The sequence below is a fragment of the Scomber scombrus genome, chromosome 18, assembly GCF_963691925.1.
Source record: "Scomber scombrus chromosome 18, fScoSco1.1, whole genome shotgun sequence".
In the NCBI taxonomy this organism is placed as follows: Eukaryota; Metazoa; Chordata; class Actinopteri; order Scombriformes; family Scombridae; genus Scomber; species Scomber scombrus.
This window is the reverse complement of record NC_084987.1, coordinates 15,261,126-15,323,773: the sequence shown is the minus strand read 5'-3', so window position 1 is coordinate 15,323,773 and position 62,648 is coordinate 15,261,126. Positions and strand designations below refer to the sequence as shown.

Here is a 62,648-nt window from a genome sequence, read left to right as displayed (position 1 = left end):
TGGTAATGTATGATACTTAACTTTGAATGCTACCTACTTGTACATATGAGGCAATGTCAGCAGGAGTTGGAACTTACTACTTGTTTTATAAAAGACAATTTTAACTGTTGCAAGGATCATTTTGAACCCAGCTGAAGTCATTAAAACACATGAACAGATAATAGATTTGGGATCATGTGGAGATTACAGCGGGCAATGTGCAATATGTGGATGTTTAGCTGTGTTCCACTTTAGATATTATACTCATTTGACTGTAACAGAGATACCGTGTGTTTGTACTGTACAGAAGAAAAGTATATATAAAGAATACAGCCACTATAATATACTGTATAAAGCACTTTGTTACTTTCATTTATCACCCACATATTTCTATTATCATATCATATGTCTGAGCAGGAAATTATACCACTGAGAGGACAGCAGTGTTGTTAAGTTTAGTGTAGCAGATGCAGCATTTTACATAATTTTCAAATAACTAATAATAGAGCAAACCAGCTGTTCAAATATGCCACTGCTTTGGAAAGCATAAAGCTTAGTCTTCAAGTGATATTTTTAAATGGTAAAGCAAATTATTACGACAAGAATAATATGTGCAGCTACAGTGGTAAATGCTTTGTTTTTCTAAACTTGTGAATTATTTTATTTCTGCCTAAATTATAGAGTTTAACTTCTGAAGTGATTGATGTCCATTTAAGGCCTATAAAGTGTTAAGTCTGTATTTTGTATTGTATCCTTATGATGCTGACAAATATAAAGGGTCATATTTTTTGCCTGAATGTCTGTGTTTTTATGATTTGATGGAAAAACTGATTTGTAATGGTTGCTGATATGCTCATGGAAATGTGTTGTCTTACTGAGAAATAAAACCATATGAACCACTCTATTATTGACAGTACAAAAGAAATCACATCAAAGGCTTTTTGTGTCTTTCCTGCATTGTTTATGCTGTAAATAACATCATATGTCTTTACAACTTGCTTACAACCACAGCTGAAACGCCTGCTATTGCTGTAACCAGTTTTATTTTCCCTGCTGTAGCAAAATCTGAGATTCACATTTGTTTTAGTGAGATAAGCCTGGATCTATGTGTCTCTCTGCTGGACACAAACACACAAACACACAAACACACACACACCCTTACCTTGCTGTGTTTTTAGGCTATCACAGTCCTTTGTATTTCAATTTCAAACTCATTCAGCAGTCTTCTAACTCCCATTGGCTGAATGTGTTGTGCAAACACTTTGAGGAGTAATAAATTCTTTACATTTTAACTTAACCTTGTAGTGCACGAGTTGGAAAGTGGAGTTTGATCTCCTGGTGAGTGGAGGAAGCTGCTAGACAAACATGAGATTCTTGGGATCGTCCTCAGGTAATTTGTGATACGCTATATTGTTGACACTTCAGCTCAGATACCGTCCGCCTGGATTGAAACAAAGTCTGACACATTTTTAAAAGGTGAGTTTATTAACAAAATAACACTATCCAACACACAGCCTGACGGCACTGAGAAACTGAGTCGTAGCTTTTACTTTAACTGTTTGATTCATAATTTACGACATAAGTGAAGTTGATTTTTTGTTTTTCTTCAACACTGGGTGTCAAAAAATGCTTCATAAATTAATAGTTGTGTTAAAGTGCAGAATTTGTATACCTAAATTAAATTATTAACTGCGTTGAACTTTAGTTTAATGCTCACAACAGCAAACTTATTGAAAATGTCTCTCGTAGCTGACAAGTTTTAAAATATTTTGTCAGATTATGATACAATGCGAGTTATCAAATTGTTATCTAGAAAGTAGATGTAAAATGAATGTGGCAGAGAAGTAGAAAGTAACATAAAATCGAATTTGCACTTAACGACTGCACACAAGTACATGTACTTTTTTCTTGTCACTCTTATCACTGTGCAGTAATACTTATATCATGATGTTCCAAATTACAACTTAATTATGGTGTCAAGAGTCAAGATGTTAAATGGGCATGAATCAAGTGCAGCTACAATAAAAAAGTGTTATGTTTTCAAGTTGAAAATAAAATAAAATAATAGTTTATTCATTTTGTGGTTTCCAGATGACTGTTGACCTTGCGGTGGGGCACCTGAGGGCCAGCATGCCGCCTTCTCCATCTCCCTCTCCAGGGGGGAAAGCTACCCTAGTTACTGTGGACATAGTGGTACTGGTAGTCTATTTTGTGCTGGTGCTGGGTGTGGGCTTTTGGGTAAGTATTTAAAAAAAAAAAAAAAAAAAAGTTTTACTTCTTGTCAGACAGTTGTGGACAGTTCTTGTAAGTTGTTTTGATTTCACAGGCTTAATGTCTTACAATGTTCTGTACAGTATTTAGCACAATTCAGTGCCTCTTTATCACATGCCCCTCTCCTATCAAGCAATGCTACAAATGTCGTTCAACAAGAACAGAACTGACTTGTCTCATACTTATTGTATCAGAAGTTGCTTGTTACTTTTTCCATCTCACCTCTTTCAAGCCCTTCTGTCTACAGAAGTCTGTGTTCACTTTTCTTCTTTTGTAGACTTCTGTACACTTCCCTTACTGTTTGATAACCTGTATTCTTTATCCTGTTATGCACATTTTCTCCATGCTGCATGAAAAAACCTATACTATTATCTACTATATTTACTAGTATTTTCTTTTCTTCCTCCTGTTATAGAGAAGAATCTTTGTGGTTGTCATTGTAATGTATGTGAGCTTCCACACTCATTTTACCCTGTCATTTTGGTACATGGCATAATACTTGATTGAGGTGTCCCACCACATAGATGTTGTTCATGACACTAATAAATGCTTTCTCAGGTAATCTGAACTGGCATTTCATCTTCAGTTGTACCTTCAAGATGTTCTCTAACGTTTTCTCATATTTATACCAGTCTATGTGGAGGACCAAACGCAGCACAGTGGATGGATACTTCCTGGCAGGGAAAAGCATGACCTGGTGGCCAGTGAGTCAAGCATTTTATAGTTTTCTGGTTGCCTGATCATTTCAGAAGCTCCTCTGGTATGAATTCAAGCGTGTTATGTGAACTGTCACACTGACTGAAAGCCAGTATAAAAGTAGCAAGACAAATCTGGAGCTGCTATTTCTAATCTGTAAAACAGGCAGAGGCAAAATGTTGCAGTTCTGTGGTTCAAAGTGAATGCTGAGAGGATTATGATTCTGACTCTTATCCATATTTAGGTGGGTGCTTCTCTGTTTGCAAGTAATATTGGCAGTGGACATTTCATCGGCCTTGCAGGGTCAGGAGCTGCAGCAGGAATTGGGGCTATTGCATATGAATGGAATGTAAGATATTGTATATAATCTCTTGATACAGATAAATGTAAAACCAATTTTGGTATGAAGTATTACTCATAGTCAATATTTGGTATTTGACAGGGTATGCTGATGGTGCTGCTGCTTGGATGGCTCTTCCTGCCCATTTATATTGCCTCTGGTGTGAGTTGTCGAATTATATGAGATATGAGATATCACACAGACACACATATGCACATGCAGGTCATCATCTTGGGTGTCTTTCTTCTCCAGGTGACGACAATGCCAGAATATTTGCAGAGGAGATTTGGTGGGAGAAGAACACAGCTATTTATAGCCATCTTGTCTTTATTCATTTACATCTTCACAAAGATATCGGTATGAAAAAAAAATGTTTTCCATGCTGTGAATATTTTTGTGCATGCATATGTACATATTCTTGAAGCTGGTTAGTATAGAACACATCCCCTCTGTAACATAATATTTGTGTTTGTATTTTCTCTCTTGTATCTATTGTGCTGGCCAGGTGGACATGTATGCTGGTGCTTTATTTATTCAGCTAGCCTTACAATGGAACATCTACCTGGCTGTGGTGCTGCTGCTGTCAGTCACTGCTCTCTACACTGTAGCAGGTGACCTTCCTCCTTGCTGCAACACTTAAAACTCTCTTGATTATACACTGTAAAGGTTTAGACATGTGGGTACTGTCTTTTCTGTGTGTCACTGGCTGGCAGAGTACAGAGTGTGTTGTGTGTTGTGTCCCAGGTGGTCTGGCTGCAGTTATCTACACAGATGCTGCTCAAACTGTTATCATGCTGGCAGGAGCTCTCACTCTTATGGGCTTCAGTAAGTCAAATCTGACACTTATACTGATGACACCCACCCCTGCCCATCCCTCTACATTGCATTATGTCTAACCCTTCTGTCCCCATGTTGAGGCTTTGCGGAGGTAGGAGGCTGGAATGCTCTGATGGAGGGTTACGCCAACGCCATACCCTCAATCCGTGTGCCAAACTCCACCTGTGGCATCCCTCGAGATGATGCCTTCCACATATTCAGAGACCCAGTGAACTCTGATCTACCATGGCCCGGGGTCCTCATCGGCATGTCCATCCCCTCTATGTGGTACTGGTGCTCTGATCAGGTAAGAATAATAAATAAAACCTTATTTGTTTAGCACTTTTTCAAACAAATAAAAGAAAAGCATTTATAATTCAGGTGTAATGTAGTGACTAAAAGAATAGTAAAAAATCATACATTACACATCAATATAAAAAAGTACTGCTAAACCTGAGACAACAGAGGACACAATAGCTTTTAATCAGATTTATGTAGTTCCATACTGTCATTTCACTGTTTTAAGTTGCAGCAACTGCTTAGTCATTTAATTTGTTGGCACCTTGATATCTGCCATGCTTCTGCATAATAGCAAACTATGTGTTTTTGTTTCCATTCAGATGCATGCCACTGTAAGCAGGCCCCTATTAAAATTTAATTAATGCTGTAAATTCTAATGACTTATTAACCAACAGTCCATGGGGGTTAACTGAATGTTAAGTGAGTGGTTATGGTTCTCTGCAGGTGATTGTGCAGCGCTCGCTGGCTGCCAAAAACCTGACACATGCAAAAGGTGGTTCCCTGCTCGCTGCATATCTCAAGATTCTGCCATTCTTTGCCATTATGTTGCCTGGCATGATCAGCAGGATACTTTATACAGGTGGGAAATGCAACTGGAAAAATGTGCTTGATTTACACTGATTATGCATCTATGTATGACTCTAGATAATATTGAATTCATGGAATGTTGGTGCTTTGTGAGTTTTTATATTTCAAGTGATGCTATTAAGAAAACTAAACAGGATGACCAATTGTGGATATTTGAGTTTGAATGTTGCTATGTCTCTTAATGATGTGTGTAGATGATGTGGCGTGTGCAGATCCTGAGTTGTGCAAACAGATCTGTGGCAATGCAGTAGGTTGTTCAGATACTGCCTACGCCAGACTGGTTATGGAGCTGCTGCCTGCAGGTGAGATGTTCTCTCTATCAACACTTCCTGCTGTACCGTTGGGTCTATATAAACATACCAGAAACAGGATCGTGTCTAGATGGTAAGCCTACAATTGCTAAACTCTTGCAGGATTGGGTTGGGTATAGTTGTTACCTGGATGTAGCTCCAGTTCTATGAGTATATGCGTAGCCCTATAACAGGCTTCACTATTTGTTTACCCTACGAGGCTCTGCCTTAGCACCTGGGAAAGATCTTTGCACTCACTGCCCAATCAGGAAGTAGAAACCACACAGCACCCTCCCAAGAGCCCCAACGCTAGGGCTGCTCGTCGACCTTTTGTGCATTTGGGTTTCACACCAGACTGCAAAAGGATGTTATTTGAGGATATAATACCCAGTTGTCTGGTCAGGTAGAACACCACCATAGCAACCATGGTGTTGTCTGAGGTGCTTTCTACCCAGCTGCGAGGTGAAGTGGCAGAGCATTTTCTGAACTGCTGTTAGCTCCAGCAAATTGAGGTGGTTGGGATACGCTCAACCATGTGCCTCCCACTGATGCCTGGTCCTGGACATAGAGAGGGACACACCCCAACTGTGCCCCCTCTCACAGATGGCTGGATCAGTCCCAAAACATCATGTCTCTCCACAACAGTGCAAGGACAGAGAGCTTGCACTATTTGTCTTGACTTGGGTGTAGTTGAATCTGCAAGAATCAGTGTTGGAGGTTTCTTATATGCAGCAACCTTAGGCACATCTCCAGGTGAGCTGCTGACATCATGACAAGGAGCAACAGGACGCTCCCTGCCAGTACAGAGGTCGTGGACCTAACATGTTGTGTCAGCTGCAATAGCACCTCCACGCGTTGCTAGTGTGTGCAGAGTCAAGGACTACTGTGCTGAATCAAGTGTGCATGTGCAAGAGTTTCACAAATCTACAGTTACCATCTAAACAGACACAGACTCTCTTACTCCTATCTGTGTTTTTTTTCCTCTCAGGACTGCGAGGTCTGATGATGGCAGTGATGATTGCTGCCCTCATGTCTTCTTTGACCTCCATCTTTAACAGCTCCAGTACCATTTTCACTATGGACTTATGGAAGACTTTCCGAACCAGTGCATCTGAGTGGGAACTTATGATTGTGGGCAGGTACGTGCACAAATATATACCATATACTCTACACTGGTTTAAACATTTGTAAAAGAAAAAAAAAAGAAAAAAAACCCTCTCTATAGAGGACTGTCTGCTTTTTCCACTTAGGGCTTTAGCATACAGTTAAAACCTTCTGAAGAATATTTTATCCCCAGTTGGACCATCTAGACCTACATTTAAAAAGTAACCACAAATGGCATTTTAGTGCACTTTGGATGAAATCATCCACTAACTTACATGTTAAATTATTATATTTTTCTGTCATGCTTACCCAAGCCGTGACCCATCAGTCCACATATTTCAGTAATGACTTTTCCACATGTTCTTTTCTATCCTTTCTATCCACACACTGCTTTAAAACCAAAAAGTACAGTTCTGTTCACTTACACATCTCAAAATCTGTAGTTTCCTTGTGTCATGTCTTCATAACTGAACTGCTTCATTCTCATTAAAAACAAACAGGGTGTTTGTGCTCGTGCTGGTTGTAGTGTCTGTGCTGTGGATTCCTGTCGTCCAGGCCAGTCAGGGTGGGCAGCTCTTTATCTACATCCAGTCCATCAGCACCTACCTACAGCCCCCTGTCTCCATCATCTTCCTCATGGGCTGCTTCTGGAAGAGGACTAATGAGAAGGTGAGTTGTGTAACTTCATAGTCTGTCTGATCGAACCACAGACTGACCACAGAGATTTTTAATAATTGAAAGAAATGACAGCAGAAGAAAGAGATCCTGCACAGTGCCAGTGTTGGGGCTAGTTTGTCTTATTCTGAACAGAGGCAGATAGAATCAAGTTTAACTGAATGCATCGCTGTGTGTTTGTCTTTGTGTCTCCACCACAGGGTGCATTCTGGGGCCTGACTGTTGGCCTGTTGGTGGGCTGCATCCGCATGTTGCTGGACTTCATCTACCCAGCGCCCCTGTGCTACGAAGAGGATGAAAGGCCTGCAGTGTTGAAATATGTCCATTACCTCTACTTCTCCATTGTGCTGTCCTTAATCACCCTGATTGTGGTGGTTGTAGTGAGCTTGGCCACAGAGGAACCCAAACCGGAGCAGGTGAATCAGCTTTTATCAGATCTATAATGAAGTTGTCTGGTTATTTTTTTTGTTTAATTTTATTTTCACTCATATTGAGCATTAGAAGAACATAAAGACTTGTGTTTGGGTCATAAAATAAGTTATGTTAAACAAACCAATTTGTCAAGAGTCAGAATGTCTTACCTCATTCCATTGTGTACATCCATTTTTTAACTTTTGAATTGCCATGGTGTAATAACACTATTGCTATTATCATTCTTTGCAATCTTCTTATAACGTCGCTCTACAGCACCACTAGGTGTCAATAATCCTTCAGGGTACCTGATTTTAGTTTGCTGTACAGATTTAAAAAATGTGACCAAACCGTTCATAATTGAGATTTTCTCAGTTTAAGTTTTTGGCATGTCATTTTTTTTTTGTGTGGAATAGATTAGTCGTCTCACCTGGTTTACAAGGTTTGACCCAGTGGAGCCCAAAGAGCAAGTGTTCACAGTGGAGGGGAGCATTAGGATCTCAGAGGCGGTGACCAGTCAGATGGATGAGATGGAAATTACAGGAACAGAAGGAGAGGGCAGCAATGGAAACGCATGTCACCACAGGAAAGGTGGGTCTCAATGTTGTTTGTCACAAAACTTTTCCATTTGACCATTTGTCATGCTGGGTGAACACACCCACTCAACTATGCTGTGTTTTTCCCTTTCCCCTCCTGAACTCTCTATAGACTCTACATCCTCTGTAGAGTCCAGTGTGCAGAGCCAGTCCATGCTGATGTCTGCCCTCTGCTGGCTGTGTGGGATGGAGAGACGGAAGGAGGGAGAGAATAATCTTGTGACGCCTCCTGTACCTGAGGAGACTATCTGCTCTCTGATAGAAAAGCCACGTCTACGAATCTTTGTCAATGCAAACCTCATCATTAGCCTCTCTGTAACTGCCTTCATCATTGGCTACTGGGCTTGACGGGCAGGGTATGACATTCTTAATGGACACGTGGGGTTTGGGTTGTGTAAAAGGTCTTTTTAATGTTTGTATGAGGAGAAATTTAAGTTTCATCTTGTTTCTGACTTAAAACTGACACAGTAAAAGGAGTTATGTCCACAGGGTGACATTCCTTCCCTAAAATCACACAGTTCCGTGTTTAATTTGTAAAAGGAATCATATATATTTTTTAAACTCAACTCATTTCCAGTATACTTTTTACAGCTTTCAGGTGTGGAATTACATCCTTTGCAGGTTTTCTTTTTTGTAAATGTATTTGCCTCGAAACAATGGTAATGTCATTGTTTGTTAAAAGCAGCATAACTGAAAAACATCCATACATAATGACTGATTGCAGGTGACATTTTACACGTTTACGTTTTAAATTTGTATGAACAACAAAAAAACTGTGTTAAGAAGCTGACAACGCAGTAAAATGCTGAACAATCTTTAATCATCAAGAGTAATGATGCAAAATGTGCAGAAAAACCACCATACAAATGCTGCAAAGAAATACAAAAAAACATCATCAAAGAGCTGAAAAAATACCCCAACAAGGTAAAGATTGTCAGCGTCAGCCGTTGTAAAAATTATACACAAAAGAGAATTTAACTATTTGGCTATATTTGGTCATAGCTTTATGCTTGAGTGGGAGTGATCATTTATGAGCTACAATATGTATTAAAAATATTTTTCAAAAATTACAACAAGTATGTGAGAAAACAAATCCCTTTTGATAATAAAAAGTAATCTTGTACATTAAAGCTATTTTGAGTTTGGTAAATCAGGTCAGGTTGAAATAAAATAAAATGCAAATGTAATTCTACTGAACTCCACCAGATTATTAAATACCATGAAGTAAAAAGAAATTGCCTGGAATACCAAAAATGAGTGTGTATGTGCTGTGGAGATGACACCACTGGAAAACTACTGCTTTTTATATTGCACTCTTGCCAAAATATTTGGTCATTAAAAACCATTGTATAAGCCAAGCAGCAGTAAATTTGAATTTAATTTCCTTTGGCCTATAGCCTTCTTTGGTCATTTACAGTGTGGTGCTGAAGTGTGCTGGCCATTTGGCTAGTTGAAACTGTAATATTAGAAAATGAAAAATGCCAGAATGTGATTGTGTTTCAAGATAAATAGATCAAGAGTTGCTGGCTAACACAACACATACTGTGCTGCTGAATTAAAAAAACAAAAAAACAACTAACTAGTTATTAGGTCTATGCAGTCAGACCTGGTGCCGGATTCACAGATTTCTGTCCAAAAAACATTCATATTATTGAATTTATAGTATTGATAGTAAGATTTGGAAAAGAAGCATGTGACAACTGACTTCAGCTGTTAAATGGTTCAGGTTATATGTTTGAGTCTTGCAAGCCTCTGCAGTCCAATCTCAAAATACTCAAAATGTAGAGCAAAGACAGTTCGATGTGAAGTCTGAAATGGAAAGTGATAGCTGGAAAAGGGATTTTGTGGTTAATACCACCACTGCAAGATGAGGTTTCTAGCTTGAGTCTCAGTGTAGCAGAAGAGAATGCAGCCATTTTTTTCCAGATATGTGAGTTTGAGGGTGGAAATATCGAGATTATCCGTTGCTTTTGAGTTACCTGCCTGATATTGGATACAAAACATTCAAATCGGCTGAATGATGGAGGTTTTTCGATGACAGCGATTAATCCCTCGTTTTTCACAGAGCGGTGCTCTCTGTCCGGATCTGAGGGACTAGGGGCGGGTCTTCGGTGGCAGCGGGCTCTTGACCAGCAGAGCTCTCCTCTTGTTGGTCCACAATCACCTCAGGGATGAGGGCTCGTCCAATCCCCTTAAAGACCAGGCCTCCGTCTATACAGGACAAGTAGGGTCAGCAAACACATCAGCTGAGAAATGTCTCAAGACATCAATCAAACTCAACCATAATCACACACACAGACTTTTTGGGGAACACACACACACACAACACCTTTACACACTCAGTAAGACACCAAGGATTGCTCTAATTAATAACTCAAGTCAATATGGCATTTATAGTACCAGGTGAGTGTGTTTTCGAGGTGGATGCAGTTGGAGATTATCCTTGGTGTGTTAATCTTTACAATTTTTCAACATGGATCTGTTCAAGAAGTGCAAGAGAACGCGCAGAATAACAGCACACTGTCAGTTTAAAGTTAGTTTAGTATGTTTAGGGGCATGTTAGTTATCACGGAAAACAGCCAGTTAAAAGCCATCCAACCTCACCATCAGGGATGGTGCAAGAATCACAAGCATGTTAGTTTTGTTGAGCAGCAGTTAAAATGCAAGTCAAACGCACAAATACATACTATCATACATTATTCATGTATCCAGTATGTGTACGGCAACAATAACAAACATGGCTGCATTCTTTGTTTCCCCCCACACAGATACACACACATGCAGTGGACACAGAAGCAACGCATCAGCCAATCAGATCCTTACCATTACCTGCCTTGCAAAGCTCATCTTACAGGCAGGCCGGCAGCTCAGACATCTGCAATATTTACACACATCCTGTCATGCTTCAGATCACCACAGTCATATTTAGTGTGTGAGGCGCTAAGAAACAGTGAAACCAAAAGCCCGAAAGCTAAATAAAGTAATGCCCTGACAGGAAGCTGAGGTCACTCAATTATGAATGAGGTATCAGTAGAAGATCAGCAGGCGATTTCAGTCGCTCTACACAAAGAAAATTATGTTTGACATTTAAGATGTGTTCTTATTGATCCAACTTCATTATTCACAGTGTTTTATAACATATGTAACTACAAAAACTTTTTATTAAAATACCTGCTAGCTGCATAAACAGAAGACTCCTTTACTTTTTGACTGTTTTTGACTTTCTTAGATGAGTTACCACAGGAATAATGCAATCATACAGTACACAAGCATACACATACTGTGTAGTAGGGCTTCTTGCAGCAATATTTTTGTTGGGTTAAAGTACACTGAAATTTTATTATCCTTTCTTCATTCAAGCTGCTTGGCACATTTTTATTTTCTTAAAAAAGGACAGGTGCACAATGTTTCAGATCTGTCTTAAAACAACAGTCAGTTGCCCGTATGAACAATGAAACCGGTTTGGTTCGCTGTAACCATTCCTCCTGTTCCTACCGACCGTGAGAAGATATATAGGAGGAATGATTACACAAAGTGTTCATTTGGGCACCATTATTTTAGGACTGACTTGAAAAATTGCAAACCTTTAAATCTAACTTAAACCACACTTTGCTATCCACAACAATGTATTATATAAAATAATATATATATATATATAAAAAGTATTTGAAAAAGGATCTGTGAGACAGAGGGGTCACGCATTTTACCTGTTATGATCTTGGAAGCGGAGCTGCAGATGCCATTACCATTATCATTTGCTGCAGGTTGTGGGGGAGGTGGCATGCTGGGTCGGGGCCGTGGCTTGGGAGCTGGCCTGGCGGGGCGAGGGAGAGATCCATAATGGGAGGCAGGCAGCGGGGTGGAATGCGGTCCATCATGAGGTGGAGTGTCTGGAGGGGTTGGAGTGCTGGGGGGAGAGGGCTCTGACTCCCCCTGAGCCTGGTGGGCTTGAGGAGGCTGCGGGGGTGGGTGGCTCGGGGCGTGGATGGGGTTCTCTTTGACAGTGTAACGTCGAGGAGTGATGGGCGGGTGATGAGGGGACCCGGGTGTCTGGGTACCAAACTGGGATGCGAAGGGGCTGGCCTGTTTGGGTGGGGCTGGGGCTTGCTTCTTGGTGCCTTCGGAGGGATTTTAACAATTATTACATGATATTATCAATATCAGTGATGCCAAGGACAAGGGTGAAAATGTTCATTCTCTCACCTCTGCGGACCATATGTGGACTGGGCCCCCTGGACCCACCCTGAGTGTGTGAGGTTCCTACTGTAAGATTGGCTGCTGAACCGTTCCTCTGGGGAGGCGGGGTGGACATGAGCTCGCGGGCTGGGCTGCGGAAATACAACAGATCCAAATGTTCAACTGTGATTTACATTCAACGACCAAGTGCTACATAAGTGCAAGAGCTCATGCATGACACAAACAACTAATTACATTGGAGGAGGGAGGTTATCATATGAGGAATGATTCATTAAAAAAAAAAAAACAATATAAAGAGTAGAGACAGGATGCAAAATCAGAAAACAAGTTCGTTCAAAAGGCTGAACTAAGCTTGGTAATGTGTTGTATGCAAGATCAGAAGATGCCACAAAGTAATCAAACATCCAGACAGACACACTGACAGCTGGGCAGGAAGGAAGGCAAGTATATTTTTTAAAACAGTCTAAGTTTGGTCAATCATCACAACAAGCAGGGGGACGATAAAGTTCGCCTGTAAACAAAGCATCACATGATTTTTGTTGCATTACATTCGTAATTTGTTAGCATGAAGCCAAATTTATGATATTAAAGACATTGATCTTCATATGGCTTTATGGCTTTATACAAACAACCAATCAAACACAGGACAAACATAAAGGGCGGGCGAGCTCCGGATTGGTTGATTGGCTGCGAGCAGGCGGTGGAGGATTGTTGCTACCTCAGCTCGCTCCTTACCTGCTCTCCTCTGCGCTGAGCTGGGCTACAATCTGAGGTTGCACTGTGGCTACATGGACCCCACCACCCAGACCACCAATGCCAGCAGCACCACCAGCACCACTCAGGCCAGGCTGCTCAGCCTCTGTAGCTGGGTGCAGAGCCTGGGGCTGGGGCTCAGGCAGGGTAGCTTCCAGACGGGGCGGTGGGGGTTGGAAGGTGGGTGAGGTTAGCTGTGGCTGCTTTCTATTTACAGTGTTGGCCCTACGTGGGGTGGGCTCCGGCTGTTTGTTAACAGTGCTAGGGAGGGGGGGGGGGGGAGAGGGGAGAGAGTTCAGGAAGGCAAACCACACACTGTCTGACAGAGTGAAAGAGACCGAGAAAGAGAGAAAAAGAGACAGAGACAGAGAGAGAGATGGTGCGAGAGGCAGACAGATACTCACTTCCTGAGTTAAATGAAACCAAGTCAGAAAGAAGAACCCAAAAAAGGACATAAAACTGCATGACAGTAACCTTTTTAAATAGAACAACTTTGAAATGCAACGCCACCGCAGGGACAGAAGAGACAGATGCCACACCATACAAAATGCAATAGAGGAAGCCCACACAAAACATAAAACCAGCAACCTACAGGGTGACCTAAGCTTTAATTGGAAATAAAGGAGATAACACAAGAGTACACAAGAATAACAGTAAACAGTAAAGAGAATATAACTCTAGACAAGAAGTTGTATCCCAACAACATTGCAAAATGTTCAAAATGTCTCCTGCTTCATTTTTTCAACATGCTCTGTACCATCCTAGAGGAAAACATACTGTGAGTGATTAGTTTGTGCTGAACTTACGTAAACACGACAAAAATCTGTTATAAAAATTACACGAAACATCATTCCCTTCTTTTACTTATCAGCAAGTGGATTCATGGGAACTACATTGGACTACTGCACAGCTTTGAAGTCTGGACAGGGCAGATCTTCAGTGGGCGTTTCAGTGACTGTGATGGACTCGTTGGCCACTACATAGAGGGCCGACACTGCTGGGCCCCGTGACTCCTGCCTGCTCAATGTCTTGGGACGTGACGGGAGGGTGAGGGGCAGGCTGAGGCTGAGGTTGGGCCGGGACAGGTACCTGTCTTTACGGGGGGTGTGACTCTCCCCGTCCTGCCCCACCAGGCTGCCAGGGCGTTTCCTGTCCAGGTTGGGTTCAGGCTCCGGGGTTGCAGGGTGAGAGGGCAAGGCAAACATGCCTGACACGTTGAAATCCACCTCTGGAAGCAAGAAAGTGGTAGCGAAGAGACTGATGAAGATTTTGCTAGTGATAATGATATTCCAATGCTTGCATTTAATTTACAGAGCTAAATATCATCAGTGCATCAGAGTTCAGGAGCTTTCAATAACATTATTTGAACTTCAACAGCAGAAAAGGTTTGCCCAGATGTCATTTAATTGTAAATACACCAAACAGAGGTGTTTTACCTTCAGGGAAGAACCAATCAGCATGCTGGATAATGGGCTCGATGATGGCGACCACATGGACAGATGTAGCTGCCGCCATCTCGGCCAGCGTCCTGAATACAACCACAGATGGACAGATAATGAAGGGAAGGTCGGCTTGGATAACCTCAGCTTCACTTTGTACTCAGATAGATAACAGAATATGAAGTGAAGAGTGTAAAAGGTTCTCACCCCTCAGTCTTTGCCCAAAGCAGGTTGGGTCCCAGTACTATGGAGATGTTGCTGGGAGTCATCTTATTAACGTCGCTGTCCTGAGCCAGTTTGGCCAGAAACTTCACCAGATACCTGCAACAGTAAAGGGATGCTTTACAATCCCCAAGCATCCACAGCTGTTTTTCATCACAGGCTGACTGATCTTTTAAGCAGAGCTTGTGATCCGTTAAAGCAAAGAGACATTCTTAATATGGACACAAGTTATGAGCAGCAAATTACCTTCTTGGATTGTTGCATTTGAAACATTTTTAGATGTAAAAGAATCCAATATTTCATAATTAAAAAACTGAAACTAGAGCAAACTCAGAAAATGTTTTAATGTTCTTATGACAGTCCTTGTTTTTTCCACTTCTATTTTATAATCTTTGATCTCTCAGACTCTCCAGGTTGGTAATCATTATTTTAAGCAGAGGCGACTGTTCTCATAAAGCTAAGGAATGACTTTTAGTAAGACAGGTTTCTGTTTTTCAACTTGTTAGAATCTGCTGTGTCAGTTTTGAAAGTGGAAACAGAACAGAAATGAACTCCACACATTCACTTCTGTTTCTTAGAAACTCAGTCTAACAGCATGTGTCTATGTATTAACAATATCATTGTCAATCAATCCTACTGTCTACACAGCCTGCGTACCGGCTTACACCTCCTGTGTAGACACACAGATGAAGCACTTGCTGCTCTCGCTCTGCTAAACGTACTGTTTCTTTGGTAACAATATGATGTATTGCATCATCTGAGTGCCTTATACAACATATGTAGAAAACAATAGAAGATGCTCTTACCTGAAGTTGGCTTTGTGAGTCTTTGGCATACGGTCACATACCACCCATAAGGCCTGAAGCCTCTTATCAGAGTCAGAAACACTGAAAGCACACACACACACAAAATATTTCCCCGTTACATAAGTACCAGAATATCTAAAGCAGCCTTTGAGCACACACTGCTTCAGGTGTGTGTTTAATGCTTATTAGCACTGACTGAGTGTGTTTTACAGGATATTAAAAGAGCTCTGTGTGTGTGTGTGTGTGTGTGTGTGTGTGTGTGTGTGTGTGTGTGTGTGTGTGTGTGTGTGTGTGTGTGTGTGTGTGTGTGTGTGTTCTTACTTGGAGGCATTTGTCCACTCATCATACAGACTAAAAGTCATTAGAGGTTCAGGAAGTTCCCTGAGGTACGACTTCAGGGCTCCTGAGTGCAAAAAAACACACGAGAGAAAAGCTATGAGAAAATGATCTGGACCAGATGGTTTCACTTTTTGCGGATTTGTAGAAGAGGTTGTACCAGCGACAGCATGGGGATCAGAGTAGAACTCTTCGAGCTGTGAGGTGGAACAGTCCAGTGCCGCCTTCAGCTTTTTCAGTTTTGAAGCTCCAGCAGCTATTCTGAAGAGACCCTGTGAGAAGCATGCAGAAAAAATGGCTGAACGTTGTTGTTTTTTTCAACAGGTACAGGTGACTGGTTTCCATCCTACAATTAAAGAAGCGCGCCTGGGTTGGTAACAGGAACGAAGAAGTTAAGTGCCCCATCCACCTGAGTCAAGAGAGGAATTGCTTTCATCACCAATAGAGATGTGGGTCTTTCAGGATGAGTAGCAGACAGAGTTTAGTTTCCGTTTATAAAAATGTCTTAAATCATGCTCCTTGGGGAGTCTAAGCATGAGACTACATTTGAAAAGTGTAATGGTGAACATTTTAATGGATAGCAGATGCCTCCACAAACATACAGAGCTTATTCCTGTGGCCCCAATGCTAACCTTGGTCCTGACCCACATCTCCTTCCAGAGGAGCAGTTAATTTTTATGGTTGCAATTTATGCCCTAATCCTGATCAATTAGGCTTCAACTCTGCCCTATTTTACCAAAGTTTCTCATTGTTTTCCCTCTCTCCCCCACTCTATCAGCACACCCGTACCTCCTCCTTCATGCCGGTCTCCAGCAGCATCATGACACAGGCCTCTATGGGCAGGGCGATGTCACGGTTACTTCTCTTCAGGTGCTCCTCCAGGAGCGTGCCAAACGCTGGCTTCTCCATCCAGGAGTCTAGGAGACAGGTACACAGGTTTTTGAGCTAATCTTAGTCAACTATTCTGCACATCATGGACAGAAACTGGTGTGATAAAAATGTGATTTTAGTCATTTTCTTTTGTGTGAAATTTTCTGTGGCACAGTATGTATGTCACTTAGATGTTAGTAATTCACTTATCAGGATCAGAGAAAAAGCAAATGTGGGATTAGGCAACTCTGAAACAAATGAGTTCTAATCCTGATTTCACAGAGTCTTGGAAAAAAATGTGCGCTTTTATGATAGAAATAAAAGATTGTCATTTCACACATATTTAAAAGTTTAAAACGGAATTATGCAACTTCCTTTCCAACTGCGATTGTGACAAAGGCACAAAATCTGGAAACTGTGAAATGGTCTGCTTCCATTGTGCTGGATCTGTTTTATTTACTTTATTAGCACAATTAACCGGAACAGGTGAAAACAAACAAGGTAGGATAAGCTTGTTGGGCTTGGACACAGATGGATTTCAGCTCTACAACTATATTAGAGTTTAATGAGTAAGTAAAAAGTGAGACGAAAGGTTACATTTTCTTATCTTGTTTACAGATTTAATGAATGTCTGATTCATGCCTTGCTGTTTACCTTGCTGTGATTGGATGGCGGGTATAGCCCCCTCCAAAGCTGCCAGAGACCTCCTGTGGTAGTCTGCCTGGGCCTCTAATAACTGCAATACATGAACATAAATCACATACACAAACCTTTGGCATACAGGGAAGCAGGTAGTCGTTCTGTGTCATCAAATATTGCTGTTATAGTGGAATATTTGCATCACATTTCCATTTTCAGTTGCAGGTCATTTACACTAAACCAAAGCCACTCACCATGACATAATATTGTGCATACTCTCCCTCTTTGGAGGAATAGTTGTACAAGTCTGCAGAGAGCTGGTCCTGTGGGTTGAAAAAAAAAAAGATTACAATCCTAAACTTTCTGCTGCACCTTACAAAGCAACTTTTCTTTAAGACACAGGTGAACTCTGGATGACAAAGCAATGACCCTTTAATTACATGATCCTAATCATGTGCATAGTATGTTTGCTCTTGATGTACTCCTTTTACAATGCCTCCTTTGTTCAGCCAGTTCATTAGATAAGACCCTGACCTGATGAAGAGGCCCTGGCTGGAAGGTATAGCTATTCATTTTAACATGTCTACATTAAACACTGCACATACAGCATACTGACAACACTGTAATTAGGACCACATTGTTCTGCTGTGTGATAGAATGTTATTTTATATTATAAATGTAATTCTAAGTGGTAAATCAAAAAGATTTGCATTGCCGAGAAATTTAAATATAAACCTACCTTGCATATTTCTACTTTGTTGAGAGCCTCGTCCATCTCATCTTTGAGAGAGTCAACCTTAGCTGCCATGGCCGGGTTGCTGGACTTTGTTGCTTGGTACCACCTGCAGTTCAAGAAATTATTACACACTTATGAGTGTATTTTATTTGACAAGTTTAACTTTTTTTTTAATAACCGTGCATCACAGATGCAAACTTATCTTTAGTCTATAGGCTAGGGCAAGTTTTAAACTGGTTTTCAAAAAGTCAACCATGAAAAAAAGAGGGCAAGTCGACAATTAATAAATAACTTAAATCTGTTGAAGACGTTACAGCCCACAACATTACAAAACTGACTATAAACAAGTGTACCTCGTCTTGGCCGAGTCATAGTCCAGAACCAGTTTGGCAAGTTGCTTCCTCTGTTTTAGTATATTTGGAATATCCACCTGTGGGATAAACAGTGGGGATCACAGCATGAGTAAACATAGTCAAAATCAGCACTGGGAATGACTTTCCCATGAGAAAGTTTTCTCAGAATGTGAATTATTCAGAATTGTATTATAACACAAAAAGATGCCATAGGCCATGGAGACTTTGGCACAATTATAAGATTAAACACACGGTATGACTACACATGTTTACTGCATATAAACAAAAAGAAGGGCTCATTTAAAAAATAGCTTCCTTAGCCACAAACAATACAAATTTCCAATGGACAGTATGAAGTGTCTGGCCAGTGTCTGCGTTTTACCTCTGCCAGCTGGTTGAGAGGTTCCAAGATGTCTCTCTCAATCTGCATTTCATGCTGCATCAGTTCGCTGGCTAACCGGTTCTCTGCATCTCCACACACCTCCATCATCTTGCTGTTCACACACAACACAAACACGCATGCAGGAGTGTATATGAATACGACAGCCAACGCTCCATTCCTCACAGGGAGAAAAATGATCATGCGTATGGTCCTTTTTGGACCATACGCCTTCCTTTCAATCCAAAAATTACTTTTAATATATGTCCTTAAATGCTTCTGAAACTGGTTTTGCATGTAATAAGATCTTGTGGTTAAGTTTTCCATCTCACCCGATCAGACTCTCATCCCCCAGCTGACTGCCTCCCTCTTGCATTGCCTGAGACAGCATCGTCAGGGGCAGCTTTTTCTGAGGAGGGGCAAACATAAGTAGACCAGCAAATTAGGTTCAGCATGCAATGTAGTTACTGGGATACAAGTATAGCAAAGAATGCCACCAACACTTTCCCTGATATGTCAGCTTGTCTATTTTATCTTGGCATGTTTGCTTTTGTGATTTGGATTTGCCTTAACTGAACAAACAGCCTATTCAATATTTTCTAAAGGAGCATTGCTTATTTCTTCTTTTATCATACTGGAGGGCATATCAAGCATGTACTTAAACAATTTCAGTCAATATAAAAGTGTGAAAACGTAGCATGAAACAGTCATTTCCCATCAGATTTGTGTTTCCCTCTATTTGTGTGTGTTTGTGTGGATGGGATAGTAACAGAAATGCTGGAAGGTTGCCAGTACTGAATATTTTTCTCCTGAGTCTCTCTCATATCTATGTGTTACATAAGAGGAGATGTTATGTGCTCACAGCACAAGATAACGTGGCCTTGCTAATGCTGACAATGATGTCAATGAGTCATCCTTATTTAATTTCTGCATGAGTTACATTCTGTGCTGACAAAATGTTAAAGGTGTGCTTAGAGGTGTATGGTTTATTGCTGTTGTGCTTCAGAAATAAGTTAATGAAAGCTCAAACTATGAAGGCGTGTTCAGAGTCCAGATGGTGAATGAAATGATTGATAAAGAGAAATGGATTGTTTCTTACATGTCTCTTCTCAGTGTCTGTGCCCAGTTGACCCTGCAGACAGGACACCATCTTCTTGTGTGCGTTGTGTGACACTAAACGCACCAACTCCAACCGCCTCTCGATCTGCACACACACAACACATTCAATTCCATGTCATAAAAATCGAAACAAACAAAACAGGCCAACAGCGAGCAGAGTTCAGTTGACCGATTTAAAACGGGATGAAGGAAACTTGTGTAGTGACGGTTTCATCGTCTGAGCGCGCATATTCCTGTTCAACGGAAACAGAACAGGTGAGAGCAACAAATCAAAATACAGATGCCGCATGAGCCAACAACCATCTCCAAACTTTCCATCCTGCTCTTGTTACTGAACGATGATGGAAGATGCTTTGTGTTTGTCTCGCTCGTGTTTCTGCCCGTCTCTCAGCATGCGGTGTTACAACAGGCAGCACTGATGGAGGGACTCATGGTAGGTAAGTAGTACAGACTGATGGATTGTGGTCTTTACTGAGAACAGGGAACATTTGTCTCAACACATACAGACTCCATGGAGAGATATGATCAAGGATGAATGCATGACCCCTCTGGCCTTACCTGCAACCCGATGGTAAACGCCACACTCAAGATATGGTTTCAGTTTAGGAAACAGTTTAAATTTACTGCTCCCACAGCTCTAACCCCATTGTTAAGGAATCCTGTGTTTAAACCCACATTTACTGATCCCACTTTCTCCTTATGGCACGATAAGGGACTGAAATGTTTTGAGGATTTTTATAGGGTAGGGATTTTTTGTTCTTTTGCAGATCTAGTTACTGAATTCAGTCTTCCACCCTCCCATCTCTTTAGATATTTCCAGGTGAGGAACTGTGCAAAATCCTTATTTACCAACTTCCCTCACCTCCCACCTAAGCAGCCATGGGGTGAACTCTTACAATTTAATCCCATACAAAGGTCTTTAATCTCAAAGGTTTACAGCTCTATCCAATCATATGATGACCATTTACCCATCAAAACAAAGGAGACTTGGGAGCGTGAGTTGGGGTTGGTCTTTTATGAAGACTGGTGGGAATCTGCACTGAAGGTCATTCACAAAACCTCTATTTGTGCCCGCCTGACCCTCATACAGTTTAAAGTTGTATTTAGATGCCATTATTCGAAGACTAGGCTGGCACAGATTTTCCCAGATATGGTAGATGTCTGTGACAGATGTGGAGGCACACCTTGCAATCTTACGCATGTTTTTCTCTTGCCCAGCTCTGTCGAACTTTTGGCAAATTTATTTCAACACCATGTCTAAGGTATTTTCAAGAACTATTCATATCTCACCACACATTGGCAATTTTGGTCTTCCGGATGACTATACCCTATATTCTATTAAAGAATTGGAAGTAGTAGCCTTCACCTCACTCATTGCTAAACGCCACCTCCTTCTAAATTGGAAATCCACAACTGCTCCCTCCAGTACACAATGGATTACAGAGGTTATGTACTTTTTGAAAATCGAGAAAATTAGATATTCAAGAAGGGGGAACTTGAGCAAATTTTACAAAAAATGGCAACCGATTATGGACTTTTTTGCATCAATGTAACCCCCCTCCCTCACACACACACACACTCCCTCTTTCTTTTCTTTTCCCTTTTTTTTATTTATTTATTTATTTTTTATTTTTTATTTATGTATTTCTTCTGTCATGTCAGTCTAATCATTTTATATAGATTATATCTCAGTATCTAAACATTGTATAGTTTATTTGGTTTTAATTCTGTAACTGTTGATTGTTCTCAAAAACACAATTCTAATTCCAAGGGTGTAAACAAACATGTTTAATGCTGACACCAATGTACCATGTAAGTGCCTTTGTTATTCTTGTATACATACTAATAACAAATATGAAACAGAAGGATGAATGCATGAATCATTCTGACTGCAGGTCTGATGGTGGCCTGATCAAGTAGTTATACCTCATGAGCATGTATTATATGGAACTTCTTGTGGTTTTGCATATTTTACCTCCTTAACTACAAACGGTGTACATTTTTATACTGCATTATCCCATTCTTCCGGTTGATTTTCAACCTTCCATGCAGCAAGTGTTTTAAATTCACTTTACTAATGTGAAACTATTCATTCACCCCTTGTAGAGACTTTAAACATTCCTGACATATTAATCCTTCACAAATAATATTTTAGCTCTTTAACAAAGAATTCATCTTAGTTGCTAAAGTCACGTTATCACATGGTAATGCAGCTGAAACCTTTAGCGCATTAAACAACAATCGTACATCCAAAATGTGAGAGTTGACTGCTGAAAAACACGGTATGCTAAAAAGCTGAAATAAATTTTAAAAACAAACAAAAAAAAACCAAGGAAACACTGACACTGGAGATCCATTCTTAACTTTGGAAATTGCAATTGACAGCATTTGATCAAAAGCTACAAAAACAGCTATTAAATGGACCTTGAGGTAGAACTTTTTTGTCAAGGTCTAAAATGAACTCTGAAAGTCAATTCAATTAAGCCAACTGGGACAGGAAGTCCTTGATGTGCTCATAAAAAATGTGAAAAAAAATGGAATGCCAACTGGGCTCACTCCATCTGCTGATGAAGACCAGGTGATATGACCAAAAGTTTCAAAACAGCTAATAAAAGAACCTTGATGTGATTGTTCAGACGAGTACATTTTGTTTTGGCTTGCATCAAAAAGTTTGCTGTGCGTCAACCAACTCTGTGACCTCGGATGTCAGAGTATCCTTGAATGCATTTACCTTGCGAGGCAGCTGGATTCACGAGATCACGCAAGGCCTCAAGTTAGGCACTTGTGTCCCGACCAATCAGCGTCCTACGAGGATTCTCTTGTGATCTCGCGAATCCAGCCAACACAAGGTAGGACAGTGATAGACAGATGGTTCAGCCAATCACCTGCTAAATAATTTTTGAAAGTACCTGCCCTTTTCTAAACAAGGTCCACTTCTCACATGGTTCTGTGTTACAAACCATCTGGAGCATCAGGTTACGAATGCACCACTAGAGACAGTTTTCTAAACAGTTGCTGCTCCCAGATGCACAAACATGTGGTGATAACATATCTTTGACCCAAAAAACGTGAGTGACTAAAAACTGATATATTTTGGAAAAAGGTCTTTAGTAAAGATTTATAGATAATCTGTTAACACATAAACACTGCAGTCCTTATAACAAAAGTGTAGCAAATTAAAAACACTGTTCAAATTGGGTTTTGTATGAGGTAAAACAACTTTAACACCTTATATTTAGTTCACAATTTGGTTTGTCACAATTTACTCCACAGACTTCACAAACTGCTGTGGCTGAAGTTTACTGGTAGCGGGATCCAAGATTAGAACGTACACGCACATGTCTGATTTTACGCCCAACAAGCTGCCTGTCATCTAAGTATACACTTCCTCTTCCTGTTTCGGTGTAAACATCCAGCTTTGTTACTGCATCTGAGTGCCCCTCATTTGCTGTCTGATCCCCATCTAAGTGTTCTTCCCTTATCCTTACTAATTTTCTATTTACAGCATGTGAGTCTGTGCTCTTCCCTCTCCTCCCTCTTTGCTGCAGCTGTTGCTCCACGCCAGACCACAGCTGGACTTGGCTCCCTCGCCTGGATCCAATTGATTCGCTCACAATTCAGCTGATCCCTAGCTCTGATTAATGCATGGAAGTCTAGGTCTATCTAGTGACGGCTCGATTGGATCCAGACTTCCAACACTTGCTGCCAAGAAGCAAAGAAAGAGGCCTGACTGCAGTGTGGGCGGTACAGCAGACTGGATGAACTGAGTGATTGCATTGTCTCTGCTGATTGAAAGTGTTTTCAGTGAGTGTACACCGAAAGACCCCAGAGAGTACAAATAGCATGTCTTTGATATTAAATTGCAGTCTGTTTTGTACAATTCACATTTGAAATGTCACAGAGTTTAAACATCCTTTTTTAAGTGGTTTGCTTCTCTTGAACCACAGTGTTATATAATTATTATAAATTATAAATAAGTGTGAACTGTGGTTAACTATTGTCACAGAGTTAAGCATTAGATTTTTTTAAATATACCCAGCCCCCTCTGAAAAACCGAGGAGGTTGCTGCTGTTCTGAAAGTATCTCAAGAATCCTCAAAGATTCTTCTAACAATCTGGGTGAAAAATATTCTGTATAATGCATAATAATCAAGGCTTTTATCTCATTTTTCAAGTTGCACCCCTTTTTTTTTCGTTATTGAAACAAAAATGGTAGCCAGAAATTACATTTCTCCTTTCTCAATCTGTAAGTAAACCAATAATTTAAAAATATATGATTAGTTACAATAAATTGAAATTGAGTAATCCATGCATCTTCCAGCTATAAATGCAGCTGAATCAGGAGACTGAAGCACACGGATTAATTCACATCCTTTAATTGTGCAGGCTAATGTTTCAACACTACTGTGTCTTCATCAGACATGAGGCAAACCCCACAGTCTACCGCCGAAACCTGGTGTACAATTGTCATTGGATAATTGGTTGAACAGGGTTTCGAATCTACTGGATAATGAATCAAAAGGTGGAAGTTGCCATAGTCAGTGTCACACAAACACAAAAATCATGTTAGAAACAAAAACATAAAGCTCTACAAAGGCAAAGGTACAAGGGTTAGGGTTAGGGTAAGGGTTAGGGTTAGCCTATGTCAAGTGTGATAAATTAGAGGAAACATGGCTAATTCAGTTCTTCATTAATGCCAAAGGGCTCCACTGTGTTCAGAGTGAGTCCAATATGCCTCTCTGCATGGCAATGAGTTGATGATGTCACCACCTCTAGGAAACTGTCATTTTCTATCCCCCAGAACTGTAATGATTCTGCAGAGCTGTGGTTAGCCTGTACATAATGTAGAGCAAGTGCATCATTCCATCATTGTGTACTTAGACTTTCTTACTTTCAGATATGTGAATCTTTAAAGATCTTTTTGTTTGTTCGACATGAACCAGACCATAGGAATATTTGAGCATATACACAATGTGTGTGCTGCTACAGTTAATGAAGGATGTGGATGTGTAAAGTAATTTTTGTCAGAGTTAGAAGATTGTGCACTGTGGCCACAGTGGAAAAAAACCTGTAAGTTGATTAGGCAGCTTGGTGGTTTTCTAGTGTCAGAATGAAGCAGTCTGTCAGCTTTAGTTTTCTTAACTAACATGGATTCCCTCTATGTATATACTTTAGGGCCCTCTAATAGGCAGAAGAGATATATGATGTAGGGCAACCTCTATGCTGGAAACGCTCTTTCATTTCAACAGCTTTAGACTGGAAATCTTTTTTTTTTTTTTTTTTTTTTTTTTTTTTAAATCAGATGCTTAGCTCTGTAACTCAAATGCAAACTGGAGCTAGATTTAACAATGAGTGTCAATAGGAGATTATTTCTGTATAAATTTGCCATTATGAAAATGAAAACTCATCTTCTGTACATTCCTGTTGATGGAATAAAAATATTCCATTAAAAAAATAAGTCTGATGATTATTTCAGGCATTAACATCTTCAACCTTCAATTAGTCAGTTTCACTTCTCAAGAACCCTTAATTACTTTTCTGAGATGTGGCCTCTCAGGGAGACACTCAATTAAGGAAACAGACTCATGCACACACACACCCTAACAAACTGAAGTCATAGAGTTGAAGGGAGAAAAAAAAAAGCAGGAAAACACCCTGATCATAGGCACAGACAAGCACACACTTTGACAATTAACAGTACACAAACTATCCCTTCCGCCCACTTTTCCAGTGAGGGAGCTGTCCAAAGGTTTACAGGCCAGTTACTACCATCTTTTTTTTCTTCCAGATAGCAATGAATGCAGCGAACAGAACGAGCAGGCGACCTCTGACCTGCCACGGCAGAAATTATGGAACAAATCAAGTGAGTCACAGAGGAACCAAATGGGTGGATACAGTTTTGTTTTCTGGCTTGGAGCTGCTTTTGGCTGACTGGATAGCTGGTTGACTGACGGGCTGGCTGGCTGACAGATTACTAACTGGCTGACCTTGTTGGCAGTTTAGCTGAGTTCTGCTGGTTAGCTGATGACAGAGCAGGATTTAAACAGAAACAGGATTGAAATGCAGCAATGATCCAGATTGTCATGTTTCCTGAAAAACAGGCAGGGAAATATGCTTATTCTCTTTCTTGTTGAAAGTTAGATAAGAGGATAGATGGAGCTGTCTGTCACTTAATTCAATATGAAACCTTGAAGCCTGTTAGTTTAGCTTAGCATAAAAACTGGAGCTAGGGGGAAACAGCTGGCCTGCTTGGCTAAACAAAATCAGCCTAGCAGCACCTCTAGAGCTCACAAATGAGCATGTTATTTGTTTAAGCCGTGCAAAAACCAAAGTGTAAAAATGACAATTTGCTGTTATATGGGGTTTATGTGCCAGACACTTTCTTGGCCGGGGCTATAGTAACTTCTTGCAGTAATCTTTGGCTAGCAAACACAGGTTACTGTCCCGGCCAAGAAATATTCAAGCACATGAAACCACAATGTGTCGTTTTTACACTCTTGTTAATTACAAACAAGATATAGCGAGTTAATTAGTGAGCTTTGGAGGTGATGGTAGGTGGGTTTTGTTACTTTAGGGCCAGGCGTGCAGTTTTCCCCTGTTTTGAGTCTTTATGCTAAGCTAACTTTACTTTTATTACCATACAGATGTGACAAGGGTATCAATGTTCTCAAATAACTCTTTACTGCAAAGTGTCAAACTGAGCTGATGTTCTCACTGACAGCGAAAACCCACTATTGAATTTTCTGTTTGGCTCAACAGCTGGTTACCTAGCGGATACCTGTTCAACATACAGTATCAGATATGGATATGCTTCATTATCCACAACAATAACAGTCTATTATGTATCCTCGACTGTATTCAAATACAGAGATGGGACCAGTTCCAGCCTGACTTTCTCCCCAGTATGAGGCCAGGGCAGGCAGTGATACAATTCAGCAGCCTGACAGCCTCCTCAACTCTCCCACTGAGGCAGGACGTGTCCAAACAAGATAAACGCCTTAGCCAATGCAAAAGAACTATGGAAAAATGAAAAAGAGCTACTACGACACCATGGAAATCATAGTGTCAAATTTCATGTTGGACAGCTTAGAGCAGGGGGTGTGGGGGCGTGCTGGTGGGGGGAAACAGGACCAAAAGGGAGAGGAAAAACGATTCTTTCTCTGCTCATGTTTTTCAGGGAAAAACTTTCCCAGCTTGTGTGATTAAATTAAAATGCCAGTACTGATTCACTGGACTATGCCGGTAAACTGTGAGCCACACATGTTACAGAGATGACTGTAATCAGGTAGCAAATCTGAAAAATGAACCATGTGGAGAACATGTTCTGGTAAAACACGGATTCTGACAGGCAACTTGGAGCTCAAGTTGTTTTGCCAAAAGACCTCCAAGCCGCTTCCACTATGCTGATCGCCTGACAATCACATTCCTCGCTTAGAGCTGGAGCTAAAGGAATGTCTAACACAGCACAAAGCTCCTGTCGTTCAGGACACGGACCAAAGACGAGAGAAAGCATTCTCTGGAAGGGTTGGGTCAGTCTGAGCACTGTGCTTTTGGGACAACGGGGGAAAAAAATATATATACACATATATGTTTATATATCCCTAAATTTAACTATTACCACTGTTAAAGCAAAAGCCAAGCCTCAACTGTTTGTCTTGATTACAGCAAAACTGTCAACATACTAGTTCAAATTTAAGACATATTTAATTTTTTCACTGCCAAGTGTTTGTGTTGTGCGTTACAGTGTGTGCGACCCACACAGTGTTCATAGTTCACTGCTGCATGTCATAAAACTTTGACTTCTATGACTGAATGAGTCGTTGAACATAGCTTTTAACTTCACCTTTACTTTCCTTCCACAAAAGCTCCTTTCTTCTGCGAAAATGCTCTGTCTTCTTGGTTTCTCTCGTATTTATTCACCCTCTTTTCCAAATAGTGATCTCACAGTTTCACTAGCCAGACTACTCCCATCCCCCAACACACACACACACACACACACACTCAATGCACAGCGCATATCCATTATGATTTCAAGATAACAGAACATTGCCAGGGTTTGCCTTGAGTGGAAAACCTTGAGCCACTTTTTCTACAGTTGCCAAACCCCTGAGCTGGCGAGTCATTACTGAATGAAAGGCTCCCAAGAGTAACTTTATAATGCCAACAGTTGTACTCCAAGACTGCAGGGGGACTTGGCATCAAGAGCTGCTAAAGCATGATGACTTTAACAGAGCCTATAAGGAGAACTTGTAAGTCCTTTGATTACTTCCCGAATTTTACTCTTCCAGAAATCAACTTTTATAAGAGTAGTTTCAGCACTGAGATACAGTGGTGTAAAATAAGGTGGTGTTAGAAATCAGAGGACAGAATACCCTTCATGGGTGACAGATACTGAATCACACAGTTACAACAACCTGTAAACGTTGTGCCAGCTCTTACAGGCACAGCTGTAGCTGCTAGAGGTGCAACTATGCAGTCAGCTCATGATTCAGTATGATATATGTGTGATATGATCATAGTTTCATGCAACAAATTCTAGTATAGTACACCATTATTAATTAGATTTCTTTCTTTTTTTTTTAAATTTTGTGTATTTTACATTTAAAAAAATCAATCTGATTGTTTTGCCAACAGATCCCTACTGGCCTAAAAGTAAATAGAAGGATAAATATTTCTAAAAGAGAATGTCCTCATCAAGAAAAAAAAGCAAACAGTTTGAACTTGTTAACTAATATCCCTGTTAAATTGCCACAAATATATCTGACGTGGTTAATACTGCTGTTGTCACATTTTACAAGCTGAAGTGATATTTAGTAATGCAAAGAAAATTCCCAGAAGATGCTATTATGCCTCACCAGGCAGAACAAATAAAAGAAGAAAGGCAGTAAACACCATTACAACCCCACACCTGGTACATCTGCCAGCTTATGCTTTTTTTTTTTTTTAACTGATGTCCATGATGCATGTCATCATAGAATGATATATTGTGATGCATCTTAACACCCCAGGCTAGGGTTGACCATTTAATCCCAGAATAGCATCATCAGTTTGACACCATTGATGGTCTGACTTTGAGGCATGATTTGAAGGCAGTAAACACCATGTCAACACTATTGACACGACTGTTTAAAACTGCGTTCCAGTTTTCATAGCTTGAAATGTTTCTTTCTTTCAGCAGACATTCAGACTGTATGAAGCACACAAACTGTTGATGTAAACAAAGAGTAATAAAGGAGAATGTCATATTCACCTGGAGGAGGTCATCACTCAGCACCTCTGTTTTCTCAGCCCTGTTGAGAGAAACACAAATCAAAGACTGAAAATTGAGAAAAAACACTTAAAAACATAGATTCATAACCGCAGCGCATTTGCTGCACCATGTCCTGTCTTTTGCACCTCTTGCTTACACTAAACATAGTATCTACAGTACTGGAGAACACATCTGACACAATCTCCTGCTGTGTGCTACATGTGTGAAAGTGCACCTCCACAAAATGTACAGATCTGATTCTCCAGTCATGTCCGGAGTTCATATATAAAACAGTAATACAGGAAATGCATTTGACTTTGAATTCAATGCTTCACGATCACACAGTATTTGTCTTATTTGCTAAATCTTTTGCATTTGAAAAGTACAGCTCCATGACATACTGTGTTTTCTTATAGATCAAATGCACCACTTTATTTCAGCGAAACAAGAACTAACTTGCTGAACTCAGCTGTAAAAGATGATAAAGTCTATCTTGCCCAACCTGTCTGCAGTTTGCACTGTGTGAGCCTGCAGCTACGTTACACATGGTTCAATCCACAATAAAATGTTGTCACATGATATACTTGTTTGCAAAGTGAAATCACAATTTTTGAGATACACACTAATGCACAAGCCCATCACCACATGTGCCTGTGGCTGTTTTCCATGATGGACCTGTCGGATTCCTCCACCCTGTCCGAAGACACACTTCCTGTTGTGACATCTCTACCTTGTTTGTTATGGCAACAAGGGGGAGGTGTGTGTATTTGTGCGAGAAGGAGAAGGGGGGGGTTGCCAAGTGGCTCATTGCTGCCTGACATGCACCAAAACACAATGCACACTGTAGAAGCGTTTCTGGAAAATAGGATACTGACATCACTCCAAAAGAAATGTAAGAAACATTAATAAAATGTCATAAACACCTGACATAGAAAACTCACTCGCCTCTTTAAATGCAATTTCAAACTTCCAGTGCATTTCTTCCTCTTTCTTGGATTAAATCTTGCTGAGCTAGTGAGACCATCAAACGAGGTCATCACTCACCCCATCAATATCTCGCAAATACACCAACCACACACCCGCATTACATGTACACACATAAATCCCTGCAGATCCCTTCCCTCCCTCCACCAGAGCAGACCTAGCCCACACTATAGATTTACATCTCGCAGGGATCAATTAACCCTCTCCCACACAGGACTGATTACCTAATACTATGTAAGACTCAGAAATAAGATGTTCACAAGCTACACCCTCCACATAGAGGCTTTCTACTGTAATGCCTGAGATGCTTCTCACTGTTAATCAAAAACGCCTTTTTATGCATTCTGAAGTGTCTAAACACAAGCAGAGATTTTTAGTGTAGTCGAGGTGACAGCAAATATACTTTTTCATTTTGGCACAAAGCTCGAAAGCAGAAATTATTCAACAGTAATCAATGATTTGACGTTCAGGTCTTCTGTAAGCACTTGCAGGATGTTAGGCCAGTCTAACATACTGCAAGTGCTGGGTACTGTAATACCTTTATTGCACAGACCCAAATGTGTCCGATAGCACCAGTGTTGGTATCAAAAGTCTGATTGTTGGCTCATTCTTTTATTAGATTTGATTCACGATTCTGCCAGATTTAGGACATTTTTATGAAGTCAGTTATTTGACTACTTTAAAACTTAAAGTTTGCATCTGAACACTTACTTAGATGTTTTTCAAAGTATTTAAAGGTATTGAAATAAGTATTGTATGGTATCTGTGCAATAACTCAGGTTAGTGTAAGTATTAGGTATATTCAATTGATACCCAGCCTAAAGCTGCAAAAAGTAGACGATTAATGGATTAGTCAATCATCAGAATTTGTGTGGCAACTATTTTGATAATCAAATAATCATTTAAGAAAAAATGCCAAAGGTTCAAGGTTTCTTTTTCCCAAATGATAATATACTCTGATTATAACTTACTGATTGTTTTTGTGTTTTGGACTATGGTCAAAACAAAACCATGTGCTCTTCTATATTTACTGTGGCTTCCTGAATTCTGTCTTCTCATATTTAGTATATATGTATAGAAAAAAGGGGGTTTTCATATGGTATCAACAGACACATCACGTAAAAGGTAGAGATGTGCCGTATGTGACGGCACGAGATACAATCTACAGCCTGAACACCTACACACTGATCCACATGATCGCATTACACATTAGCCTCCACTGGCTCGCCTCTGAAGGAAAAACCTACAAGCACAACTTTTAGATTCCTATCAATATTGAATTAGCATTGATTTGAGTGAAGTAGAGCTTGGACCCGAACAGCAGCTATTGTTATAAGAATAGAATCCCACAATGCTGGAGCTGCGACCCTGAAAGAAAACAGAAGAAAACAGAACACAAAAAGCTAGAATAGAGGAGTAACTGCGCAATGTACGACGTACTGTTATGTACATTGACTTTTAATTCATAGCAGTCAATCACAAACACAATCCAAATGCTAAAACTTTAGCAGTGAAAACATTTTTAAAAAACATTTCAATGCCAATATTTTCATTCCAGGTTAAAGTTTTGTTTAAGCTTATCTATCCTAAGTACTGTAGAGGAATGTAAGTATTCATAATCACTGTACCCTGCCAGCTCATTCCATGCTACAACTACGTGTGAATCAAAATGCTTCCTCCTTATTAATCACATGTACATCAAACTGGCTTCCTCTTTTTACAAAAACACCCCTCTGTGGCTGCGAGACGTCCCCCAGCCGTCCACTGCGTCCCCGTCAACAACAACCATGGAAATGCTTACTCCACAAAAACTCTATGTGCCTGGCCCTTCCTGAGCCAAACAGAGAACCACATCATTACAAACTGCCATGGGGGAGACAAATTCAGCGGTTTGTAAAATAGATAGAAAAGTCTACCAGCTTAAGCTCTGTTCTTTCAAGTTTCACTGGGCCTGTTTGTATGGCAGGATGGCGTGTGACTGTTTGAAACAGTTTGTGGTAACAGCTTTTACCAGAGGATATGTGGCAGGTTTAACTGAATGCAGCGTAATCCACAGTGGGTGTGAGCTTGCAAACACTTCAGCCTCTTTGAACGCAAGCTGTCATTTAGCTCAATTGAGTTTTACAGCTCTTATACAATATATAGAGGAATATATGTGAGGAATCCAAGGCCAGTGGCAAAAGGCTTTTTGGTTAGAGAGTCATTTCGAAAGAAACATTAAGAGGACATCATCTACAGATGCCATTATTGCAGTAGTAAGTGGATACATCTTCTCAGTGGTAGCTGCTGATGGAGAGCAGGGGCTGGGAACCCCTGAGGAAACGGAGATGAAAGGAGAGGAGGAAAAGGAGACGGTATAGATTGTGTGCTTGTGCGCAAACACTACTCTACAACTGTAGAAATAATACTGTATAGATACCTCTGGGCACTGCAGTCCCTACTGGAGTGAAAGGTGGAGATATTTCAGGACCCACAAATATTCCACCGGACATGTTTTATTAGAAAGAATTAGTCCGTCAACAGAAATATGCCAAATATTCACCAGATTTGCTGCTTTTTTATAGTTTTTTTAAATTTTGAATTAAATATCTTTGGGTTTTGGACTGCTGGTGTGATAAAACAAGACTTTTTTGACATTGATTAAAATTATAGCTGCTACAATTAGTCAATTCACTGACTAGTCTATAAATAAAACATGTTCGGCAACTATTTTGAGTCATTTTCCCCCCCAGAAAACAATGTGAAAAGGTTCCAGCTTTATAAATGTAAATATTTTCTGGTTTCTTCAGTCCTCTGTGACAGTAAACTGAATATATTTGGGTTGTGGACTGTTGACCGGGACACAACATCACATTTTAGGTTGTATCTTGCTAGTGAAACTTTTTTTTCACCACTTTCTCACACTTCATAGATCCAATGACTAATGATTAATTGAGAAAATAATTGACAGATCAATCGATAATAAAAACTATTGTTAGTCGCTGCCCTAATGAAGATTAATCATTATCAGTTGCAATCCTAAATGTAGGCCTAATGAAGTCACTAACGTACTACTGTAGACACACTATAAGTTAAACATTACAGTGACTTTATACACTGAACACATCTGCCATCCCATTTACTTTTCAAACTTGTTTTACTGGCCTACTTCAACTTCTGCTTGACATTACTAAACTGATGCTTCTTAAACTTAATGAACTATTATTTGCTAGAGAAAATCTTGGCCCAGCCCTTCTGACACCGCCCACAACAAAAAGACAGATGACAATCGAGGGAAACACCAAAATGAAATATTATAAAATGCAACATTGTTGGCCAACCTAAGTACATATATATATATATATATATATATATATATATATATATATATATATATATATATATATATATATATATATATATATATATATATATATATATATATATATATATATATATATATATCAACTTGAAACAGTGCATGCTGTTAAAATAAACACCCACCTTCCAACTGTCTGGTTGGCAAGCTGCCTCATGCGATTAAACTGTTTCTTCATGGTTATTATTTTCCTACTCGGTGTCTCCTACAAGTCTGTAAAAGTTAGCGGCACCTCGGAGTGCTGTCGATCATCCACCACGGATCCAAAAGTTGCGCTACGTCGCAGCCATTGTGGCAGATAGGGCTGCGCTCCGACCACTTTAGTGCGCTACAACTGAATGGTTTTCCTGGTTAAACCCAGTAACAGCAGCCGTCACTCTTCCTCTCCAGAAAGACGGCAGAGAAGTCAGATGAATCGGCCTCTGTCAGTCCTCTGGATCCCCATTGTCACGAATACGTGAAGTCCTGTTAAACTGGCTGGTTTGAGTGCAACCAGTGTGGTAGGAAGAAGGAAGTGCCTTTACTTCCCTACTGTATGCTGCATGGGCCAATGGTGACATGTGATACCTTTGCAGAAAAAAAGGAAAAGAAAAGCATTGACTCAGCTATTGGTCTGTCATGGTCACAGCAAAGTCACACAAGTTTTAGTCTGCACATGAAGCACAGCCTATAGAACATCGTATTACGGTGTATAATTGGGATGATTATTTATAAGATATTTATGGATTCATGTGGGAAGACTGTGAGTAAAATTACATAGACTATATTTAGCCAAAAACAATATTTATAATAATGCAAATCAGGCCCAATAAATCACAGCTGCTGCTCTTTAACCGCATTTAACTCTCTAACTGCTGATGCAGAGCCAGTTTGGGCAACTTCAGAGAGGGTTAAATGCATCCAGGTAACCTGATCTCCAGACTGATTGGTACGGTGGCCCCTAGGGGCCAAAACACAGCAACATTTGATGATCAACATTACATTCCTAGTAAACGTTTGCTACTGAGACTTAATTATACTGGTTTTCATCACAATAATTTAAAAGATGCTGCATTTACAAACTTAAAAAAACAAAACCCTACTAATTTGAAAACAATACTATTAAGGTAAATTATTGATGAAATGTAAAGTTCCGCTTACAAATATAATTATTAAAATGCTGTAACCGAGTGCCCGCTAACTGACAGAGCAAGTCCCAACTGATTCCTCTGAGCTTCAACATCAAAACTGAGATTGTGGTTGGGAAATATCTCATACCTTCATAACACTGTCTGATAGAAGTTTAGCCTAAGGTCTCTTATGTATTTATGAAAGGTAAACCATTTCCTACACAAACTCACTCTACACTCTAACCCATGCATTATTACATTTAGAAAACAATAGGCAGTATACACAAAGCAAAATAAACAAAAAGTACCTGCGCATTGCTATCTTGATCCCATTTCTTTGTTAATTTTATATATGACAACATTAAGACCACAGATTGTTATGGATGTGCATGTGCCCCCTAATTATTACATAAATAAATAAAAACCTATAATTACACATGTACGTATTTGGACAGTTGTTCTTGTTCTTGTTCTCGTACTCTACTTAAAGGGGACGTATCATACACATTTCAAGTACCCAAATGCAGACTGGAGTGTGAATTCATAAACTAAGTACAAAAGCAACTGATAACTCTCAATGCAAAACAGAAGCTGCAGAAAACCAAAACAACTGAGAGGCTGAAAAATACTCAAACTATGGTCTAAAAGTCTGAGACCACTTCCCTGTTTACTTGAGTGCTATGTTGCTATGTTTTGGCAGTCCTCCACTTCTGTGAACTACTGATGTGAATCCTGCATAGGTGTGGTCTCAGCAGGAGCCCACTGATATAATCGCATGCAGAGAGAGAAAGAGATATAATATGTTACTGCATATCAAAGCAAGATGTAGTTCAGTGGAGAGAGAGAGAGAGAGAGTCACTTTAAGGCCCCCCTCTCTAGGAGCCCACTCTGTTCTGATCAATTAGCTCCCAGAGGCTTCCACCAGCTCCGTAGTCTACATAGATAAACAGTAGTAGTATTTCACTTCTTTTTATTGTTCTTTACTCAAAATATCAACTTCTCAAATACATCCATACACCTTCGAGCTGAAATATGTAAGTTGACAATGTGAACAGTCCATGGAACAGTCCTAGCAACAAAGGAAGGAAGGAGGAGGTGAGATTGTAAATGAAGCATTCAGAGCAGCTTGAAGTTTTGGAACTTTTACCATGTTTAACATAGACATCCAAACTCCTATCAGTATAAAAATAACAACAAAATCACATAGAGCATGTCATGTCCCCTTTAATAAATACCTCACCCATGGGCACAAAGGGCTACAATAGTTACCCACTATGGATGTGATCACCTCTGAAAGCTGAAATTCAGCACTTGCACGTCACACTCATTGTTTCATTTCAAATCAAGTTCTTAAATCAATACAGAAATTGACAGGCAACCAATGTAAATGTAAATGTAAATAGGATTTAATGTTTTTTCTACTTCTGGTTGCAGTCAGCAGTTGGGCAGCACAGTTCTGACTTGATTGCAACTGATTTCTAACTTTTTTTTGGGTACAACAGATAAGAGAGCATTACAGTAGTCCAACCTGCTGGATATTAAAGTGTGTATTAATCTCTTTTCGTTGTTCAGAGAGCAAAATGTTATGCGATTTGGTTATATGTTTGGAGGATTCTGGCCTGTAGGCTCGGGATAATTCCTAGAGAATTTAGTTGTGTGACCAGTTCCTCTCTCTGAGCCTTAGCCATACATTGTAGTCAGCTGAATCCAATCCATTTTACTGTGCATATCCACTCACTGTGTGGTATGGAGGGCCTCTTTCTCATTTTTTCATTCCACTGTGTTCTTTCAGTAAAAACATGAGCTGAATGTGTTTTTTTCCCTCTGGCCAAGCCATCTCCTCTGCCCAAGGACAATAAGGTTGTCAGTAATTTCACAAGCAACCAATGATAAACTTATGGTTTTCATGGTGCATATGGCATATAACTGTGACAAAGACCATATAATTTACCTCATTTACACATTTCTAACCATGTATGGAAATTGCATGTTTATAGCCAGTATAAAATCTTTATCTGTAGCATTGCTATTGCATACTATCAAGAGTTTGTTTGTGTTTAGCATTGTTTTGTAATAGTTACAACACATTACATTTCAGTCAAGCATAGTTACCAGGCTTCCTCAAGTTTCAAAAGGGTGGCAACCAAACACTTCCTGGTTTTGTGCTCTTGATGACATCATCAGTGATGAAATGGGACAACAGGGAAGAATTATTGTGGCTTAAATGTTTTGTTGATTATAATTTGTATGTTTATGATATCTTGGCAAGTTGGAGAGGAATACTTAAAGTCATGTTTGTGCAGATATCAGGTCAAATGATACAAGTAACTTTGTCATTTACTTTACAAAACCTCCTTTTTTGTGTATATGTCTACACTGTAGAGCCATTATTAGAGCACCCTCTGTACAGTCCAGTCAGAGTTCCCACCTGCACTACATGTGAGTACATACAAAGGCAAACCTTAATACATAAATGCGGAACAACAAGCTCTCTCTGATGTTCTTGGGCACAACCAAAGACCTGCCACTTGTGAGTCAAAAGTTCCCTTTTACTCAAAAATGATTTCTCCTCACTGTGCAGAATGATGTATGTGCAGAGTTTGTTGCCACATTCATCTGAAAGGTGGACATTTGTGCTCACATTAAATCTGAGTTTAAGGCATGTACCTATGAGCCTGATTTTTGACATAAATCAATCGTAGGTAATGATTGTATCTTTCATACGCAGTACTCCTATTGCTAACTTTCTACGTCCTGCCACAGAAGAGACGTATTTACAATAGTACTGAATACTGAAACTTCATATTCCTCAATTAATATAATAAACAGGCTGTCAAACTAAATACAAATGCCAATCCTTATGCATGTTTGACCCATAACCTTTAATACCACCATATCCCTTTTCTCTCTCCCATCTAGGAGCAGCAGTTTCCTGAGTCAGAAGAGCCTGACTGCAAAATAGCACCAGCACGCTCCATGCTTTCCTTCATTCTTCATTAATTTTGAAAGCAGGGAGCACAATGACAATGTCCTGCAGGCCAGCCCAAGTGACTGGTCTTCATTCCATGACGGCTGCTCAGTCGTCATATAGCAACAAAAGTATCTGGTGCGACCACCATTTGTCTAACCCTACTTACCCATCTCTGTCGCATAGAGTTGATCAGGTTGTTGATTGTGGCCAGTTAACAATATCCAGCAACTTCGCACAGCCATTGAAGAGGAGTGGACCAACATTCCACAGGCCACAATCAACAACCTGATCAACTCAATGCGAAAGAGATGGGTTAGGCAAATGGTGGTCACACCAGATACTGACTGGTTTTCTGACCCCCCCAGACCCCCTCAATATTCAGAGTGGCCTTTTATTGTGGCCAGCCTAAGGCACACCTGTGCAATATTCATGCTGTCTAATCGGCATCTTGATATGCCACACCTGTGAGGTGGGTTGGATTATCTCGGCAAAGGAGAAGTGCTCACTAACACAGATTTAGACAGATTTGTGAACAATATTTGAGAGAAATAGGTCTTTTGTGTATATAGACAATGTTTTAGATCTTTGAGTTCAGCTCTTGAAAAATGGGAGCAAAAACAAAAGTGTTGCGTTTATATTTTTGTTCAGTGTAATTTTGACATAAGTTATGTAAGCAATGTGACCTATGTAACCAAATCTTACTGAATACATTATTTAGTCAGCTTCAGCCTTTGGGTTCACCTGACACCTTAATATCTGTGAACCCATATGATCCTATAACATCCTGCAACATCAAAACATCAGGAAATGGCTTGTTGGATGTTTTGAAGGCATGCGTTAGCTCAATATAAGGGATGCATGTTCAAAAACACTGGTTTTCTCTTTTTCTAGGAGAGATGCTATCTTTTCATCCACGACTCATGCAAAACAGACCTAAAGTAGTTATGGACTGTAGTCTGTTTCCTGAAATGTTGTGTTTTGAAGCTCATGGGAACCATATATTGAGGATCAATTCAGTGATGAAACACTGCACTGTTGTTCGGAGTGATCTGCTGCCACCTTATGGCTGAAGATGTGTCATGACATGGAATTGACCCTCAGAATAAATCTGTTGATCTTGCTAACTTGAATTTACACCACAATACATTTTATTTTCATGATAAACGGGAAAAAAGTATCTTATCTCTTTTAACATCTTGCCATATAGATAGTTTTGGGTTTCTCTGCTGATGTTCTTAGATATCCACTTCTGAAATGTATGTTGGTACCACTTTAAAGGAATTGAATTATTTTTTCCTGCTGCTCACTGCAGTATTCCTCTGTGATTTTTGGTGGACCTTGCAGAGTTCATGATACTCTGCTCTTAACAGCTAAAAATGTCCCATGTCTTCTCAGACTGGTGGCACTCCTCTGCCTTATCTAGCCTGTGCTATGAGGGTCGATAATATAACACTGCAACCGCATATCTATCTGAACAACAGCCCGGGTATAACAGTGTAGTATGACCTATGAACCTGGTTTGTCACGGGACTGATGGTGCGTGAGCTATTATGTGCACAGAGTGGAGAACTCTTTAACCTTCTGCCTTGGTGTGTTAATGTTAAAGAACAACTAGTGTCACATTATTATGTCTGAGAGTTTTTAAACAGGAACACAAAACAGCTCAGTGAGAGAACAGGTTATCTTCTATAGTAATACAAATTGACCTTCATCTGTCTCTAAATTACCTGCACCTCAATTAACTGTCAAGACCTTCTTCTCAGATACAGCTATGGGAAGAGATGTCTTTACAGGGGTCTTATCAAAATCATGTCATTAATAGCAACTTATGAAATATGAAGTTGTGTTTGTTGTTGTTAATGGCACCACAGGGCACCTAAATCTAACTTTGCACTATCTGGTACAAAAGTTTCACAAAAAATACATGACTCAAACACACATGCCACTTGTGGTTCTGTGATATTTGATACATATATTTTACACTTTAAATGAATTTACTTACACACACATCTGCATCCAAGTTGCTCCACTGCTGTAGGTATTAGTAGAAGCAGTATATATATAAACCAGCACTTTGCACCCTTTTCAGGGCCTATTATGTATCTAGCCTGTTCAACAGCTCTTCACATTAAATGATAGGGTCACAATTTGTCAAGTCTGCCTTAAAAAAATAATCAGGTGCCTATATGAACTTTAAAACAGGTTTTGTTGCTGTCATTTCTCAACTTCATACTGCTCATCAAAAGATCCCCTCCATATGCACTTACAATGGACACAATCCACAGTCCTTGTTTTGAGCAAAATACATTTAAATAATATAATCTGAATAATTGGAATAGTCTGAAGATAATATGAGGCTTAAGCCATCTCATTTAGTCAAATAAAGTGAATATATTCCACAGTTCCACAGTCTTTTTAGTGAGTATTTTTGTCTTTGTGTCTTGACAGTGTTTTCCTGTTCAGCTGCAGTGGGAGGATCAAAACAATAAGAGAGAATTTGGCAATTACACTAGTTTACTGATTTTATTTGATTAATGTGAATGGCTCAAGCTTCATATTAGCTTTAAGTATACTTCTAATTATAGTTTTGCACAGAAGAGGGGCTGTGGATTATGTCCACCATCACTTATATTGAAAATGTATTATGAAGGGACCTCTTAATTGCCATGAACAGGAGGAATGATTACAGCAAGAAAGTCATGTGTCAGCATGCATTTGAGTCTCTTACTATTGTTAAGGACTTGCAAAATTGCGAAGTTATCCTTTCACATTAATGTTTAATTCTTTGGAGGTTGTCCAGCTGATACTGTTAGACACTTGTGCAGCCCTAAAAATCACGTTCAAAGTCCGAAACTGTAAAATATCCCGCTTATGTTCAACCGTCCACACTAGATCTTTAGTACTATTTTTATATGGGGGAAATCCTGCAGATTCCTTGTTCATTGTCTCCCCCTATAGGTAGTAAGTATTATTTCAAATAGATTTTACCCCACAGTGTTGACTACAGAATTATTCTGATGTGACAAACAACAATACTATTTTAACATTATCGATCCTTTAATCAGCTATAAGAACAGCTAAGGATTTAAAATGTATTTCTGAGAGGTTTAAATACATATCAGAAGGGTCATGTTTACTCAAGTATTAGTACCACAAGTGTTTATTTTTTGTTATTTAATGTGTGATCATTTTGTGGGAAATGATTAATAAGTATCTGCAGTATCAATAAAATTATACAATTGAACTACAATACACTTTTTTTCTTCCTAATTAAAAAAAGGACACAGATTTTGCTCTACAGTAAACATTTAAGCATTCTAGCATGCATCATAATTTATGCAAATGTTTTGTAAAAAGAATTTTTTTTCATTAGGAAACTTGACTTTAATGCCACTGAAGTCCAATGGTATCTACTTGTAAATAAAAGAGAACTGTTTCCTATAGGTGAATCAGTCACATATTTCATTGCCATGATTTGTCCTGCTTTGACCCTGCCATGGAAAATATTTAAACACCTATTTTACAACTTCATGGTAAATTATTAGGTTTCAATTATTGACAAAAACTAGCTGATTTTTAAACTGGTTATGGAAGAGTTCACAATCCTGTCAGCAAATGCATGAAATGTTTATCTTAGCAGGTGAACTCTTGTAATGAGGGGGCATGTAATGGTCAAGCTTTATTGGATTAATAAGACAAGGGGTGGGTCCATGTCAAGTCAGTGGAGCAACACTACTAGGCTCTAATCTTGCACACCGAAGTTCATGTGTTTAGTGAGCATTGTGAGATTTGAAGGCACACATCAGAAAAGCACAGACAAAGTCATAGCCTCAGCTATTACAACCAGACCTCATTGAGGAGTCATGGCTGATGACAGGACAGAGATGGGCGAAGTGGAGACAACTCTTATGTCTTCAGATTCAAAAATATCTCCCACCAGGCCTCCTAACAAATTTGAGAGGTTATACCAGCCCTGTCTGGGTGAGCTGGTGGGAACTATGTTCTTTGTGTTTATCGGATGTGTGTCAGTCATAGAGAATGTGGATGGTCCAGGGAGACTTCAGCCAGCTCTGGTGCATGGTCTGGCTGTAGCTATCATGGTGGCATGCATGGCTGAGATCAGGTGAGGATCATTTTAATATATTATATAATATATTTGTTTTCAAATATTTTAAAAACCTGATTGTTTAGGATTTTTTAAATACAAAATATGCATGGTATTATTGCTTATTTTCTTATTTATCTTATAATTATTTACATATATAATTGTTAACTTTAAGAAACAGGATTTCTCAGTTTATGGTAGCTTTAAGTGCAGATTTAAATAGGTTGTTAGATAAGGTAATGACAAAAACTGCACAATCAAGCTCAATCTCATCTGTCCTGCTGTGATTTAATCATCTTCCCACATGCATCTGTATATCACACAACACTAGATTTGGTTATTAGAGGTATAATCTTTGATTTTTTTTTAATGGTCCAAAACACTCAATATTTGAACTGATAAAACTGTTTGAGAGCAACTGAGGTTTTGAGCTTTTCCTCTCCGTCTGCATCTTCGCCAGTGGCTCCCATTTCAACCCCCCGTTCACCCTGGCCATCTATCTATGTGGGGGTATGGAGATGCACATGGTGGTCCCATACCTTGCGTCTCAGTTGACTGGAGGGATCTTGGGAGCTGCTATGGCAAAGGTGAGGCACAAAAATCATCTTAGACTTTTTTATAATTGCATAAAACTGACCTCTTCTTCACCACTGAATCATGGTTGGCTGGTGTCAACAGGTGATGACCTCCAGTGAGAACTACGCCAAGGCCCATGGGGCTGCGTTTGCTCTGCTACAGTCTAATGATCAAATAGTTGGGGCTCTGTTTGGAGAGGTCGCCATGACCTGCCTGGTCACCATGGTGGTGCTGCTGGGGGCCGTCAACACCAAGACCCAAAGTCCCCTGGTGCCGTTCATGGTGGGCTGCACTGTCATTATCAATATCTTGGCTGGGTGAGTAAAAAAGTTTAGATTTATCCATGGTGATTACAACATTTGTCCAGGTAAAAGTTTTAAAAATGTCATATCTCACATAAATATGTATTTCTCCGGCTCAAAATGTTGAAAACCCGTTTATTACAAACTTTGAACGTTTTTTTCTTTGTTGTATCAGTGGGGATGTATCTGGTACCTGTCTGAACCCAGCTAGAGCCTTTGGTCCAGCCGTTTTGGACAACTACTGGGCTTACCACTGGGTCTACTGGGTAGGACCTATCACAGGAGGTCTAATAGCAGCTGCATTGGTTCGGTAGGTGCAGCACAAGATTGCCATATACTTGTGTTTAAAATTTTGTGGCATCTCGTGGTGAGTTTTCGTGGCATCCCTCACCCTCCCCTTCGAAGTGCGTGGGAGAACCTATGGTAGCCATAAAACATGAAAGGACCTCTCTAGAACAAATGTTTGTTTTAACGCTCCTGGGCTACTGTAGAAACATGGCAGTGCAACATGTTGGCCTCTATGGAAGGGGATGTGCTCCATGTGTAGATATAAAGGACTCATTATACGCAACAAATCTTATTTTCATGGAATTATACACTAATTAAAACATACTTATGAAAATTATATTCCAGATCTGCCCAGTCCATTAGATGCCACTAAATCATACATACTGCACCTTTAATCTAGTAGTCCACAACATTTTTTTAAGTCTTCTTGTGACGCGCCATCACAGGTTATGGAGATGTGAGCATTTCAACCAAAGACAGTTTCATTTCAGATCAATTTTAGAGGCCTGAAAAGTTAGGTATTATGTATTTCACAAGAAAAAGTCAGGAAAAAGTGAAGAGAATTTTGTATATATATTTTTTTGTCTTTTTTTTTTTAATTAACCACTTTAAACAATCATGGTTGTATATTGTATGAAGATTAAAGATGAATTACTTACTGAACATATTATGTAACTATTTTCCTGTTTTTGGCAGATTCGTCCTCGGAGACAGGAAGATTCGACTCTATCTGAAATGAGATCCTGTGTGAGTCAACTTAAGTGAGATGAATCATCAGATGGCTTTTTTTTTTTTAAATCAACAGTTAGAATGAGACTCTTTTTTAGGTTCAACTGAGATGTGTATAGGATTATACTTACTTTGTTACATAATAAAAAATTAGATTTTGTCACATCATGAAAAAGTTTGATGATTAATGATAATTTTCACATATCCTGTTGTACACTGCTCATCTTCAGAACTTTTTCACACCTCTTGATTTTACAATATATATATCTCCCACAATTAAGAGAAATAAATGCTGGTTGGGTCATTTTTTTGTTTCACTTTTTAGATCACAAGTGCATTAAAAAAAAATCTAATTTTCAACCAGGTGCATGGCAGGTGCAAAAGTACTGTCAATTATGCATAGACATTTGGGGGGGGGACCCTCTCTAACTCATTACCTTTTGAATTGACAAAAACATAAAAAAAAAAAAAAACTAAGGCCAAAATTCAATTACTTTAGATTTTCAAACACAAATGCTGCCCACCACTAAACAGAGACTAAATGGCAACCTTTTCAAAGCCAAGAGACATCTCTTCTTCAGCTTTGTGTTCCTGGTACCAATGTCCCTGGTCTGTATAGCAGGAGCAGTGAATGCCTGTTCGGCACTGGAGAGTATCATGCTGTTTCCATATTGTACCCCTGGGCCTCACCGCAGCAGTGGCCCACATGGGAAAGCAGGCCAGGCGGCGGGATAAACCAATTACCCCCCAGTCTGGGTGGACTCCTGCCGGTGCATCATGCAGCAGCTCCAGGCTGAGCCCTCCTGGGCTCGTTCCCCATGAGAGCCTGCTGGAATTCCCAGAGATGAGAATTGTGTGGTCTCAAAAGCCTGCAGAGAGGTTATATTTTGCTTGGAAATTTGACATGGTGCCCCCCTGGGACAATACAGGGAGGAGACTTCAAACTGTGCTTCTGTAGGACAAAAAATAAAAATAAAATTGTGGAAGGCTTGAATTTTAGGGTAACATTCATCAATATAATATCTTTTTGCAACCTTCAACAGTGCCTTACCTACAGTACATGATCTAAAACTCTTTATGGCAAAAGCATTTCAGACAGGTCTCAACCATTTGTTGCAACAATATGCATTTTAGTTTGGCAGCGTGGCTCTGCTCATTTGATGCTTTGCAACAAATCTAAGCAGCTTCACACAAACTGTCCTTGAAATACTCAATATTTGATGCACATGAACACAGTGAAATAAACATTCAAAGTTCACAAACAACCAAATGCTAATACAATGGGGCTGCGGAGGTGAAGGGAATTTATTCAACAGTGTAGGGGCGAGGATGCAGAGCTCACCGATGCTATATGCAGAGTTCATAAGCACCAAATGTTTATATTAAGAGAGATAGGACATGGACAAAAATCCCTTCTGTGCCTGCATGAAGTACTTTGAAGACCAATTTGTCATCTATAATAATAAATGTGGTTTTAAATGAGGAATTACATTTTTGTATTAAAAAGTTATGTTTTCAGTAGCTGAGATATTTTAAATATATATGCTGCAGGTTTAAAATGAAGTTTTATCTGAAACTGGAACAGAAAAAGAGTGACAGTCGAGAGAAATATAGAGAAATATCAACGATAACAAGAACAGCAGAAATATGGACAAAGGGAGAGCAAAGATCAGCCCTTCACTGGCTTCTTGGATTCATGAGCCCTGATGGTTTCTCGATGACAGCAGCCGTGACAATGGTCATTATGTCTGCTGGAGGCCTTGTCTCTGCAGGGCCATTGTGTAGGCCTCTTTCACAACACAGTCATTTACACTTTCATTGGCAGCTATTTAGTCCTCATAAAAAGTTCAACACACCAATTTGTGAGCCCTGCTCAGCCAAGGAGAAGTGTGGAATAGGCTAAGAAAGCAGTTGCTTTAAAAGTCAATTAATTGTTCCTCTCTTCTGGGGAGGGGCCGAGGGGAGGATCCCCAGGATTTGGGGCCTCACATCTGTCCATTTATCTTCTATGGCCATGATGCAGGGGCCAATATGACTCAAAAGAAACGTCTGACTCAGTGCTCAGAGCTTTGGCTATCTAAGGAGATTTTGTATTTCATTTTATGGCAGGGTTACCCTATTATCATAAGAATCTGATTACCGGGGGAAAGATGGGATGCAGAAGGAAAAGGGCCAAAATAAGCTTGTAGGACACTTAGCCCTAAATCCCATTCTACCAGAGATTATGCAGAGTATTATGGGAAATGAGGTCTTAAATTCATTCACGCCTTTACTGCGCTTCCTATGAAAAAGAGCACACTGGTCTTCAGGGGCCAGAGCATTCTCTTGAGCTGCAGAACCTCATGAAATTTAGATTTTTATGCACTGTTCATGAGCTCAGTTCCTATCTAAACACTTCATCACTCATATATTAACCAACCAGATTCTCTGTTGTAAAAAACTCAAAAGCAAATTATACTCATATTGTTAGCCACATGTTCACATATTAAATGTTTATTTTTGTGAATTTTATTGAAACAACCCACAGACAAGATAAATAAACAAAATTGAGGAAATGTTCTACTTTTTTTTGCAAAATTGGGAGAATTAAAATATTGAGTTTGGCAGATGAAAGACAAAAACTAGCTAAGGTAAGCCAAGCTAATCTTTTAAAAGCTTTAATGTACTTTCTGACTTTAACAACAAAATACAAACTCTGTATCTGTTAAATCAACAAGTTTGAAATGTTGACAGAATTGATTGCACCATAAAAAATGTAAAAATGTGTGGGGGAAATACAGCAAAGGAAAATTAAACAAAATTGAACAATACAGCGAAACGTCCGTTGAACAGTGGATTCTTCTGTACTTCAGAATATTTTTTGCATTATAAGAACTGCTAGGTAAAAAAAAAAAATGTAATTCAAGGGTCCTGTGTGTTGTACAAAACATATAAATAACCAAAAAAACAGGATTTGAAACTTTAACACATGATGAATCAGAATAAAAAATAACTTCTTAGTCACATATGTACAAACCTATTCACTAAGACAAACTAGCAATTATAAATGGTTTAAGTCTTCCCTCCCTCCTCAGTTCAGAGGGCAATTGTCACACAGGGCTGGCAAAGTGAACAACAGCCAATGCGGGAAGAAGCACAAAGAGAGAGAGAGAAGCAATCCAACCCCTTCTTAGTCTCCCAGGACCGAGGGCAGTGATGGGAGGGAGACAAAGGCTGGCCCTCTCTGAGCCTTGGGAGGCACCAGAGCAGGAGGCCCTGCTGTTCGTGCCTGTTCTGCTCCTCCAAATTTGTTCTCCATCAGCCATTCAGTAGTTCTGTCCCTGCTGCTAATGCTGGATGCCACCTTGATGGCACAGTCCCTTTGCCATGTCAACATTATAGGGATCCCACAGTGCCAGTACAGCAGTGAGGATCTCCGTGGATAAAGACTGGTAGGGCTCGGCAGTGCACTTCCTCAGTCTAAAGGGAAGTCGCAGGAATTCCGACGTGACGCACGGGCAGTCCGGTAAACAGACAGGAAGTCTTTGTAGCGCGGGGCACACCCTAACCAAGCTTCCCCAAAGTGTTCTGACCCCGTGAAAAGAAACTCTCCATCCCCAGGCTTCACATGGCACTGCAGGAGTGTGTTGATGTGTCCATGCCAAGATGTGACTGACCCAGATGACCCAGAGGTAGCCACTTGCTGCTTGAACACTCCACTGCGCTGCCAGTACACCCTCAAGGCTGACACCTCCACAAGGGATGCCTGATGTTCAGGGTGGTGGGACACATTCTTGATGTATCCTCGGACAACTGAAAAAAAAAAAAAAGACCAGGACATTGGATTATAGAGATTCCCTCCAAATCTTACAAGCATCTGTCTTGTTTTGCGTTTCCCTCCTTTAGCCATTAAGCCGCTCATATACTCTCCCTTATTTTAAAATGAACATGGCAGTACTGTGAGACTATAAGGCACATAAATCAAGCTCTGATGACCTATTGCTTCTGCTCTATTGCTTTCCATGAAGCACAGGTCCCTCCCATTCTGCAGCTCCACACACAACTGTTCAGCCTCCTCTGCACAGGCAGTAAAGCTGCTGCTTTCTGGGCCTAAACCAGATCATAAAAACAGTTTTTTTTAAAAGTCCCTCTCCGCTTTAAAATGTGTTGCAGCTATTTTTACTGCAGTCAGATGTTTCACTTTCACTACACTGTACATAGTTATGTTTGTATGTGCAGAGTTTGACACTAGAAGACTGTTTTGGTAGAGGGAAGGTTTCTCTGTGTTCACCTTAAATCTCAGTTTAAGCTGTGTGCATATGAGTATGGTTTGTGACATCACAATTAGTGATCTCATTCAGGTTTAATGAGAAACGAAGCCCCTTTTGGTGCAACTTCAAGCTTCACACTTGATAAGGAAACACTCTAATCCAGGAACTTCTATGCATGCTGGTTGCACAGAGCGGGAAGACTGTATTTAAAAGTCTCCTCTTGTCCTATCCAGTTTGGCTCACACTGCATTGCTTTGTAAAAATAAAATAAAAATCATGATCATAGTTGGAATTAAATAGAAATGTGTGAATGTGTTTATATGTTTTATTGGGTTAGTAGAGTGAGATAATGAGTACTCACCAAAGTCACTGTTGCAGATGGCCATAAGAAGTTCTGTGTCATTACAGGGCTGACATGAAGCTGTTAGGGAAGGAAATCAGGAGAGAAGATGAGAAAGTGCTTTACGGCCAACCCCAATATGAGATTTAAAAAAAAAAAAAAAAAAAACTTAAAGGATAGGTTCACAATTTTTCAAGACTGTCTTAAAACAACCGCCAGGTGCATTGACATGTTTTTCTTGCCATGATCATTCCCCTAGTTCACACTGCTCATTAAGAGATCCATTATATGTACTTTCTATGTAGATGATTGGGGACACAATCCACAGCAATCCTGTGCAAAAATGTATTTAAAAGTTTAGTTGAGGCTAAGCTTCAGATGACAAAATTAATTAAATTATGTTGACATCTTTTAAAGTTAGTCTTTTTAGTGCCACATTCCCTCTTTTGCCCAAACTATGCATGATCCAAAGCACCATGATAGCTAAACAGCTAAACCTCAATCCTACCACTCCACTGACCTAAAAGCCAACACACACATACCATCTCCATTCATCTCCCTCGCATCACAGAGTGAAGAAACTGGGGGTTAAATGAAGGAATGCTGCATATGTGTTTGTGTTCCTTTAAGTGCTAATACGATGCCTGCAGATCAAAAACCCTGACTCGTCTTGACCCCATGTTTGACTCCTATTGTATCTACCTAATTGAATGACCCTGTGCCAATGCAGGAGATTGCAGGAGTCAACCACTCGGCCAGACTGGCAATACGTAAAAGATAAATCAGCAGCTGTCTATTTTAGACAGAGAATGACATCACCGCGTTGAGACAGGCCCGCACACATGGATAAATGCTAATAAACATTCATGCACAATGATGAGGCATTTCTGGAATCTGCAAAGTATTTGCAGTCTCAATTCAGGCCCCTTTGGACCATTGCCCTTCAGCCGCCCTGTGGGTCTGCTCTGTCCCTCTGCTTTGTCCCTCGATGGAAACCAGACAGCCAGACAAAACACAAGACTGACCGGCAGCTGAATGTCCCACTCACCATGATTAGGGTCTGTATCTAAAAACCACTCTTTTTTTAAAAACTAGGAATTAGAACTGATCAGTTAATGTCCCTCACAGGCCACAAATCATCCTTCATCAAGTCCTTTGAAATAGTCAACAGTTGAAATGACTTTGAAATGGTTACACTTTCTGATCATCACTTTTTAGATTGTACAATGTATTTACTAGCAATTGATATATAATTTACTAATGCTTTAAAAGCCTAAGTTATTAATGAGAACAAATACTGGGTGGTCAGGTCATGGACATTTCTAAAATGTATTCTTTCTATTTGGTAATAAGGCAGCTATAAATGTATTTGATCCAATAATAAATGTTTAATAAGTTCTTAATAACTACATTTTGGTCCAGATCCTCTGCCTTGAAGGTAAGTCATCTGCAGCAATTAGTCAATTAATCCGTCAGTTGATCATTAATTGTTATGACTTTTTCAAAGAAAAAAAAATATTGAAATGTTCTTGTTCCAGTTTCTTAAATGTGAATATTTTTTATTATCATAAACTGAATTGGTTGTGGACTGTTGATTGGGACAAAACAAGGCATTTGAGATAAAACATTGGGAAACGATGATCTACATTTGAACACAATTTTTGACACTTTATAGACCAAATGACAAAATTATTAATTGAGAAAATGAGCGACAGTTTAATAGATGAATCAATTAAGAAAATAATGTTAGCTGCAGCCCTAATGTCGCCATAAGATCCGATCAAAGACATTTCGAAGAGATTTCTCATACGCTAGCAACCTAAACGTTGGTCTTATGCCTTATAACTGATCCATAAAGAATAGGTAAATTACTTTTTACGCATTAATAAAACCATTAGTTACAGTTAAGTTTTCTAAATGAAGTCTTGTCGGGAAGTGTTACCAAAGAAGTATTGGTTAGAGAGGGTGTACTCACTCTGCATCCCGCTGTGGCTCAGGTTGAGTGCAGCGCTCCTGTTGCCCAGCAGTTCATATCTGAAGCCCATTGCGCGTCGGCTCCAGGCTCCATCTCTCTGCGGGCTGGCCTGGAGATAGATAGCGGGCCTCTGAGGCCCATCTGCCCGGAAACAGAACACCTGCTCAGGACGCCCGCCATCTGTCACCAGCAGCTCCAGCTTCCCAGTCCGTTCAATGAACACGCTGGCTCCGCGGAAAGACGGAGACAGTTTGATGCAGACGATGGTGCGCCGGGCAGAAGACAGGTTAGGCTCCAGGACCACCCTAACAGCCTGGCTTGGGTAAACCCACCTCACCCAGCCCTCTGTACAGCGAAGCCGCACCTGGAGTACAATCCTGGAGTCCACACCAGCTGCAAAACCGCTGGATCGAGCGGGAAGCATCAAGTGATTCATTCAGTGAGGCGGACGAGGTTTCCAAAATTGAAATGACCAATATCTAACTATCAAATGTTAATAAATCATTTAGTAATACTTCATCAGTCATGAATAAGACATTTTATTTTTCCTTTGGCTGGTGTCTATCATTTCTATTGGTAATGATGCAATTATAGCCTATAATGATGTTAATAAATGCATGGATTTATTCCTAATAAGCTGCAGTCTTTAATAGAGGCTTTAAAATCCATCGAATCTGCTTCAAGTATTGACACTATTAATACGTGATTTATGTCTGCAGTGGTCCTGACCAGAGCTTTCACAACATTGCAGGTTATTGCGGTTAACTGATCTAAAAAGCATTAATAACCTGTTGACACAGGCATTAGTTGCAACTTATAAACCCATCATAAATGGCCTTTCAAATCTACCCTAAATGGTAGCCTATTGTAATATCTTCACAAATGAGAAAAGTCCCTCACCTTCCACTCCAGTTGCACAGATCAGCTGCACAATGCCGTAGCTGCAGAGCTAGAATATACATCAAAACAATCACATTTGGCAACATCTCACCCGCAGAAAGATAAAAATCTAAAATGAAGTTGACGGCAGTGCATGGCTATAGAGAGTTTCTTTGTTTGAGAGTTATACAGAGACTACAAAAAGCTCTCTGCTGCACCGCAATGATGTGACACTCAGCTTCAGGGGAGAAAAGATATGAGGCGCTCTCTCTCTCTTTCTCTCTCTCTCTCTCTCTCTCTCTCTCTCTCTCTCTCTCTCTCTCTCTCTCTCTCTCTCTCTCTCTCTCTAATTAGGACAGATCCAGTTGTTGGGGACTGCTGGCCTCTGCAGGTCTTTGCTCTCTAAAGAGACAATTTCAAAGACCGTTTCAAAGCCTTCAGCCAACAGTGCACAATAATTCATTCACTTCTAAGGCTCTCAGTGGTTTCTTATGTTACTTTGTCACAATCCTCAGTTGGGCTACTTGGCATTAATAGCCTACATATGAACCCTCTTACATTGTTTTGTTTTTTTTTACTTGAAAAGTGCACACTTGAAAATAACTTCATCTAAAAGCAAACAGATTGTGATTCATTTTAGCAGCCTTTGTGCCATAAGAGCAATTAACCTCATTTACAACAAGATTATTTCAAAAGTAGGCCAACCGACAAAGAAGAAAAGCAACAAAGGAGAGAAATTATAAGTGTCTATGATTCTGTGCTTGTAGCTTCATCTAGTGGCAGGATAATGCAACTCACAATCCCCTCACATCTGGAGGGCAAACTGTGGTCTGTCAGAGGCTTTTCTGGCCTGAAAAAAACGGCAGCAGTAGGCTATAAATCAACAGCCTCCAATACTGTGGATGAATTAAAAAAAACTGGAATGCGTTACCAGCTTTCAGCAATGATTAATCCACCGATGATGAGCTCCAGTTTAACCTGCAGGGGTTCCTGTGCAAAAATAATTTGGCATTGGTTCAAGGTCTTGCCGGTGGCGACATCTTGTGGAGGTAAATTAGTGGACCATAACCACGCAGGCCACTGTGAGGGCTGATGGCTGCTGCTCTCAAGGTTTGCTTTTAGCTTATAGGCCATGAGGCAGCAGCAGATCAAAGGAGTTGAGATTTTTGATGGGTATGTCGCTGAGTAAATTACACTCATATGAAGAATTTTGGCCAGATGTTGTCTCAGCTGCAATAAAAGCCTTTTCCTATTCCATAGGGGCGTCAAGACACGTAAATCCTGAATGGGGGAAGATATCCTGAATCTCATCACATGCCAAAAACTTAAATGTACAAAACTTATAAAGATAAAAGCAGATGGGACAATAAATCAAAGTACTATTTGATACATTTTAGGCATGAAACAGAAACAATGTTGGCTCTGCGTGTATGTTTGTTTTCTAGAAATGTCTGCTTCATCTTCATTTTCCATTAAACTATAGAACCAAAAATGCGTTCAGTACCCTGCACACTATTTAAACATTGCAGTGGTCTTCTTACATTTGTTGCTGGGACAGAAACCAACCGCAGCGCCTTCACAGGAGTACAAGACGCTCAGATAGACAAAGCAAAGTCAAATGAATGGAGGCTTTGTGTCTGAAGGGAGCGGCCTCTTATTGGCACAGTGCGCTCTGAATCTTTTAGGCCTAATGGAGCTGGGTGATGTCAGAAAACACGGTCATTGGCGGAAATAAAAAAGCAGGTTACGCACATGATCACAAACGTGCGTTAACCCTCCTCGGTACGGGGTCACGGTTTCTCTTGTTCATTCTTGGTCTCTATTCCCTTTCAATAGCACTAAAATGTTTAAGTGGTTCCTATAAACAATCTATTCAACTCAGTAAGAGCTCCGTTGCATCGATAAATTCAAATTATCAAAATTATCAATCTGTGCTGCGGCCATAGGCTCGGCGTCAAGTTTAAGGCCTGACTCCAGACTCTGGGATGATGATGATGATGATGATGATGATGATGATACAAGAATAGTATATTTATATGTTTCTATTAGCACCACATATGCAGCTTTCAGGAGGCTATACTTGAAAATGATTCATGTTAAAATAAACATAAAGGTAGATAAATTGTAAGACTTCCTCAGCTTGAGATCAGGCCTTCAAGTCTTCCGGTGAGTTTCCCAGAAAACGTTTAACTTTTTATGCTGATTATTTGATTATTATATTGATTCTTTTTTTTAATTACAACAGGAAAAAAAAGAAAGCATGGATTTTTTTGTGTGCTTCCAATGTATGTGTTCCGCAAGTCGCTTTTGGAATATTTAACGTACAATTTTGGGCCGTGACCCCTGCACAGTACTGCAACAGTAAGGCCTTTATTTATGCACTTTACAAAAATACTACATTTTGCTGTCTAGTCAAGTATTTTTAGATTAGGGCTTACCCTGAAAGCTTACTTTTTCAATATGTTGATTCTTTCTGAAATCAAAGATCCCACAAGCTCACTAAGTGCAGATTATTATTTCGATTATTTGGCATAGTCCTGCTGCCTAATCACATTCTAACAGCTACCCTAAATGAATGAAAATGTATTTATTACAACCTCTCACTCGGTGGAGTTTAGGTTGACAAAAATGACACAGGATATGAAGAACGGAGTAATGGTAGGACTGGAAATGATGTTCAATATCCACATTCACTTTTCCAAGATTAGTCAGTCTGTACATACTCAACTATTGTATTAGTGGCCTTGTCTTATTAGATGTTTTAAAGTGGCTGTGATACAAGCAAAAAGCGCAACAAAAACACAAACTTACAATGTCACTTTCAATTTTAATTTTCTCAGCAGCGTATTAAATATTTGAATGTACATATTTGAACGTTACATAGAAAAAATATAGTATTACAGTGGGCTTGTTGGTTAGTAGCTTGTTAAAGAATTATTTCGGCATATATTCGCCTCCTCTGACCTACATCAAACGCACATACTCATCTTGTATCTCTGAAAAAGCCTTTGTCCGTGCTGTTCTCTCTGATGGTGACTGTCAAGAAGTTCATGGTGACATCTGTCACGGTCACAGAGTCCAGGTTGGAGAAACTGGGGGTCCAAGACGAGGCCGGTCGTGTGGATAAATCCTGGATGGACTCGTTCTGTCTGGATTTTGCAGTCGGCTCCTCCAGGGACAGACAGCAGTCCTTCACCTGATGGCTCCGGTGTTTTGCAGAGTGCTTGCCCGGCTGAGGAACAGACATCCCGGCCAAACAAGTAGTCCTGTGACCCCCCTGATCACCTTTGCGCACATCTGGACGGAACGCGCAGGTGTATGACAGGCCTGCGCTACCCAAATGTCTCTGCTCGCTGCTGGATTTAGTCGTGATCGTGGTCTTCTCCTGAAACCTCTTAGTCAGCTGGATGAGGCTCGGATCTGACGTCTCTCCTCGATGATACAAGCGTCGGGACATTTTGGACAGACCGTGTGACACTGGCTCCTCCAGTAACCCGCTCCGTTTGGTGTCAGGTTCTGCTGAGCCGCACGCATCTTCTTCATCGTAAGGCAAATGCAGCTTCGGTTTGCGCCCTCTCTTTTTGGGGAAACTGGTGGGTTCTTGGACTGTGAGAGACTCTGGTGGAGCAGGTCTTGGCCTCCGCTCTGGCTCTGGTAGTCGGATGTGGACACTTTCTCCTCTGTTGACCGTACTCGGTGGGAAGATTGTGGGAACCACGGCGCGTAAACCCTCCCGGGCCCTCGGCGTTATGACGGGCTCCGGGATGGGATAGGAAACCTGGATCCCCCTGGGAGGATCTCTTCTAAATTCATACGTCTTTGCTTTGGCTTTGGCCTGAGGACAGAGCAAATAAGGTTTACATGAGGAGGTTTCCCAGAGAGGAAATTTTAAAGTCTCCTGAGGAAATTTAAAGGTTTAAAAGAGGCAGCTGAAGGTCAAGGCCTCATCCCAAAAGCAGCTTTGTTTTTTAGTTTATTTGTTTGTTTGTTTGTTTGTTTGTTTGTTTGTTAAGGAATGTGCTGCTATGAACAGAAAAATAAGTTCGATACATAATTCATATAATATGTAATGGATGCTTAAAATGTACCATAACTTTACCTCATGAAGGTCAAACAATGAGATATTTTCTTTAGTCATTACACTAATCTGTGAGTGAGTCTACATCACAGTTAAACAGTTTCGGAATCAATCAAGCCTGTAGTTGCCTTATCGTTGAAATCATTCATAATTTGTACCATTTATGACACATCTCAGAGAAACGAGAAGATGAAATGATCCTGAAAACCCGAGTAATGTGCAATCAAAAGATTCACCAACCTTCAGGAGAAATGTCTCCGGCTTGGGTCCCCTCTTTTTCGGCCCAAACAACTCCCGCTCGCGTTCCCTGATAGACAAAAATGATGATAAGAATCATCATTAAAACATAGGAACAAATGCGGTATTATTAAGTCTATAATTAAATCGGAAAATATTTTTTTCCAAGTGAGGGCCACACTTTCAATAGGGTGAGAGCCGTCCAATTTTCTGGGCAGTTTTTATTCTAAAAAAAAGTCCAATCAAAATGAAAAATTGAGTAAGAATGAAACAGATAAACTGCTTGCGATAAGAAGAAACTAGTTTATTTGAATTGAAAGCTGAACAGTTATCTCGCCCCATTGAAAGTTCTTGTCACTTCCTTTGCAAAAAGTCAGATTTCAAGAGTCAAATCTAGACGAAATGTATTTTTGTTCGGACATTTTTTGGAAATGCAGAATGCGCGGTGCCATCTCATTTCTGCAGAGAGGCCTACTGCTGCGCTGTCAAAACCTCACCTCTCCTCGAAGGCAGCGAAGAGACGTGCATCCAGAATGTTTTCCTCCGGCTCCCAAGTGCTGTACCTAATATGTCACGACAACGAAGAGGATAGGTGTTTGGCACCACACAGATAGCGGCTCATACGCCAACACACTCTCTTTCACACATACACACACACGCGTTAAAACACTTTTGTCAAAGCACTCTCGCTGTGTGCGCTGCAAATACAGACGACGTAGCGGACAGTGACGCATGGTGAACCCAGCCATTGCTAAAGCTATAGTGTGGACTTCTGTACATCCCCAAGCGGGCTGATTCTCACACATATACAACCCTTGGCTGTTAAGCACACGCAATCTGACAAACAGTACACTGCACAACAGTACGCAGAGCAGATGATATGGATAAAAAAACATCCACAAGCTGAAATAGGGCAGACTCTGAGGTGGTGCAGTTGTGCAAGCGGCCAGGATGGAGCGCTGTCCTTCACAGCCTCGGATATAATACTCACTTCTGAGACCAGCCCTTCCATTTCACTTGATATTCCCAACGACCCTGCAAAACAGATCCGTAATAGATTCAGGTTATCAGAGGATGGCCTGTCTGCGCTGCACAATCAAACGGTTGCGTAATAGGTGTGGGGACACAGCCTGTGGGTAAAAAAACGCAGCAAATACCCGTCTGATTCTTCGTTTAATGATGGACTCGGCTGCGAAGACGCTCTCACCAACAGCCGAGAGCTCCATGATCCACCATGCACCTCGTTTATTTCTGTCGCTATTATTATTTTTGGCTTCCCCGTGTCCTCTCCGGGTTGTTTAATTCCGCACATCCCATAATACGCAATCTGGAGAGGACGTCATCACGTCTTTTTTTCTGTTGCCAGGCACCGCAGACGGTAGGACGGATAGCGGTGAAGCACATTGGCTCAGTTGTTGCTACGTGCTCCGGGTTTCTGAGTGAAGGGGAGGAGTCCCGCTACTCTGGCTGCTGTACAGGAATGTCTGGCACAGTGGAACAAGCAGAGTCAGAGGCTCCTAGACCCTGAGACCTAGACTAGGACCCCCTGAAGTCCCTTAGGGGGGGGGGGGTCCATGAAGCTCCAACCAAAATTAAGAATATTTTAATTTCACTAGAATTGAATTGATTAAATAGTAGCCTAACCCAAAGACAGAAGAGGATGGCTTGTTGAATAAAATTTTTCAGCCTCACCCACAGCCCTTTTAAACTGCATTTTTACACATGTAAAAATGTGTTTATAGCCTACATGTATGTAAAAATATTAATAATTAATCATTAATAATAATTTAATATCTTAACAACCAGAAGCTCCTGTATAAATAATACATAAAACAGGACCATAGTCGGTATATATGTCCTTATTAAGCATGTTTAAGACACTGGCCCAAGACACTGTGATCAGTCCATAGTTTCGTGATTGATTATTTAAAAGTATTTCTCAAAAATAGATAATCTGTGTCAACCCTTTTTCATTTGCAGTTTCACCAGTTTCAGGATCAAATTTATTATTATTTAAAGAAAAGGGCCCCTGGGCTACTATGCAATACAAATTGAACTTTTGCGCATTGTAGCTAAATTCAGATTTTACGCATGATATATCTGCCGTACTACAGCCACAGATGTGTACGGAAAGACAGAATACCTTAAGAAAAATACAAACAAGTCATAATTATTATTATTATATTATTTGGTCGATTTTTAACGCAGATTCCAGAAAATCTACATTGCAATGACGTATATCTCCTACCGAAGAAGTCAGTTTATTAAGGCTTATGTGATTAATGAAAAATAATTCTTCGACTCCAATTATATGACATAAATATCACTCAAAAAAAGATGCAGAATTTTCTGGAGGGTTCAATTGCATTGGGAGTTTATCAAGTTGTAGATGAGTTCTATATTTTGGGAAAGCCAAAAAGCAAATGTAAGAAATTGAAACTTCACTTTGCATATTGGACTAAACCCAGCAGAGTATAATCTGTTTGGCAATATTGTTGAAGCTTTTTGAAATTAAATTTAAAGCTAAATCTAAACCAAAATATGTATTTTTTGAATGTATATATAAATCATGTTTGGTGTATCTGTAGACGAGACAGACCATTTGATTGAACCTTTTTAATTCAATCTTCATTCCCTCTTGTATAAATATGAAAATGAAGGCCTGTTGTTGAGATTTAGAAAATAAGCTTTCAGTTATTCCTTTTTCTTGTCATTTTATTTTATTTTTTAAATGATTATTATTATTTTTGTTTGTTTGTTCCTGGTTATTTTGTATCTTTAAACAAATAACGAAATAGCATACTAAAATATAATTGAATACAATGGTTGCATTTTCATATTATTATTATTATTATTATTCATCCTCAGCCTTCGCTGGAATATATTTGAAAAAGGATGGGATATCATTCAAATGTAATTGATAACACAAAATGAATAATGAGTGCGGAGCATGCCATTCTCTGCAGGCCTCAAATGCAATTTTACATTTAACAGCTTAATCCTAGTCTTTTACCTGCAAACAATCCCAGGCCATCCACTTCAACCTCTCTAATAAACTGAATAGATGGCACTTTGAATGTTATTTAATCTATTTAAAATGGTCTAACCATACCAGACCATATGCACTCTACTGGACATACATTTCTTTTCATTTATACATTTATATATAGATTTTTCTTGATTTCTATTCTGCTCTTTATTCTTTGTTTTTCCCAGTTTGTGTATTTAAAAGGAGCACATACAGAGATGCAACCTGCGCAGCCCTAAGTAACCCAAGAGTTTATTCACTCAGTAATATGGCAGGTTTAACGTCCCTACATCAATTATCTTTCACCAAAACCTTTTTGTTTATGCACTGATTAATTGTTTGTGGGCCAGTAATTTCCATAGACCGACAACAAATTATTTGGACACTGTGGCAATTTTAAAAGAGGTTGCAGTCTTTATATGCACGTAAGAAGTAAGAAGAAGTCAAATGTGAGATTGCAACAGGAACCCTCGCTGTTATTAACACGAGTCTTTATTGTTTTTTTTTTAAAGATAATGCCTAAAAGATAGTTTTCTCTTCATGTGTTTCTTTATCTTTTTTCTATAAAACTGTGAAACCTGGACCGACTCACCTTAAATAACATCAAGGCAATCAACCAATGGTCTCGTTTTGAACTGATTTTAATTATTTGCAGGGTGATTAGACCAGGTGGGATCTTGTTGCAGATGTGTAAGATGAAATCGCACCACAAGGGCGTTTTGTCGGTCATTGCTCTCGATCATGTTAAAGATAATAGATTATACATTAGCTGCTATCTGTCACTTTCAATTCCCCCCGCTGTGTAACAGACAAAGACGGGCGCGCCGCGGACAAAAGATGCGTTGTGGCTGCCGTCGAAATATGGACCACCATTTTGATAGTCATAGTAGACCGACATTTCCTGTCGGTACTATAATGGCTATGGTTTCTGCTTAGACTGAAAGGCGGCTGGTGCGTGTTGAAGGGAAGCAGCCTCACACGGACTGCACGCTGCTGCGGTTCTCCATATTTGGCTGCGAGTCGTTGAAAAGTGAGTCTGCAGGCTCGAGTGCGGAGCCGCAATGGCGACAGCCGTACATGAATAAACAGAGCTGGCTCTGTAGGAACATTATTGGCTCTCTGGTTTCTGGGCAACTGCTGCACACAGCTCACTCTTCACTGTACTTCTTACCGGGCGACATTTTCTGCTCGAGGTGGCTAAGACTGAAAACCACAAGCGAGAAACTGTGAAGCCGTTTGCGTCTGACCTGCAGCTTTGCCATATTTCAGCGCGTGTTTCGATTTAGAAAGCATCCTTTAGCCTACAGACCAATGCACCCCACCACAGCACCAGCTCTCTCATGTTTCATGCTGCAATAACTATTTGGGGTTTTTAGGTTAGACTACATCTATTTGTGTTCAACAGTACTTTATTGGTCAGAAACACATCTCCAAGACAAAGAAATGAAAGGTCCACGGAGGATATTTCCAGTGCTGTTTGGAAAGAAAACAAGATGATAAAAAAATAGCACATTAAATTATGCAAGTGTCTTCAATATTTATAAATCCTAAATGTTGCATTCCTATTAATAATTGATTCTCTGAGGTGGCTCAGGCCTCCGCCGGGTCACACAGCTGGGCTTTGAATTTGCCAAATGATCTTGCGTGTTGACATGATCCTGTGAGGCTGCACACCAAACCAAGACCGAGCAGGCTGGCTGGTATGATGATAAAGGGGGAATGTGAAACATCACACTTGGTCTATAAATATGTTCCCCCGCTCAACGATGTTTCAGTTTCCTACTAATGCATGACTGGCTCACATAGCTGGGTTCAAAGCCATGAAAGGCCTATAGCCTACATAAGAAGAGAGATCCAGAGAGAGAGGGGGAGAGAGGACTCACATGGAGTTCTCTGTTCATGTCATATCGACTGATATCAACGGAGTTTTGCAACTGAGAAAATGTGCATTCATTACTGTGTTTGACTGCGATTTAGACAAATCCCTGAAGGGCCTGCTTGGATTTAAAGATTGGTTGTCTTATTTTTGTGCCCTAATGTCGGATGTCGGTATAACTTCAACAACCTAAACAGACTGACACTTAAAATACAACCTTTATTCGTCAACTAATGTAATAATTCCGATTGTATAATAGTCACTGTAGGTGATCGTCGAATTACATTTAACATTTTAAAGTTATTAAACTTTTTTACGTAAGTGGATTTTTCTTATCCCACACAAGACCCCGTAGAGGAGAGAAAGTGTCTGTTTATATATGTGAACATTTCGATAAAGGTCGAGAATGAGTCAAATATAAAGTTGAGAAAAGTGTTGCCCAAATTGCTAATTCATGATATCTATACTGAGTACTGATCTGTAAAAGTAATGTCACTTTTTTTAGTAGTTGCACTTCTGGAGCCTATGGTGTTCCACCCATTAGAATTCATGGAAATCATTTTAATTATGTCTATGAGAAAAAAATCTAAATGACAACAAAATAAAGATCACAAGAGAGCTTAAAGAGAAGATGTATTCAGTTACAAACAGGAGAAAATGCCTGGAAACTATTTGAACCAGAATGTATATGAGGAGGGCCTTATTTATTTAAATAATGTATTGACCCCAAACTAGGCCTTGCAACAGCACTTCTGACCTATTTTTTTAGACACATTTGCTTTCTTTGTGGCTTCTCTGCTGATTTCTTCTCTTATGTCTCAAGCATGCTGTGTTTCCCAGTCAACATTCTTTGATAAGCAGCTCCCATGCCTAAACTTAAGAAGATAGCACGCACACTCTTTCAAGGGGCCTTTCTCTCAGTCAGTCCATCAGCCCGAGATGCCAGTCGCAACTGCATAACAATCTCTGCCTTCTGTTTTCAGATCAGCTATCCTTCTTAACACAAAAAGGTCATGATTTCAATCTCAGTAATAAACCTGAGCTATGTGTAGCTGCAGCTTTGTAGGTCTTATCTACATTTTATTGCATGATAATAATGTAGGGATGAATTGCTGTGTCATAGTGACACAGGTCTTGTCAAAGACAAACATCCCTGTCTATAAACTTACCCTTGTGTTGGAAATGTCACCTATCTGGTGCCCCTCCCTGCTACATAGTATTGAACAGCACACATATTTACTAGGCATGTGTTGGCCAAATACCTACCCTCCATAAAGCCTTTATTCTTGATAGAATCCAAGATTTACATAATAGCCATCTTTGCCCTTCTCCAGTTATTTTGTTTGTTTACATTCCTGCCTAGGGTTGAGCTGCAATAGAAAAATAATGCAAGGGTAAAGTTTTGATAATACAAGTGACTGGTGGAGTTACGCAAGACAGAGGGCCCTTTGTGCCGGATCGTTTGTGATTATGCAACGTGATCTGTTTTTCTATTCATGGTTCACAACCAAGTTACTGTTTCTGGTGTGTTAAATGTTCCATTCTTTGTCTCAGTAAGCAAAGATGCTTCAGATTAACACGAACAATGACACATAAAACTCAAACATACTGAGCCACCGGGGAACTATGAAAAGATTACTTATAAAATAAATAAATAATAACAGTATATCAACACACAATACGGCTGGTTTGAGCCCAACAAATATTAACACAAGCATTATTAGAAAGTCATTTCTCTTTCTTTATTGTTAAACATACCATCCAGTAAGCCGTGCCAACAGCAGTAAGTCAACCAACTCCTGGTAGAACACACTTTATGACAATCATTGTGACTTTGAACCAAGTGCAAGGAAGAATCAACAAATTAAAGCAAAACGACAAAAGGAAGCAAACAGACTCAAAAATATCTTTCATTAAAAAGGACTACCTGTTCACTGGAATTACTTGCAGCTTCTGATGCAGAGAGCATCTTGTAATGGTTTTGAACAGCAAATGAAAAGTCAATAAATATGCACTCTTCACTTTCATGACCATAGCATTTTAGCATTGTTACTGGTTTTGCATTAAATGTGCATGGAAGGCAATTTAGACTCACATGAAGGTTACATCCAACAACTTCGACATTTGAATATTCAGCAGCATAAACTAAAGAGCCTGCACTCATTGGATTGCATTTAACAGTATACAAAGCCAGCCTTCTCATTCAATCTGTACAACATACTTGTTAGTAACCCTGGTAGCTTTTTCCACAACAAATAGCATTCACATGTGTTCTTCAAATTATATAATAATGAGCTTAATTTTGCAAAATGAGATGAATATTGCTAATCTATCACATTAGGAGACTCCTAACAAGACCAGCGTACATCTTAAAGTAACTCTAGCGATATGTGTGATCC

General features: G+C 39.9%; 6 protein-coding genes across 8 annotated transcripts in view; 2 read left to right on the top strand and 4 right to left on the bottom strand.

The window, feature by feature from the left end:
• The first annotated feature begins 2,924 nt into the window (after positions 1–2,924).
• Positions 2,925–8,414, top strand: slc5a11 (solute carrier family 5 member 11). Its single transcript, XM_062439289.1, has 14 exons — positions 2,925–2,954; positions 3,191–3,295; positions 3,389–3,448; positions 3,539–3,643; positions 3,792–3,897; positions 4,031–4,111; positions 4,204–4,409; positions 4,847–4,982; positions 5,185–5,292; positions 6,269–6,419; positions 6,885–7,053; positions 7,260–7,475; positions 7,887–8,061; positions 8,179–8,414. Exons 1-14 carry the CDS (start codon positions 2,940–2,942, stop codon positions 8,412–8,414), a joined length of 1,869 nt encoding a protein of 622 aa, XP_062295273.1. The 5' UTR covers positions 2,925–2,939.
• A 450-nt stretch (positions 8,415–8,864) lies between these two features.
• Positions 8,865–33,987, bottom strand: arhgap17b (Rho GTPase activating protein 17b). 3 transcript variants are annotated; one of them, XM_062438570.1, is made up of 21 exons: positions 33,632–33,987; positions 29,165–29,204; positions 19,896–20,000; positions 19,129–19,205; positions 18,800–18,911; positions 18,418–18,494; positions 18,068–18,170; positions 17,583–17,651; positions 17,344–17,425; positions 16,609–16,736; positions 15,980–16,091; positions 15,805–15,886; positions 15,484–15,564; positions 14,663–14,776; positions 14,453–14,544; positions 14,106–14,244; positions 12,999–13,277; positions 12,270–12,394; positions 11,774–12,184; positions 10,890–10,941; positions 10,148–10,277 (listed from the first exon to the last, which is right to left on the bottom strand). In XM_062438570.1, the coding sequence occupies exons 1-20, from the start codon at positions 33,682–33,684 to the stop codon at positions 10,934–10,936; spliced, it is 2,289 nt and encodes a 762-aa protein (XP_062294554.1). In that variant the 5' UTR covers positions 33,685–33,987; the 3' UTR covers positions 10,148–10,277; positions 10,890–10,933. The 3 variants fall into 3 exon arrangements, with proteins under 3 accessions (XP_062294553.1, XP_062294555.1, XP_062294554.1); XM_062438569.1 differs by lacking the exon at positions 10,890–10,941 and having other exon boundaries at positions 8,865–10,277; XM_062438571.1 differs by lacking the exons at positions 10,890–10,941; positions 12,999–13,277 and having other exon boundaries at positions 8,865–10,277.
• Positions 33,988–41,449: 7,462 nt separating this feature from the next.
• On the top strand, positions 41,450–43,596 carry aqp8b (aquaporin 8b). Its single transcript, XM_062438952.1, has 5 exons — positions 41,450–41,709; positions 42,152–42,278; positions 42,370–42,584; positions 42,745–42,879; positions 43,554–43,596. The coding sequence occupies exons 1-5, from the start codon at positions 41,450–41,452 to the stop codon at positions 43,594–43,596; spliced, it is 780 nt and encodes a 259-aa protein (XP_062294936.1).
• A 3,444-nt stretch (positions 43,597–47,040) lies between these two features.
• On the bottom strand, positions 47,041–51,137 carry LOC133999919 (meteorin-like protein). Its single transcript, XM_062439269.1, has 4 exons — positions 51,052–51,137; positions 50,152–50,555; positions 48,198–48,257; positions 47,041–47,378 (listed from the first exon to the last, which is right to left on the bottom strand). The coding sequence occupies exons 1-4, from the start codon at positions 51,135–51,137 to the stop codon at positions 47,041–47,043; spliced, it is 888 nt and encodes a 295-aa protein (XP_062295253.1).
• A 2,713-nt stretch (positions 51,138–53,850) lies between these two features.
• cbx8a (chromobox homolog 8a (Pc class homolog, Drosophila)) lies at positions 53,851–56,749 on the bottom strand. The gene is made up of 5 exons (XM_062438519.1): positions 56,503–56,749; positions 56,337–56,380; positions 55,843–55,908; positions 55,349–55,415; positions 53,851–54,865 (listed from the first exon to the last, which is right to left on the bottom strand). Exons 1-5 carry the CDS (start codon positions 56,569–56,571, stop codon positions 54,014–54,016), a joined length of 1,098 nt encoding a protein of 365 aa, XP_062294503.1. The 5' UTR covers positions 56,572–56,749; the 3' UTR covers positions 53,851–54,013.
• A 5,227-nt stretch (positions 56,750–61,976) lies between these two features.
• Positions 61,977–62,648, bottom strand: part of cbx4 (chromobox homolog 4 (Pc class homolog, Drosophila)) — a 7,603-nt gene continuing 6,931 nt past the window's right edge. The window contains exon 5 of the mRNA XM_062439264.1: positions 61,977–62,648. This exon is cut by the window's right edge and continues 2,399 nt beyond it. The gene's annotated coding sequence lies outside the window, so the exon portion shown is untranslated.

Bases quoted from the DNA above. Each gene is read 5' to 3' on its own strand.
- slc5a11 (XM_062439289.1), top strand. The intron at 4,983-5,184 runs GTGGGAAATGCA...TGATGTGTGTAG, and splicing joins CAGCAGGATACTTTATACAG to ATGATGTGGCGTGTGCAGAT. The intron at 6,420-6,884 runs GTACGTGCACAA...AAAAACAAACAG, and splicing joins GAACTTATGATTGTGGGCAG to GGTGTTTGTGCTCGTGCTGG.
- arhgap17b (XM_062438569.1), bottom strand. From the start codon at position 33,684: ATGAAGAAACAGTTTAATCGCATGAGGCAGCTTGCCAACCAGACAGTT. The intron at 29,205-33,631 runs GTGGGTGTTTAT...TTCTCTCAACAG, and splicing joins GCCAACCAGACAGTTGGAAG to GGCTGAGAAAACAGAGGTGC. The intron at 12,395-12,998 runs GTAAGGAGCGAG...GTATTTCCGCAG, and splicing joins CTCAGCGCAGAGGAGAGCAG to CCCAGCCCGCGAGCTCATGT.
- aqp8b (XM_062438952.1), top strand. From the start codon at position 41,450: ATGGCTGATGACAGGACAGAGATGGGCGAAGTGGAGACAACTCTTATG. The intron at 42,279-42,369 runs GTGAGGCACAAA...TGGTGTCAACAG, and splicing joins TGGGAGCTGCTATGGCAAAG to GTGATGACCTCCAGTGAGAA. The intron at 42,585-42,744 runs GTGAGTAAAAAA...TTGTTGTATCAG, and splicing joins ATTATCAATATCTTGGCTGG to TGGGGATGTATCTGGTACCT.
- LOC133999919 (XM_062439269.1), bottom strand. From the start codon at position 51,137: ATGTTGCCAAATGTGATTGTTTTGATGTATATTCTAGCTCTGCAGCTA. The intron at 50,556-51,051 runs GTGAGGGACTTT...CGCTCGATCCAG, and splicing joins CTGTGCAACTGGAGTGGAAG to CGGTTTTGCAGCTGGTGTGG. The intron at 48,258-50,151 runs GTGAGTACACCC...CTTCCCTAACAG, and splicing joins GAGCCACAGCGGGATGCAGA to CTTCATGTCAGCCCTGTAAT.
- cbx8a (XM_062438519.1), bottom strand. From the start codon at position 56,571: ATGGAGCTCTCGGCTGTTGGTGAGAGCGTCTTCGCAGCCGAGTCCATC. The intron at 55,909-56,336 runs GTGAGTATTATA...GTGACATATTAG, and splicing joins TGGAAGGGCTGGTCTCAGAA to GTACAGCACTTGGGAGCCGG. The intron at 55,416-55,842 runs GTGAGGTTTTGA...TTTGTCTATCAG, and splicing joins TTCGCTGCCTTCGAGGAGAG to GGAACGCGAGCGGGAGTTGT.